The 72,089-nt window shown below is 47.3% G+C and overlaps 1 protein-coding gene across 1 annotated transcript; it reads right to left on the bottom strand.

Annotated features, from left to right (window-relative positions):
• Nucleotides 1-22,585: 22,585 nt before the first annotated feature.
• Nucleotides 22,586-62,165, bottom strand: C1QL4 (complement C1q like 4). The gene is made up of 2 exons (XM_083727832.1): nt 60,888-62,165; nt 22,586-26,719 (listed from the first exon to the last, which is right to left on the bottom strand). The coding sequence occupies exons 1-2, from the start codon at nt 61,449-61,451 to the stop codon at nt 26,540-26,542; spliced, it is 744 nt and encodes a 247-aa protein (XP_083583958.1). The 5' UTR covers nt 61,452-62,165; the 3' UTR covers nt 22,586-26,539.
• Between the last annotated feature and the right edge of the window lie 9,924 nt (nt 62,166-72,089).

Raw genomic sequence — 72,089 nt, 5'->3', positions numbered from 1 at the left:
TCAGAAAGTATTAGAACAGAAAGTGCAGAGGCTACAGGATCAGACGTAGGAGTGAGGTAGTTTAATGGGGACAGAGGGGCAGAGTAAGTCTTAGCTGGGAGCACCGCCATTCTTGGAGACGTGTTCTTTTGTCACTCACTGTAATTATTCAGAATCTAACTGGTAAGACGTTCCTTTCATTTGATCTTTTGGTGCCATTTCCTAGTGAACCAGGCAACAGTATATTGCCGAAAACTGTGACCTGTGCTTCAGGGCGCCGAGGGCTCATTTTTTTGGCCTACCTGGAAACGTGGCGTTTCCACCGCCAAACGCTTCAGGGGGCAATATTCAGGTGTTTGGTGCTGTTTTTGAGTGAATCAGACGCATAGCTGTCAACGTTTTCCTTTTTTTAAGGGAAATTCCCTTATTCCGAATAGGATTCCTCACAAGAAAAGGGAAAAGTTGACAGCTATGATCGGATGATGTTGGAATTTTGGCGAAATCCGCGACCCATGGCTGAGGGCTTATTTTTTGGCCTACCTGGAAACATGCCGTTTGCACTGCCAAACGCTTCAGGAGTAATTTGCAGGTGTTTGGCGCCATTTAAGAGTGCATCAGATGACACATATGGTCACAAGCCCCCCCTAGATGACTTTATTGGTATATCAGCAGAATATTTTTACTGCAGACTTTATTGACATATCAGCAGGACATTATTATTGCAGACCACAAGCTGTCCTGATTTCTATGCTCCTAACCACTGTATGTTAAATTCAAGCCACTTCCTTATCTGATGAAGACAATTGTCTAACCAACAGACATAGCACTGTATGTTTGTTTAGCATAGATGTGTCCATAGATACGTGTTCATGTTCCAACTGCATAGCTACATCCTGTGCACTTTTGCAAGGTTCTCGTAAAGTTCACCTTGCGGTTAGGCATCTCTTCTAATATTTGAAGCAACTAAAGCATTAATAATTGCTAATGCTTAAGGTAAAGAATGGCCAAGCTATAGATCTGAAATGAGTACACTCAAATAAATGTTTGAATACGTTAAACAAAACATCTTATTTTATAAGCAATGAAGAGGCAACAGTATATTATTTCTGACATGCTATAATCCTGATTCCGGAGCAAATGTTCCCCCCTCAACAGATCCATTATTTTCAAAATCTTCTGCATACAAAACACCATCTTTGGCAAGTGCAGATTTGTTGTGATTCAAATCTACATTAAAACCAGGCTTGGTCAGGGTTGGCGCACTCATCAAACTGCCTGTTATTTTGGGCAAGTAAACTACACCTCTCATTTCATTACAGTTTTTCTGCTTGCAATGCACTTGCATGAACCTCCTCCTTTTCCTTGCACAGATATTTTATTTCCATTTGCAACTGTAAGTGTCCCTGATGAGTTTTCACCTACCTCTGACATCATCCGATTCACTCCAAAGTGCCTGCAAATGTCGACATGAGTCCTACTGCAATGTTTGGCAGTTAAAGAGAGCTGAGTGGGGGGTGCTCGTGTAATCTCACTGTATACAAGTTGTACAAGTGACAATAAAGTATTTCAATTTTAAAACAACACGTTTCACTGCGCCCCACAAAATGATCCCCTCAGTGTCAAGATTTAACCAAAAATGACACCGTCCGATTCACACGAAAGCGGATCCAAACACCGGCACAAGCCCCCTCAAAGGTTTATTGGTTAAAACTCCACATTTCACAGTGCCCTACAAAATGTCCCCTCAGCGCCCTAACCCACGGGGTCAGGATTTTGCCGTAAAACTGACATTGTCCGACTCACTCCCAAGTGGTGGAAAACGCCAGGACATGGTCTCCTACAAGGTTTAGCACTCAGATCTCCTTGTTTCACAGCGTCCCACAAAATGAACCCACAAGATTTTGCCAATAACCCAACGTCGTCTGATACCCTAGAAAGTGGCACCAAAGGCTAGCACAAGTCCTACAGTTTGGCACCATTTTCGAGTGAATCGGACGATGTTGGTTTTTTGGCGAAAAGCATGACCCACGGGTCAGGGCTCCGAGGGCTCGTTTTTTGGGCTACCTGGAGTTTGGTAGGGTGTTGTGGTATTTTTAGGGATGTGGGGGAGGGGTATGCCTGCGGTTTTCCTTTCCTTTCTTTTTTTTGTATTTGCCAATTGTGTGTTTTCACCTTCACTTCCCAGGCTGAGCATGCACTGGATTCTGGATTTGGCATCACATAAGTACAGCAATGTTCTGCCCAGGAAATTGCACCACCTTTGCTAAGCTTTCACATTTTAAGAGGATGATAGTGAATTAATGTCTGCTTGCCCTAATGACACACTGCTTTTTGAAAATACTTTGAGCCTCGAAGCCACTTCCCTCTCTCTTTCCTTTTCATTGCTGTAGCTTTGAATTTATTTTTTTTAAAAAACGCTTAAGACAAAAATGAAAGCCATTGACTTGCCTGATCCCCACTCGAGATTCTAATGACTGTGGAAGCGGCAATATCTGCAAATGTTCCTTTAAAAAAAAAATTGCTTTAAATATCGAAATGTAAAATGGCCATTGAGTGTACGATGGCAGATGAAATTTGGAGTCTGGGCACAAATATCCATGTCGTAGGGGCATGTAATCTTCAGACGCTCTTTGAAGATGAGGTTAGAGACAGGATGCTTGAAATAAATGTTGGCTACAGACAGGGAACTTAGCAACATAATGACTTTATATCTCAGTGAATAGAAGTCGCAGCAGGGTTGGTTAACCTAACAATCTACGTTCCAACAGAGGTAGCACCTGTTGCAGGGGTGAGGAACCTCCAGGTGTTGCTTAGTCATGTTTGCAGCAACTACTGGGCTGCAACTACTGGTCCAACTGGACACATTATTCAGATGCCTGATTATTGTCTTCCAAAGCAAGTACTCTATTCAGAACTTTAAAATGGAAAGCGTAATGTGGGTGGTCAACAAAAGAGGTTTTGTGATGGGATAGTGAGCTGCTTGTGCGTAAAAGCTTGATCCCTCTGGGGTTTGGCTGGTCATCCAAACCGAGGCACTAACGGAGCCCCCAAAGCATGACTCCGTCAGTCGCTGGTAGAATCTGACAGTGGGCGTCTACGGAATTTACGCCAACATAAAAGCTGTTTGACGGACATGCGCCTTCGTGACTCTCTGCGTGACAGTTTCCGGCGAAGGGTGGGAGTTCCTAATGGGGGTCTTGTTACCTCTTCGCTATTCTCACTAGAAGTATCCCAGAGCCTCCCCTCCGCTGTGACTCCTGCACTCCCCCTGCTGGTTCCTTCCTCTGCTGCAGATTCTCTCCTATTCTCCTGGAGCCTGTCCACCACCTGTCCCTCCGATGGCAGTTCCCTGACATCCACCTCCCCCCCAGGGCCCCCTTCACCCCCTCCCGCCTCCTCTCCCACTGGCGGTGAGGGCAGAAAGCCCCTGAAGGAACTCTCCTCGTCGTCCGAGGATTCAAACACTTCTAGCCACGGCGTACCGTCTCTCTCCCCGTCTTCCTCTTCTTCGTCGGAGTCGGCTTCCTCACCCACCCCTGACTCTGGGAACCCTTCAAACTCTCCTTCCTCATCGGTGGTCCCAAAGTGTTCCCTTCTAAATCGTGCCACGGGTTGCGGTTTTCTTGGGAAACGCTGATGAAATGTTTCTATTAAGACCTCGTCATTGACTACCTCTGCTGGTACCCAAGTGTTTTCCGACTCTACTTCCCCCTCCCATTCTACCAGATATTCCACCTGATTCCCCTTCCACCTGGAATCAATGATTCCTGCCACGTTCATGTCGCGCTCTCTCTCTTCTATCACGGGCGTTTGGGTGGCCTCTCTCTCACGCTCCCCCCACTCACGTCCCTCTCGGTACGGCGACAGTAATGACCTGTGAAATACTGGGTGTAATTTCATGTGACTGGGCAGCCTGAGTTTGAATGCTACTGGGTTGACCTGCTGTATGACCTCAAAGGGTCCCAATCTTTTGGGTCTCAATTTCTTACTCCCGCCCTTGAACGGTAGTCCTTGGGTGGATAACCACACCCGGTCTCCCACCCTTATAGTTTCACCTTCCCTCCTATTTCTGTCTGCTTGCTTCTTATATTCTTCCTTGGCTTTCTCTAAGTTAAGTTGAAGCTGACAGTGGATCGCTTCCATCTCTTCAAAAAAATATTCCGCCGCCGGCACGCTCCACCTCTCCCCTCCCTCTCCTGGGAATGCCCGGGGGTGACACCCATAATTTGCCAGAAAGGGACTCATCCCTGTGGACACGTTCTCCGCGTTGTTGTAGGCAAATTCTGCTAGAGGTAACTTATCCACCCAATCATTTTCTCTGTCTTTTACATAACACCTCAGGTATTGTTGTAAAATCCCGTTTGCCCTTTCCGCTTGCCCATTTGTTTCTGGGTGCCGGGCAGTTGAGAAATTGAGTTCTACGTGCAGTAAGCTCATAAGTTTCCTCCAGAACCTGGAAGTAAATTGTTTCCCTCTGTCGCTCAAAACCCTCAAGGGGGCGCCATGCAACCTAAAAATATGTTCTACAAACAACTTGGCGGTTTCCTCCGCTGTGACCGCATGTGAACAAGCTATAAAATGACACATCTTGGTTAATAGATCTACCACCACCATGACAGCTGTTTTGCCTTTGGATTTTGGCAGGTCCGTCATAAAATCTATGGATACTGCCTCCCATGGCCTTTCTGGCGTGGGTAAGGGTTGTAATAGCCCCGCTGGCGCCACCCTCTCTCCTTTCGCTCGCTGGCACCTGTCGCAACCCCTGACATATTCCCGTACGTCCTCCCTCACCTTGGGCCACCAAAACTCCCTGGTAACCAACCACATGGTTTTGTGCTGTCCAAAATGTCCCGCTGTGGGGCTGTCATGCAACTGCTTGAGTACTCTGCCCCTCAGTTCCCCATCGGGTATGTACAGTGCCCCTTTGTAATACAATGCCCCGTTCTTTTCTTCAAACCCCCCTGTGTTCTCCTCTGTCCTCCTGAGCTCTCTGAGTTTCTCTTGGGCGTATTCATCGTTCTCAGTACCCTCTATCAGTTCCCTCTGCCCCACCAATGCCGCCCCACACACCCAGCGGTCTTCAGGGATTACATGCCTTGCCTCAGGCGCTCCCTCCCCCTCTAAGTACTCAGGTTTCCTGGAAAGAGCGTCCGCCCTCACGTTCTCGGAGCCGGGCACGTAACGAATCTCAAAGTGGAATTTGGAGAACTCCTGGGCCCATCGCACTTGTCTCTGGTTCAGCACTCGGGCTGTTCTCCAGTATTCCAGATTTTTGTGGTCAGTTCGGACTTGAACCTTGTGCTGCGCCCCAATCAGCAAGTGCCGCCATTTCCGGAATGCTTCATGAATGGCGAGCAGTTCTCGGTCGTATACTGTGTAGTTCCTCTCGGATTTGTTCAACTTCCGCGAGAAGAATGCACACGGTCTCCATTCAGACGTATCTTTTCCCGGCTGGAGAAGAACGGCCCCCACCGCTCGGTCTGACGCGTCAGTCTCCACTCTCATTGGTTGTTGTAGATCCACGTGCAAAAGTTGCTCTTCCGACGCAAACGCCTGCTTTAAACGTTCGAACGCCCGCTGCGCTTCTTCCGTCCAAACAAATTTCTTTTTGCTACTAAGACAATCCGTGATGGGCGCTGTTAAATGGGCAAAGTTTTTGATGAACTTCCTATAGAAGTTTCCGAAGCCCAGGAACCTTTGCACGTCCTTCTTGGTCTTTGGTGTTTTCCATTCCAGTACCGCTTGAACCTTGCTGGGATCCATGGCCAATCCCTTGTCAGACAACCGGTACCCCAGGAATTCCACCTCCCTGGTATGAAACTGACACTTCTCCAGTTTCACCCACAGCCGGTTTTCTCGCAGCTTGCTCAGTACCTCTCTTACATCTCGCACATGCTGCTCCTCATTCTCTGAGTACACCAGGACGTCATCTAAGAACGCTACGCAGTTCTTGTAGAGCAGTGGCCCCAGGACGTGATTCATGAATGATTGAAAGCAGGCGGAGCCCGCTTGTAATCCGAAAGGCATAACCCGGTACTCAAAAGCCCCCAAGGGGGTGAACATAGTGGTCTTCCACTCATCCCCCTTTCTCACACGTATCAAGTTATATGCCCCCCTAAGGTCCAGCTTGGTAAAAATTTTCCCTTTTCTCACCCGTGTTAGAATGTCATCAATTCTAGGCATAGGGAAAGTCACTGGTTCTGACACTGCATTTAGGGCCCTGAAATCACATACAAGCCTGGGCTTGCCCGTGTTTTTTTTGTCCACAAAGAACACTGGGCTGCCCCCCACCGCTCGTGACTCTCTGATGAAACCTCGCTTGAGGTTCTTGTCAATGAACTCCCTTAACTCCTGCATCTCACTGTCTGACATTGCATACAGCTTGCCCACTGGCAATTGTGCTCCTGGGAGTAAGTTAATTTGACAGTCAAAGGGTCTGTGCGGGGGCAGTTTATCTGCTTCTTTTTCGCTGAATACGTCAATCAAGTCAGCGTATTGTGGTGGCACCCTCCCCTTGTCCATCACTTCCATCCCTGCTAGAGTGGCCCTGGCCCCTGCCTGAGCCTCTCCCTCCTTGCAGTGTTCTAGGCAATGTGCTGATCCAAAGGAAACCACTCTCTGATGCCAGCCTACTAGCGGATCGTGTAGTGCCAGCCAGCTCATTCCCAAGATAATAGGAGCTCCTCCCTTTTTTTTTTTTTTATAATAATTTTTATTAAGGTTTTCCAAATTAGAACAAATCAAAGCAAATTAAATCCAATCTATTGCCAATAACTAGGACTTCCCCTCCCTACCCCCTCTTGTGTTCCAAATCTTCCAAATAAGCAATTAAATTCAACAAATTCTTATCCCCAAATTACACTCTTCGTCAATAACCCAATTTATCAAAATTCTCGTCCCCTAAGATCGATCTATACCCTTCCACGGGTTTCCCCCTTTCAAACATAGTACAGATGAAAATAAGATAAATGTAAATAATAATTTTACAGCCTTTGGATTCCAATTTTCCCTCCCCTCTTTCCCCTTTGCGTTTCACCTATCCCTCCACTTCTAATATCTTCCTGGAGTTCCCACATTACACTATATCCCTCCGATTCTTTGCCAATCTTTAATTACGGATGTCCAATCGTAGAAGGAGTCTATCAAATAAGGGCCCATTTCTTCTATCCAGGTTTTTATATCCAGGAGTAAAAACTCCAATTTTGTATCCATAAGCTTGTCAAACCTGAATATCCCAAATGTTCCCCCAGTTCTGTCCAGTTCTTGTTGTTTCCTTGTTCTTATCAATCATTCTCCTCCTTTTTATTTCTCTGTTCTCCCACAGAAATGTTCTTTTTCCAAAAGTTTCTAGTGTCTCTGCAGAGGTTTGTTATTCTTGAAGCAAAGCATTACATCATGTTCCTTTCATTTTCCAACAAATAGTTCCATTGTTTCCTGTAGTGTGTAGACCTCTGTAGACAAAATAGTGTTCCATTCCTGCAGTTTCCCAGGAGATTGAAAGTTCCATTCAACTGTTCACATTTCCTGTGAAAAACACATGCAATGTCCCTCGGCTCCTCTAGGTGGATTGCAGTAACAAAGTTCCCTTCCAGAATCACATCCACCAGACCAAGTAGCTTGTTGACCGATATTTAAAACAGTTTGTATTCAATTTGTAACAAATATAACCGGCAAAGTCCTCATAACAAAGTCTCTATTTTAATCTTCCTTTTTGACAGCTCTTTGACAGCTGTCAAAACCTCCATCACTTTTCTCCAGGCAGTTTCACGAATCGCTCCAGGGATTCCGGGGGGGTTGCTTTTTTTAAAACAATTCCACTTTTCTCCTCCAGCTCAATCTTATAATTTTCCCTCGCGAAGTTGCTGATTCGGCAAGATAAGGTTACACTCGATCTTAGTTGTCCAGTCCTTTGTTTTGGCTCTTCTACAATTTAGGGGTAGGCTGACTTCCTTTTTTCCACCTCCCCCGTTCGCTCCGAATTTTAAAAATTTATCCCTTTTTTTAGTCCATATTCCAATTACTCACGGGTTCTTCTTTAGAGCCGAATTTTCAATAGAAGAAGTCAGCGCTCTCCGCCGGATGGCATGCGGCTGCACTCGGCAGGGATAGCAGAGAACTCAAAGCACCACGCTTCTCCCCGGCACCCGATCCGTAGCCTTTAAAAAGGCTCCTTCACGAGTCGGGAGGGCGCTAACGGTGCCAGCCGAGTCTCCATGTCCACGGCCTCAATCTGGCCGTGGTTTTTAAGGGTCCCCGCATCGCCGGTGCGGTAGGACCCAGCCCCTGCCAAGCCGGCTCCCTCCGGAGCTCGGAGGGAGCCCGCCATTCGGCGATGGCGCCGACCCGGAAGTCTCCAGCCTTGATAATAGGAGCTCCTCCCAAGGTGGCTACGTTAAACGCTATCAGTTCTGTGTGTCTTGCCACCCTCATTATCATTGGTACAGTTTGTTGGTTCACTTCTCCTCCCAACAGCTCCCTCCCATCAATCGTGGTAACCTGCAAAGGCTTACTTAATGGGATAGTCTGTATCTGGTGTTCAGCTGCAAACTCCTTACTCATGAAATTACATGAGCTACCTGAATCCAATAGCGCTTTTATCTTCAGTGGGTGTCCGTTTGCCAGTTCCAGCAACACCTCTATCACAAGCGCTGGTCTTGGAGGTTCCGGCGTGGGCACATTCACTACTCCCTGGCCTGGCTGCTGTGCCCTGATGTTGGCAACCAGGCGTTGGCTTTTACTTGCTCCGTGATTTCTTCTTCCTCCTTCCCCCCAACAGTTCCCGCCATCCCTTGCCATTCCTTCCTTTGCGGACAGACTCTGGCAAAGTGACCTGGCTGTTGGCAGAGATAGCATCTCTTGCCGCTCTTTCCCTCCTTCTTCCGCCCTTCACTGGTGTTTGAAACTGCGCGCGCGCGCGCTGTTCCAAGTTCCATCGGCTCTGCTGGCGGGAAAGGCTGCTCCGGAATCTCTGGAATGCGGAAGTCCTTCCAACGTTCCCCCTTTCCTTCCCGCTTTTCCATAGCTCTAGCCTCCTGGCGTGCTCCTATGGACAGCGCTGATTTAGTCAGCTGATCCATAGACTCCGCCCTAGGCGCCCGGGAAAGTTCATCTTTCACTGCCGGAGAGAGACCTTCTTCAAACAGCATTTGAATAGGTTCACTAGCAAGGTCCCACCCTAGTCTATGAATCAGCATGGTGAACTCAGTCCAGTACTCACGTACAGATCGGCTCCCCTGTTTACACGCCATTAACTGTCTGCGCACCACCCCCTGCTCGATCTCGCTGGAAAACATCAAGTCCATGGCGCGAAAAAACTTCATAGTGTCCTTTAAGATTTCATTATTGGCTGCCATCAGGGGCCGAACCCAGTCCTTCGCCCCTCCCTCTAGATGGCCAATCACGTACGCCACTCTAGAGTTCTCATCGGGGAAGTCATCAAACAGTAGATTGAGAGCATATTGCATCTCTGTCCTAAAGGCTTGATAGTTCCTGGGATCCCCCCCAAATTTCTGCACCAATCCAGGCACCCGTCTGGCAAGTGGGGTGGTTTTCCCTTTATCCGCATCTTGAGCCCTCCTCTCCTCGAGCCTCGCCGTTTGCAGCGCCAGCTGGACCTCCAACGCCCTGTACCTTTCTTCCAGGCTTGGACTTGCTCCAGCTCCAGCTCCTGCTCCTCCGGTTCCGGCTGGTTCGCTCATGATGCCCTCTGCTTGCACAAGCTGCTTTCAAAGACTGTCAGATTGCTGTGATGGGATAGTGAGCTGCTTGTGCGTAAAAGCTTGATCCCTCTGGGGTTTGGCTGGTCATCCAAACCGAGGCACTAACGGAGCCCCCAAAGCATGACTCCGTCAGTCGCTGGTAGAATCTGACAGTGGGCGTCTACGGAATTTACGCCAACATAAAAGCTGTTTGACGGACATGCGCCTTCGTGACTCTCTGCGTGACAGTTTCCGGCGAAGGGTGGGAGTTCCTAATGGGGGTCTTGTTACCTCTTCGCTATTCTCACTAGAAGTATCCCAGAGCCTCCCCTCCGCTGTGACTCCTGCACTCCCCCTGCTGGTTCCTTCCTCTGCTGCAGATTCTCTCCTATTCTCCTGGAGCCTGTCCACCACCTGTCCCTCCGATGGCAGTTCCCTGACAGGTTTAAAGACACTCTCAAAGCAAATCTTAAAAAAATGTAGTCTAAACACAGACAACTGGGAAATACTGGCCTGCGACAGCTCTAATTGGGGAATAGCCTTTACCAAAGATGTCATGGACTTTGAAGACGCTCGAACTCAGGATGAAAGGGAGAAATGTGATAAGAGGAAGGCACGTTTGGCAAACCCTCACCGTGATCAACTCCCACACAGAAACCTATGTCTCCACTGTGGAAGGATGTGTGGATCCAGAATTGGCCTCCACAGTCACTTACAGAGAGCCAATGTGGTGTAGTGGTTAAGAGCGATAGACTCGTAATCTGGTGAACTGGGTTCACGTCTCCGCTCCTCCACATGCAGCTGATGGGTGACCTTGGGCCAGTCACACTTCTCTGAAGTCTCTCAGCCCCACTCACCTCACAGAGTATTTGTTGTGGGGGAGGAAGGGAAAGGAGAATGTTAGCCGCTTTGAGACTCCTTCAGCTAGTGATAAAGCGGGATATCAAATCCAAACTCTTCTTCTTCTTCTACAGACTCACTGTTAAGAACGTTGTCAGGGTTTCAGAGACAGAGAGCGAGGGGGAAGGGTCCCAGGGTGATGAGGAGGAGGACGACAACGACCTGAGGTTGTCTCAGAGTCCGTCAAGCGATTCGGAGGATTCCCAAAAGGGAGCCCCCCTGGCCAGGCCGAGGGGCGATAGAGGGGGAAGCAGTCAGAAGCAGGAGAGCGGGGGGGGAACCCCCAGTGGGAGTTGGAGATCGGGACCGGCTCCTCTGTCGGAACGGAGTGAAAGGGGTGGAGTTACCAGTGTGTCAGAAAGAGCGGAACAGGAAACAAAGGGGGGAAAGAGTTCGGAGCAAGACGTCCTGCCGGAAGGGGTGGAGAGTAGCACCGAGAGCAGCGTAACTGTCGAAAGGAAGGTCAGAGGCAACGTACGCGCGCCAAGTTCAAATGTGGAGGCGCGCGGAAGTGAGGAGAGTCCTGGGGAGGAGCCTGGTCCCAAAGCGCGAAGGAGGGGGGAGCAGGCGTCAGAGGACTCAGCCTCTGGGGAGTCCCGGAGGGAGGGAACACAGGGGGGCAGGAAGACCCTGCGGAAAAGGAAGGAGAGGAAAAGGTGGAGCAGTACAAGCCTCTTAAACTGGTGCAGAGGCGGGACGGATTCAGAGGGGACTTCTACGATCTAAGAGTAACAGATCCGGAGCCACAGAGCTTGGATGTAATGCCAACAATGTTCTTCAATAAAACCTTTTGTATATAACTTGGACTGGACTTTGGTCTCTTGTGAGCTGGGACCACGGGTGGCTCTGACAGTAAGTCCCCTCCCAAAGAACGCAAATTTTTTTTTTGCAAAGCTCACAAACGGCGACAGCCATGAGTGCGGAGGATCAGCTGACAGCGCTGCAAACTACAGTTTCCGAACTCACCGCTGCAGTCCTTGCGTCTCAGAAGAAGCATGACGAAATGGAGAAGCGCTGCCAGGACCTGCAAACAAGGTGGGAGCGTGCAAGCAGGGAAGGGTTCCCAGGGTCCAGATCAGAGGGAATTGGACTTGGAAGGCGGGGGGGCAGTCTAGTCACCCACTTCGATGGGAACCTGAAGCACTACCCCAGTTTCAGAGCAGACGTCTTGTATGCACTGCACTTGCTTCGTCATGACTTTAAAGATGAGGAAGAGAAAGTGGGATTTATTATTTCTCATTTGCATGGGGAGGCCAGAGCGTGGTTGCGCAATTTGTGGCGTGAAGATGGCCCTGCCCGCCGCGATTCTGATGAATTCATTAAAGCGATGGATGCGTGCTTCCAGTCAACCGTGGATTTGGATCTTGCGCGCAAGGAAATATTTGGACTGCGGCAAGGCAAAGCCACTGTGCGTCAGTACCATTCCAGATTTTTTGCGTTACTGACTGCGTTACGCTGGGAAAAAGACTGCACACCTGTGAGGGATTTGTTCTGGGAGGGTCTCAGCGGTCCCATAAAGGATGAGCTTGCCAGGGGAGACAGACCTCAAACCCTGGAGGAGGTGGTGCAGAGGGCTCTTGCGATAGGGATACGACACGAGGGACGTCCTTGTATGGCACAATGAGGAAGAACGTCAGGTGCGTGCACCAGCAAGGACGTCTCCTTTCATCCCCAGGGATTTCGGCCAGGCACATCCCTTGCCACTGGTGAGGCAGGGGGAGGAGCCGATGGAAATTGGTGGTGCTAAGGCTCAAGCAACAGCCAGAGCCCCAGCTTCCGGTGCAGTAAAGGCGAAGCCTCCTAGAGGGACCAGGAAGTGTTACATCTGTGACAGTGCACTGCACATGGCGAAAGAGTGCCCCCAGAGGCTCCAGAAGCACACTGCAGCTTTAGCAACAGTAGCAGCAGAAGTGATCCAAGAAGAGGAACCTCAGGGAAACGACAATGCCTGGCTGGAAGCAGAATTGCTGGGGCTCAGCCAGGCGAATCTATAGAACAGTCCCCAGCGTCTTTGCAACCCACAGACCCTTTGCCACCCAAGCCAGCGGTGCAGCTCACCGCAACACTTCAGTTGCCGAATGGGACCACCCTAGAAGTGCCCATCACGATCGATTCTGGGAGCAACGCCGATTTCGTGGGGATGCAGTTCGTCAAGCAGCATCGCATAGCGCTTCTGCCCGCCACAACGCCTCTGAACGTAGTCACGGTGGATGGCAGGAAATTGCTAGGAGGGCAAGTTGTGCAACAGACACCTCCCATGGTGATGCGTATTGGAGATCACCGAGAAGTCATTAGCTTCAATGTCACCCACCTGTCTGACACGCCTATAGTATTAGGCATGAGTTGGCTGGAGAGACACAGTCCTGCTGTAGCGTGGTACCAACGCCAGATCACCTTTTGCTCATCGTACTGTGCTCAAAATTGCATCCAGTCCTGCCAGGAGGAGGGGGCTGAGCAGCAGCTGCGACTTGGCATGGTGCAGGCAGTACCTAGCAAGTACGAAGGGTTCCTGGAGGTTTTCTGCGAGAAGGAAGCTGACCAGTTGCCGCCCCACAGACCTTATGATTGTGCCATCGACCTGTTGCCGGGGGCGCAGCTGCCGACTGCGAAACTGTATTCCATGTCTGAGGACGAGATGCAAGAACTCAGAGAGTTCATAGAGCACAATTTGAAGCGTGGATTCATCCGGGAATCTAAAGCAGTGGGGGGCAGTCCTGTGTTCTTTGTGAAGAAGAAGGACACGCCCCAAAAAAGACTCATTGTGGACTATCGGACCATAAACAGTATGACCAAACCCAAGGCCTTCCCCATGCCCAAGATTGATGATCTCCTAGCGACCGTGCGGAAGGGGAAGATCTTCACCAAATTGGATCTGCGTGGAGCGTATAACCTCATACGCATCCGGGAGGGCGATGAGTGGAAGACGGCCATGTTCACGCCTCTGGGCACGTATGAATACAGAGTTATGCCGTTTGGCCTCCAAAATGGATCTCACGTCTTCCAAGCCTTTATGCATCACGTGCTAGCGGGACTCCTCTACAAGAAATGTGTGTGTTTTCTCGACGACATCCTGATCTTTTCGGAAACGGAAGAGGCCCATGAGAGGGACGTAAAGGAAGTCCTGCAGAGACTACGGGAAAACAGGCTCTACGCCAAGTTAGAGAAGTGCCAGTTTGATGTGACGGAGGTGGATTTCCTAGGCTACAAGCTGTCCAACAAGGGGCTGGCCATGGACAGCGTCAAGGTCCGCGCGGTGTTGGACTGGAAGAGCCCACGCAATCGGAAGGAAGTCCAGAGATTCGTCGGTTTCGCCAATTTCTACCGCAAATTCATCAGAGGTTTTGCAAAGGAGACGGCAGCCATCACAGACACTCTGAGTTCCAAGAAGAAGAAGTTCGTTTGGACGGAACAGGCGGAGCGCTCTTTTCGGAAGCTTAAAAGCCTTTTCGCCTCCGAGGAGCAGCTGCTGCATGTGAATCCAGGCAGGCCCATGCGAGTAGAAACCGACGCGTCAGACAGAGCGGTTGGAGCCGTACTCCTACAAGAAGATTCGCAAGGGAACTGGAGACCCGGTGCCTTTTACTCCCGAAAGCTCAGCAAGGCGGAGCAAAACTACACCATATGGGACAGGGAGCTGTTAGCCATTCACGCAGCTTTCAAAGCATGGCGACACTTCCTCATAGGAGCCAAGCACACAGTACAGGTCCGCACGGACCACAAGAACCTAGAGTATTGGTGCACGGCGAAGCTCCAGAGCCAGAGACACATGCGCTGGGCGGAATTCTTCGCGGATTTCGACTTCCGAATAGAGTACATCCCGGGAGATTCCAACGTTATAGCCGATGCGCTCTCCAGGAAACCGCAATATCTCGATGAAGCGGCGCCAGTAGCGGCCAAGCACATTTTCGCGCCGCAGGCGTGGGCGTGCGCTGCCATCACAGTAGACCTGGACGCGGTGCGACGCGCGTTGCAAGTAGATCAGTTCGCGCAATCCAAGATGGAGGAGTTGCGCAGAGGTTTGCAGAGAGACGAAGAGTTCCAACTACGCGACGGGCTGTTAACTCGCAAAGGTGCCCTCTACGTACCAAGCGACGAGCTTCGCGCAAAGGTTCTGCAGCAGTTGCACGACGCCCCCAGTGCGGGCCATTTCGGCAAGGAGAAGACAATAGAACTGGTGGCAAGAGACTTTTGGTGGCCACGGATGCGTGGAGAGGTAGCGGATTACGTCGCCAGGTGTGACACTTGTCAAAGGTCCAAGCCAGTACACCAGAAGCCAGCGGGGCTGCTGGAACCGCTGGAAACACCACAGCAACCGTGGGAGAGGGTAGCCTTGGACTTCGTTACTGACCTGCCCAGCTCCAGAGGGAAGACGGCGGTACTGGTGGTAGTGGACCTGTTCACCAAGATGGTGCACTTCATTCCATGCGCAAAGGTGGCGACGGCGGAACAGACTGCCAAACTCTTCATCGATCACGTGTTCAGGGTGCATGGGCTGCCGCAGTCCATCCTGTCCGACAGGGGGCGCCAGTTTGTTTCCAATTTTTGGCAGAAGCTTCTAGGTATCCTGCACATCAAGATCAACCTAACGTCGGCGAGACATCCACAGACCAACGGCCAAGCTGAGAGGGTCAACGCGATCATGCAGCAGTACCTGAGATGTTACGCCAATCAGCGACCCGCAGCTTGGGTGGACTACCTGCCGATGGCAGAGTTTGTCTATAACAACACGAAGCACACGTCCACGGGGGTGACGCCGTTCTTCGCGAACAACGGTCGTCATCCCAGAACCTTCCCGGGGTTCGTGGCACCAGGAGAGGGGGTGCCGCAAGAGGCCGACCAGTTTGCAGCGGAGCTGCAGGAGGTGCACGAAGAGCTGCGGAGACATTTGGAGCTAGCCAAGCAAGCATATAAGGTGCAGGCAGACAAAAACAGGAGAGTGGGGGAGGACATCCAGGTGGGGGACTGGGTGTGGTTAGCGGCCCAAGCGATGCCAGCCAAGTCGTTGGCCAAGAAGAAACTAGGGCACAGGCAGTTAGGGCCGTACCAGGTGGAGGCTAGAATCAACCCTGTAGCCTTTCGACTGGCCCTCCCCGAAGGTTCCAGAGTGCACCCGGTCTTCCATAGGTCGGTGCTCACTCCCTACAAGGCACCGCACAGGTTTCAGGAGTCTGAAACAGTACCGGACCCACACATTAAGTCACCGGAGAGGGAGAGAGCGCCTAGGGCCGAACCTCTCAACGAGGTCACAGAAATCCTGGACTCGAGATGGGGGGAAGAGGGGGTAGAATACTTTCTAGCCAGAGAGGGTACTCCAGCCAGTGCCAACAGTTGGGTGCCGGACTACGCTTTAGACGAACCTCTTCTAAAAGATGAGTTCCATGCCCTTTTCCCGCATAGACCCATGCCAGCCGAGTACTTTGATGACTGGCTCTTTACGCCCACACTTTCAGACAGTACTTTCCGGGGTTTTTCTTCCGCCGAGGAGAGAACGCCAGAATCAAGCCCGCCCAGGGGATCGTGCTCAGGGGTGGACACAGAACCCTCTTATTGGTGGGACGAGCAACCAGAGGAAGACTGGCGCAGGAAATGGCTGACGGGACCTTGGCCGGCAGCACCAGACGAAGTGCCAATGGAAGAGGGAGAAGAGAACACTTTGGGTGAAGAACCCGAATTCGAACACTCATACACCGAACTGCAAGCAGAGGACATGGAAGTACAAAAACTGTATCCTGCATCTACCTCCGAAGAGCTGCAGCTCCCACAACCTGCACCCGATGGGCGGGAGGGGGGAAGGGGGGGCTTCGAGGGGGGGATGGATGTCAGGGTTTCAGAGACAGAGAGCGAGGGGGAAGGGTCCCAGGGTGATGAGGAGGAGGACGACAACGACCCGAGGTTGTCTCAGAGTCCGTCAAGCGATTCGGAGGATTCCCAAAAGGGAGCCCCCCTGGCCAGGCCGAGGGGCGATAGAGGGGGAAGCAGTCAGAAGCAGGAGAGCGGGGGGGGGGAACCCCCAGTGGGAGTTGGAGATCGGGACCGGCTCCTCTGTCGGAACGGAGTGAAAGGGGTGGAGTTACCAGTGAGTCAGAAAGAGCAGAACAGGAAACAAAGGGGGGAAAGAGTTCGGAGCAAGACGTCCTGCTGGAAGGGGTGGAGAGTAGCACCGAGAGCAGCGTAACTGTCGAAAGGAAGGTCAGAGGCAACGTACGCGCGCCAAGTTCAAATGTGGAGGCGCGCGGAAGTGAGGAGAGTCCTGGGGAGGAGCCTGGTCCCAAAGCGCGAAGGAGGGGGGAGCAGGCGTCAGAGGACTCAGCCTCTGGGGAGTCCCGGAGGGAGGGAACACAGGGGGGCAGGAAGACCCTGCGGAAAAGGAAGGAGAGGAAAAGGTGGAGCAGTACAAGCCTCTTAAACTGGTGCAGAGGCGGGACGGATTCAGAGGGGACTTCTACGATCTAAGAGTAACAGATCCGGAGCCACGGAGCTTGGATGTAATGCCAACAATGTTCTTCAATAAAACCTTTTGTATATAACTTGGACTGGACTTTGGTCTCTTGTGAGCTGGGACCACGGGTGGCTCTGACAAACGTGTTTATGGAAGACAATCTTGCTCTGCTGCAAGTGATCGCCAAAGAAGAAGAATGTGGTTCAGCAACATCTTTGGGACCAAAGGTTCCCCACATCACATGTGACCTATGGAAATTCTGTTTTCTTCCTAAGTGTATAGAATTAATGGGGAAATCTGGTACTCTCTAGATATTGCTGGACTCCAACTTCCATCAACCCAGGCGGCATGGTGAGCAATGGTGGGGTTGTAGTCTGATAGGGCTGCCAAAAGTCTGGATTTTCCTGGACGTTACTGGGATATCAAAGGCAGAAAGGAATTTCCAAAAGGTGGCGCTCTGTCCTGGATCTTGAGCAAGTCAATTGAAAAATTGCAGTGTTTCAGCTCAACAACTTAGAAAAGCTCAGCAACTGGTTTTTACTTTTGTTAAAATGGAACATCTGTCTGACAACATCTGGTCTCACCCCAGCTTCCCTATCCTTGGTGTACGAAAATTTATAGCTATAGCTTATGCATGTTCCCCCCCCCCCCCCCCCGTACCTGAAACAAGCTGAGTTCGTTGGGACTTATTAGAGGGGTACATTGGCAGCCTTAAAATACCACCAAGTTGCTTCATGGCCTGTTCTAAACTTTTATTCAGAATTGAAGTGGATTTTGTATGTGTCCCTCTCTAAGGTGTCCATTTAATAGTCTCCTTTTTGTAGGCGCAGGAAGATTAACTTGGGAAAGAGAGAGAGCGAGAGTGCTGTATTCTTTCCTTTTATTGCTAATGTACTCCTCAGACCAGACATGTTGGAGTTAAGGCATCTTCTCCCGTTACGGCTGTATATTCCTTGACCTTGGCAACTGCCATTAAAAAGGGCGAGGGGACACACCATTTTTATGAGACTGGTCTGTGGTAAGCATGCATGGTGTACAGCGCTTGTTAATATGTTGTAAAACCCCTACAAGCTATTATCTGTAGGTTATTAGGCTGAAGACAGGCGATTGGAAGGGCATCAGCGATGAACCCGAGACCTTCTGAATTCCCAGTAAAACAAAACTCAGAAAGGCCCAGAAAACCGTTTGCTATAGAAGGACGGATGGTCTGATAGCATATACAGCAATTTCATATGATTGATATTTCCACCCCCAGATAGCTGAAAGTGGTAAGAATTAGATATTGCTGCTCGTGGCATAAATATGTGTATTTGTGTGTCCACTCTCGTCACTGCTTGTAAACTCATGTCACTGCCAGTATTATAAGAAAAAAACCAAACTGCTCCTTTTCCCTTACGGGGTATCCAAGAGCCCATATAGAGTCCTTAAGTAGGTTCCCTATCGGTAGGAGAAAATAACAGAGGCCAGCCAGAGTATATTGAGAAGCAAAGCGGCTAGTAAGCCTGATCTTTATTAAACTGTTGCAACAGGGTCCCTACTCACCCCACGTAGGAGGGAGGAGAAACCCACAACAATGGTGTGCAAGCACTTATATAGACTTCTGAAACTGCCCACCCTGTAGCCCAAGACCACCCCCATGAAACATCATACATACATCACAGAAGGAGGCGGTCTATAGCAGAAATCCTGCCTGCCAGGATACCTGATAATGGTCACTGATTGCATTAGCTGGGCAGCCTGGCCATTCTTTTGTGATGGTTAATACTTTCGTTTCTGAGCTGAGGTCACAGGCTCACCCTATTCGTACACAAATACACCCTAAAGACAGGATTTGTAAGCAAAAGACAATAGGGAGGCTTTCCCATTTTCTTCCTCCTTGCAGAGAACTATTTGAGGTCAATTTGGGAGAGTCAAAATGGCTTCAGGATTGCTCTCCTGTGCTACCAGGCTTACTAGCCGCTTTGCTTCTCAATATACTCTGGTTGGCCTCTGTTATTTTCTCCTACCATTAGGGAACCCACTCAGGGACTCTATAAGGGAAAAGGAGCAGCCCCCCCCCACTTACAACACCTTTTTCGGTCCTCCATATGACCTGTCCATATAACTTGGACTGCATGCCCAAATGCTCCTGAAAGTCCATCTTTCACTTCTGCAGCCTCTTGTCATTGCAGCTCCCTCTTTCCTCGGTGGGTGGTTTGCCTATTGCAAATTCTGGCCATAAGATGAGAATCAGCTAGTAGCGGGGCGGAGGCAAGATGATGTGATGAGTGGGGAGGGGGGGGTATAGGTCAGGACTGGAGGGAATTCTCTCTCCTACTCCTCCCCCCCCTTTCCACCGTATTGATGAGTTCTGCTGAATTATTCGTCCCAGAAGGCACCACATGATTCCCTGGCCCTTGGCTCTTTCTCATCGCTGCCGTTTCACCAATCTGATCCGTCAGGAAGTTTTAAATCCCCAGCTTCCCACCTCAGCAGGGCTGGGGAGCTCATTACGGCAAAAGCGCCTCTCATCAGCTGTCAGCGTGGTGACAGGGGCCAGCGTGGAGCAGCGCCAAAGACCCATTGGTTGCAACAGATATGGAGCATGGGGGGTGGGATGCGGGGAGCGGGAGAACGGACTTCACATAGATGTGTCCTGGGAAGAGCCACATCCGCTGGGCGCGGATGCCTTCCCGCACATGGCTCCAGCCACACGTAGGAAACGGCGCAGCAGTGAGAGCGGAAGGTGTCTCAGCACCGTCGCTGCAACATGCGTGTGCAAGTGCTGGTATGCCGCACACAACTGCGGGCGCAAAAAAATAAATAAATCCATCACCAGGTGCGCGAATAACGCCATGTGCATTTGCAGTGCTCTGATGCCAGAAATGTGGGAGCAGACTTGCCTGGAGCATGCACCTTGGCGTGTTGAGATGTGCATGGTCCAGTGCATGCGATCCATGCAGAATAATAATAATTTATTATTTATACCCCACCCATCTGGCTGAGTTTCCTCAGCCACTCTGGGCGGCTCCCATTCAAGTGTTACAACAATACAGCATTAAATATTAAAAACTTCCCTAAACAGGGCTGCCTTCAGATGTCTTTTAAAGATAGGATAGCTGCTTATTTCCTTCACATCTGAAGGGAGGGCGTTCCACAGGGCGGGCGCCACTACCGAGAAAGCCCTCTGCCTGTTTCCCTGTAACCTCGCTTCTTGCAATGAGGGAACCGCCATAAGGTCCTTGGTGCTGGATCTCAGTGTCTGGGCTGAACGATGGGGGTGGAGACGCTCCTTCAGGAATCAAATGTGTGAGCTCCAACCCCACCCGGGGCAGGTCTTGTGCGTTGTATGTTCAGTTGTCCCGTCGCCTCGGGCGATGGGTGGGAAGATATGCACATTTGTATTGGCCCTCTGCACAAAGTTACTCGCATGAATTCCTTTTAGCAATATTGATAGCTCTTAGGCGAGGTGAATGGAGGTTTTTTTGGGGGGGGAAGCGAAGGGAGAGAGGAGAGCAACTGTGGATGAAATTCAGGGGAAAGCTCAGGGGATGCAATCTCTGTCATGAGAAGATGTCAGCTGGATGCTAAGCATTCCCAGTGGCATTTGTTAATATAGGGTAGGGTGATGTAATGATATGAGCCAAGAAGGAACTGAGAAAACCGGGGGGGGGGGGAGCTGTTCCAGGGATCGACTGCAACCTACATGCTTTATGCCATTGATTCATACCTTCTCAATGACCACATGCACCTCCGTGCATAGGGGACCACTTTATGCATCTGACAAAATGGGCACTGGCCCATTCAAATCCAGGCCACAATATGTTTTCCTTAAGACCGGGGTTGCCATATTTCAAAAAGCAACAACCGAAAGTGCTTGAGCTTTTTGAAGACAAACCCCAGAGTTGCTGAGCATTTTTTTCTTTTCTTTTTTACAAAAATACCAAAGAACCGTGATTATTGGTTCACTTGCCTAAGATACAGGACAATGCAGTGCCTTTTAGAAATTCCCTCGGACGTCAATTCCGTCTTTGAAATCCCAGTAACGTCCAGAAAATCCGGACTTTTGGCAGCCCTATCAGACTACAACTCCCATCATTGCTCACCATGCTGCCTAGGGCTGATGGAAGTTGGAGTCCAGCAGCATATAGAGAGTACCAGATTTCCCCGTAAGTGCCATATGCTTAGGGAGAAAACAGAATTTCCAATTCCACCTTTGAAATCCTGGACATATGGTAGTGACCAAAATGTTCTCCTACAGATTTTGCTGAACTACAGCTTCCATCAGCCCCAGCCGGCATGGTCAATGGTCAGGGATGATGGAAGTTGTAGTTCAGTAACATTTGGAAGGCCATAGGTTAGCCACCTCTGCTTCAACACAGCTGCCCTGCTGGAATCTGAGACTGTCTTTCCCTTCTTCTTGGTACCCCAAACACTTGAGGCCCCATGTAAAAAGGTAAAGGTAAACCCTGGACGGTTAAGTCCAGTCAAAGGCGACTATGGGGTTGCGGTGCTCATCTCACTTTCAGGAGCCGGCGTTTGTCCACAGACAGCTTTCTGGGTCATGTGGCCAGCATGACTTAACCACTTCTGGTGCAAGGGGACACCAGAGCTCACGGAAACGCCGTTTACCTTCCCGCCACAGCGGTACCTATTTATCTACTTGCACTGGTGTGCTTTCAAACTGCTAAGTTGGCAGGAGTTGGGATAGAGCAACAGGAGCTTACTCCGTCACAGGGATTCGAACCGCTGACCTTCCGATCTTCAAGCCCAAGAGGCTCAATGGTTTAGACCACAGTGCCACTGGCGTCCCTAGGCCTCATGTATCTGGAATAACAAGCAGAAGGAAACAAGAGTGGAGGTGGGAGAAAGCAGTTTTAAGTGGACCTCTCCATCACACACAAACACAAACCTCTCGGTGGAGAGAGCTGGGGTAGAGCACGTCTCCCTGCTGTGCTGGGTCCCTCTCCCTGACCCAGGTTTTGTTTAAACACGAGGGAGCATTAAAATCCCTCATTCCCCCACCGCCAGCTACAGTTTGAAGTGATACAGTCCCCTTCGCCACTTCGTTCTGCTTCTTTAGATCATACATGAGAGAGGAAGTCCCAGTGTGTGTGGATTGTTGAGACAGGTAATAAGAAATACCGTATGTGTACTTGCACACATCCGCTTTGAAGGGGGAAGAGACTCAAAGGCATTTATTTTATGTTGATATCACTCTTTAAATGCATAGCAGCAAACTTGCGTGTGTGGTTTTTGTGTGTGAAAGATATCAAGGAACTGAATTCCAAACCCAGTAATAAAATCCTGTATTTGAGAGTTCTGTGGTGGTGTAAATAGGCTGAAGAAAGAGGTTTGTTAAAAAAGGAGCATTCTGTAGCCTGGAGGGGGAAAAAACACAAGTGTGTGCAGATGTGTGTGTGTGTTCTACATAGGGTTTTGCTCATGTAGTTGTACATCTGTATGCATGCAAATGTTTCTGGGACTGTGTATGTGCATGTAAATGAACGCTTTAGTACTTGGTAAACGTAAATATTTGCACGCAGCTAATGCGATTGTTCCCTGAACGGACACCAGCAAAGGCAAGATGTGCGTCAAAAACCAGAGTATCTTTATTAACAGATAAAACACAGATTCTGATCATTTAAAGACACAGAGTTGAGTGGTCCCAGAGGCATTCACGTTCCTGGCAGCAAAACCATCCCGATTGCTGAGTTCACAGCCATGCCCTGGGGCCTCTCTGGCAGGTTTCTGTCTATAGTATGTACGAGGCACTGTCCAGATCCCTCCACGGATTTGAAAAATTGCTAATGAAAGGGCACACATGCAGTGGGGGGACTGTGCAAAATAGCAAGGCTGCAGACCAGGGCTCCGGCCTGCAGCCACCAGCAACAGAAGCTGAGGATTTCTTTTTCTGTCCCTGGAAGGACGAGGAATGAAAGAGGCAGGGGGGAGAGAGAGACAGAAGCAGGATGGGGTTTAATAGCTGAGGAGGGGGAGATGAATTTTGGTAATATAAATGTACAGATAAATCATGCACGGCATGTTTGCGCATTAATACATGCGCACTCACATGTTTGTGTGTGTGTATATATATATATTTGTAAGTTATAATTTTATATACATTTTAGGTGCTATAAATAATAATGTACACAGTTGCGCACAAGTAAATTTGCGCACATGGTTGTTGCTTTCTTTTGCCACATGTATGTTTTGTTGTGCAATTTGTGGAGGTTCACATACGGTCTCGGTTTCACAGATTCTCCTCTGTTTCACTCCATGCTTTCAACCGAGAGCTGTGCACCCTCAAATTCAAATGTGCACACACACAAATGCGGACAATGGCGTGCAGAGATGGCAGGCATTTGTGAGCACCAAACATGCAGGCACACCTCTGCATATTTAATAGGGCTGGAAAAATATCAGAGAAGCCACTGGTGATTTCTTTCAGGAATACGAAATTTGAATGATAAATACAAGATTCTGGCCTGACCTGACGTTGGCTCTGAGAATTCTTCTCTCTTTCTGTCTCCTGGCTCCAAACCTTGCACGTGTAAATTTACATCCATTCTGGCATTCGCGTGGATGTTAATGGTAGGGCTGGGAATGCCAGACACCAGAGCTTAATTTGGCAATCCTAATAGATGTACAGGCCAGCAAACACATGTACACCTAAGAGTTGAAAAGGCATTGGTGCACCTCTCAATGCCTGAGCACAATTACATGTGCAAATGTTCACATATATGGAAAATAAGTTTGCAGGGCTACATAAGGTGGGCAGAATGAAAAGGTCCTTCTTTTGTCTTTAGATGGGACCTGTTGCTAAGCAAACCTACAGAGGGAGCTCGTGTCATCTCTCTGCCTGTCTTCCTTCCTCATCTAAACCTGGACGCATGAGAAAGGCAAGACCTTTAAGTCTGATTTGGATGCATATATTTTAATGCAGTCATTTTTGTTTTAATCTTCTATCTCCTTTTGTTATATATATATAGTGTGTGTGTGTGTGTTTTGAAATATTATTTTATGGTTGATTTGAATTGCCACCCTGAGTGATGTGTAGGCACCAGAAGTTCAGGAAGTAAATTTATATTTAAAACAAATATTTAAAAGTGTGTGTGCAAGTTGAGGGATTAGGCATGCACAAGTGGGCATGTGTTGGAGAAAAGATGTGGTGTGTGTGTGTGTGTTTTAAACGTTATTTTATGGTTGATTTAAATTGCCACTCTGAGTGGTGTGTAAGCACCAGAAGGGCAGGAAGTAAATTTATACAGTGGTACCTCAGTTTTCGAGCATTTCGGAAGTCAAACGTTTTGGCTTTTTGGAAGCTGAACGTTCCATGCGGCTTCTGTATTGAGTTTTCCGGACATAATTGCTTCCAGAAATGTTCTGGAAGTCGAACGGTCTTCCTGAACAGACTACATTCGTAAACCGAGGTTCCACTGTATTAAATTTTTTTATTTAAAATCATGTGTGCAAGCTGAGGGATTAGGCATGCACAAGTGGGCATGTTTTGGAGGAAAGATGTGGTTGTATTCTTTTTGGGTTGGTGGCGATGTTTATTCTTTAATAGATTAAGCTCTGTGGAAGTTAGGTTGCAGAGCTCCCTGAAGGAGAGTCAAAACAGCGGTGTTCTCCCACAAACAATTTGGACGTCCGTTCTTGCATCCACCTCCCTGCACCCCTGACCTTCATGGTGCCAAATGAATCAGGTCACTTCACTCTGCTTATGTGTGGCGGAGCTGGCCCTGTCAGGTCGTATGGCTGTTTGATACGGTATCTCTTGTGTTCACACTGACGCACTTCCAGAGAGTTTTGAAAGTAGGGTGAACTATTGGGCGTGTGGGTGAATTTTGTGGGTGAATAGCACACACTCAAAATCTGATTATGACAATGCATGTTTTAGCAGTGTGGGGAGGCGTGGTTTTACGTGGCAGGTATTGCAACAGCAGGTCATGAATGGGAAAATGCAATATATTCTGGTCACCTATCTTGCAGTGGTTTATGCATCTGGGGGTGTCTGCGGTGGTCTTTTGGCACACAACACACCCTGCCACCCATCAAACCCCTTAATAGCCTCTGGTAGCAATGTTGAGCCAGAAACTGTCTCTGGGACATGCTCCCAGTCATTTCAGCATGTCCCCGCACTGTTGCGGTGTGCATGTGGGAATCATCATTTGCAGCACAAAGTTTTATGATGACACAGACTGTCGCAGTCACTGTCGTCCCCAGTTCAGGGTGGCTGTGGTGAGATATTTACACACAAAGGTGCAGAGACCCCCATTTGTCCCAGCTTGAGGTCTGAAACATGGATAATACCTATATATCTTCATGCAGGTCAACACAAGATCGCCCTATTGGCAGCTGCCCAGACAGACCTGTAGGTTAATGTACAAAGGTAGGAGGAATTGGGGCTCGACCCCCTTCCCCATTCGTACAAGAGTCTTCAGGGCACCTGTTTGATATAGAAGGGGACTGGAGATTTTATTTGGATGGTTTTGTCTCCCATTTCTTAAACGGAGCAGGCTTAAAACAGTGAACCTTGCACAACACACGCTTAAAAAAAAAGCCTAACCTTTTCTTGCTACTGGCATGCAACGTCACCAGAGCAAAAGATGTATCCCCCTCTGTATATGTTCATGGTCTTGCTGGCATGTTGGCGGAACACTGCTATGGAGAACGGGGAAATTAAATTCAACTGTACTGCCCCCTGTTCCTGCAGAAGACCTCCCCATTCTCTCCCCCGCCCTTCCCGTTGGATACATTATGATTTATACAGATAATGAATCCCACCTCCATAATTGACCAATTAATATATATATATGAGGCATCTTGAGCCAGCAGCGGGTGTAACAGAGTGTTTGGACCAAGATAGGAGAAACCCAAGTTCAAATTCCCACTTGACCACGAAGCTCGCTGGGTGGACTGTGGGATGGTCTCTGGGCCTAGTCCCTCGCAAGGTTGTTGTGAGGGCAAAATGAGGGAAGGGAGAATCATATAAGCCTGTCCTGAGCTCATTGGAAGAAGGGTGAGATATAAATGCAATCAATAAAACATTTCCTGTGAAAAGTTGATGAAGGGACCGGACTGCACTAATGAAACCACCCCTCTTCGAATATTTGTACCTTACATCTAAAGGGATGCTAAGGAAATGGACTTACAGAGCCAATATGCAGCAAGTCTGGGCCTTGTTCCCCATCCGTCGCCCTTCCCTTCATCCTCCGATCCTGGACATGGCCTTTCTTCCACTGACCAGCGCCCACCCACCATGACATTATGTTCCCCTGTATCCACCCCCTCCCGGATTTCCCCATGCACCAAAAATCCCTTAATCCTCCCACCCCTTTTCACAGTCGTATGAACCCAAGGGGGAGGACTTCCTCCCCCCAAGTTTCCGTTTCAGTCCTTATTGGCCGGACCTTGCTGGAAGGACCTTCTGGGTCCAGGGAGTTGGTAAAGCCAAGGGGGAATAAAAGCTGACCCAGAGCGGGGAAAGGGTTTGGGTAGGCAAAAAAAAAGGAGGAGGGGAAACAGGAGCCGGCGGGGCTCAGTCTGGGTAGATGATGAAGCCAGAGAAGGTGCTGTACTTGTTGGTGTTGCCCCCATGAACCTTCCCTCCGTCCAGCTTGATGAAAACTTCGTCGCCCACGTCCAGGTGTAGAATCACGCTGTTGCTGGCGTAATCATAGTTCTGGTCAGCATCCTGAGCTATGGCACTGGCCCGGACCTGGGGAGAGAAGAGAGAGGTTAGCAAGGGGCTGGCAGTGTTATGGTACTCTGCCACGGAGGTTCATCACGCAGCCAAAACCAAATTACCAGGCCATGCGTAGCAAAGTGTTATGTACTGAGTTGAATAGGGTCCAAAATGCAGCAGTCTGATTGGTCCTAGAACAATAGGATCCAAAATGCAGCAGTCTGATTGGTCCTAGAACAATGCAGCAGTATGATTGGTTCACAGAAGCCACCCAATCCAGCTCAAGGTGGAAGTGAATCCACAACCTGATTGGCCAACAGGAGAATCCCGGAATTATCCAATCACGTACAGCCCATTGTGTAAATAATGTATATAAAGCAGATATTTTTGGGGGAACTTTCATTCCTCCTCACCACTATGAGCTGAATAAAGAGCATGAAATCCACTCTCGACTCCGAGTATATTTCACAAAGGAAAACAGAATTTATTCATGCACAAGAATGGTGCATCATCCACCTCACGGTGTGGTCAAGAGACCCCAATTACAGGTTACACATATGCTTTCACAAACCCTAGGGACGCGGGTGGCACTGTGGTCTAAACCACTGAGCCTCTTGGGCTTGCCATTCAGAAGGTTGGTAATTTGAACCGTGACAGGGTCAGCTCCCGTTGCTCTGTCCCAGCTCCTGCCAACCTAGCAGTTCAAAAAAGTAGATAAATAGGTACCGCTGTGGTGTTTCAGTGCGCTCTGGTTTCCGTCATGGTGTACCATTGCACCAGAAGCGATTTAGTCATGCTGGCCACATGACCTGGAAAGCTGTCTGTGGGCAAATGCTGGCTCCCTCGGCCTGAAAGCAAGATGAGCGCCTCAACCCCATAGTCGCCTTTGACTGGACTTCGCCATCCAGGGGTCCTTGTCCTTTACCTTTTTACCTTCACAAACCCTCCAAGTGTCTCTATTTTCCAGGGACAGTCCCAGATTTACAGAAGCATTCTTGGTTTCTGATTTGATCCCAAAATGTCCCTCTCTTCTTGGGACACCCCTATTTTCATTGGAGAAATGTAGGAGGGGGTGTCTCTATTTTCACTGGAGAAATGTTGGAGGGTATGCTTTTATAGTTTCCCATAAGCAGCTTGATAAGTCATTCCTTCCTTGCTTGTCCCACCGTTATGAAATAGCCATAACCCAACCATAACCTTTGATGAGCAACCTTAAACTATGCATTTGGGGAGAATTTCCACTACATCTCTCTGTCTCTGCTAAGCCCTTTGGACTTCCTTGCTCTATTTGTAGTCTGGATGGGCCTTTTTTCTTCTTCTGTGGATATACGTCCCTTACAAGCTTCAACTTTTGACATCTGGCTTAACCACAACTTTTTCTGCTACTTTGCCTCTGGCCTGGAGGCTAGGTGTTCAGAGATGCAGCTATTAGCAGCTTAACTGTTATTGCTGCCTTAGCTCGTTTCTCTTGACCAGAGTGCCTCTATTTTCCAATACAATGGGGAGTTGGGAGTTAGGAGCAGTCTTTCTGGTCCTATGGGTGCTGCTGAGACTCCAGCTCCCATCAGCCCCAGCCAGTGTGGCAAATTGTTAAGGATGATGGGAGTTGTAGTCTAGAAACATCTGGAGTGCCACATGGAACACAGGAAACTGCTTTATAGCAAGTCTTTTTTTTAAGATAATATTCATTAAAGTTTCAAAAAAGTTACAAAAATGAGAGAAAAAAAAGAAAACAAAAAATACAAAATACAGAAAAATAAAAACAATTAAAAACATTTCAATCTTTCCATGTCTTGTCTTTCATTTACTTGTTTCCCTGACCTCCTCACACCTCCCTTTTTTGTATTCTAGTTCAGTTAGCAATTTCAGCAAATCCTTTCCATCTTTGCTTTTATCTTAATAATTCATCTTAATACGTTGTGACTTTACATTCTCACCTATTCATAATCCGATTTTACTTAATTCTATCACATTACTGCTAAACCGCAAAACTTCATTCCAGCATCCTTCTAACATTCCTTAATTTTACAGTGTTTCTGTAAATAGTCTTTAATGAAACTGCCTTATAGCAAGTCAGAGCACTGGTCCATCAAGCTCAATATTGTCTACATCTGAGGTGGAGAACCTTTTTGGCCCAGCCGGCCAGATCCTTATCACAATCCATATAACAGCTAAGGCACTACAGTCATACCTCGGGTTACAGCCGCTTCAGGTTGTGTTTTTTCAGGTTGCAGACCGCCGAAACCTGGAAGTACCGGAACGGGTTACTTCCGGGTTTTGGCGGTCATGCATGCGTAGAAGCACCACTGTGGGTTGCGGACACTGTGGGTTGTGAACATGCATCCCACACAGATCACGTTCGCAACCCGAGTGTCCACTGTAGTTAAAATTCCCCCCCCCCACCCCAGTCAGAACTCACCGGAACTCAGTTCCGGCACCTCTCAGGAGGGCGCCATTGCCATTATAAGAGAACAAGGGAGGCTTTCATGGTGAGTTCCAAGCATCTCTTTTTCTAGAAGAATAGCACTGGTTAAAATTATTCCTAAAAACAGAAAAACTTCTTTAAAACACCTCCTGAAACAGCTGGCTACATGAGCAGTGCACAGCGATATGGTGCTGAGCAGGGCAACCTGTACTCAAATGTTCTGAAATGTCACAAGGACCCAATGCTTTCTTCTTTTGAAGCTTATCTCCTCATCCATACAGGCTCTTAAAAAACAACAACACACACACAGCCCAAACATTAAGACAGACACGTTTGAGATGCTGGATTCGGTTCCAGGTGCAAAAAACCCTGTACTTCTGTGGTGCGATCACAGACCCATGTAACGCAGCTCTGAGCATACCAAACAGCTATTAAACAAGGAGAAGCAGCGAATAATTGTAGGCTTTTGATGGGTAGCAGCAATTCACCGATACGAGCTGGGGCTAGTTCAGGCATCTGCCTGTACATCCTAAATGGCCATTATTTCAAAACCCTATCCCAGGTACGCAAAAGGCATCCGAGAAATATGGCCCTGAGATCTTTCACCTAATGTCCTTTTGCTTCAGTAACCTGCAAATCCAAGGAAGCTTTTTTTGTTGTGCATCTTCACATCAGTGGAATATGACTGCAGGGGGCCAGATTAACTATTAATTCTGGCCAATGCATGTTCCAATTGGTTTAAGCAAAAACCGCCCAACCGCCTTGCTTCAACGCATGCAAACACCCTGTGCATCTAGAAGCCTATTCACCCGAATGGGACTTGCTTCTGAGTTAAGCATCCCCACGGTCAAGCTATTTGTGTATCTGTTAAGGCATCTGCTTCAGAGCTGCTTGTTTTACTGTTTTATTTTCTTACATTTATACCCTCTGCTCCCTCTGTTATGGAACCCAGGAACAGCATCCATTCATTTTACAGGCAGTCACCCATCCAAGCACAGATCAGAGCCAGACCTGCTTAGTTTGAGCAAGGTGATGACCTCATCTACCTTCAAACCATGTCCTGGGGAAGACAGAGGAGGCAAGCTTTAAACTGCTGCCTTGAAGAATATTGTTTTGGGATCCGTTTTGGGAAGGCATATTTGGCCAAAGCACATCTGGCCAACAGCATGAGGGGCCCGAGGGTTGTTAACTTTCTAACCCCTTCCTGAATCCTCTTTCTGTGCTACTTTAATGTTTAAAGTGATGCACTGCTGATTTGCAGCTTTCTTCACACACACAAAGCCTTCATTCAGCAACTAGCGGTTGTGAGCAGTTGTCCCCCTGGCTCACGTGAGCTGGCCCGCCGGATTCTGAGAATCAATCTGACTTATAAATAAAGCATGAAGAAAGATTAAAATGACCAGGACTGTTTACTTAAGTGAAAAGGCAATTAAGAGGAGACTTGTTCAAAGTCCATAAAATTTTGCGCCAGGAAGAAAACGTTGCTTTGAGGCTCCTTATATTTCACAAAAACAGACAAGAAGGAAAAAACCCGGTGAGGTTTTAACCCTATCCTTTCCAGGCATTGGTTCTTTTACCCCTGAATTCCAGGAAAATTCAGTTGTCTTGTGTTTTTCAGACATGGATGTTATTCTTGTCACTGTTGAGTGAATGATGTATGAACAATAGCCTTTGTATTATGGCTAGGTAGTCATCTCAGTGATAGACCAAACTTACTGTATGCTTGTGAAACATGGACCACTTATAAACACCATCTCCAACTCCTCAAACGATTCCTTCAATGGTGTCTCCAAAAGATTTCACACATCACTTGAGAAGACAGGCGAACTAATGCCAGTGTACTGGAAGAAGCAAAGTTCACCAGTGTCAAAACAACAATTCTTCAACATCAACTTTGTTAAGCTGGTTGTGTTGTGCGGATGCCTGATTATCATCTTCCAAAGCAACTGCTCTATTTCAAACTTAAAAACGGAAAGTGTAATGCTGGTGGTCAACAAAAGAGGTTCAAAGACTCTCTCAAGGCAAATCTATCAACACTGACAACTGGGAAACACTGGCCTGCTAGCGCTCCAGTTGGAGAACAGCCTTGACTGAAGGTGTCATGGGCTTTGAAGACGCTTGAACTCAGGATGAAAGGGGGAAATGCACTAAGAGGAAGGCACACTTGGCAAACCCTCACCATGATCAACTCCCCTCCCTGCCCAAACCTATGTCCCCACTGTGGAAGGATGTGTGAATCCAGAATTGGCCTCCACAGTCACTTACGGACTCACTGCTAAAACTGTGTTTATGGAAGACAATCTTACTCAGCTACGAGTGACCACAGAAGAAGAAGAAGAAGAAGAAGAAGAAGAAGAAGAAGAAGAAGAAGAAGAAGAAGAAGAAGAGATTGCATGCAAAAGGTCCCAGGTTCAATTTCTGACAAGTAGCTCTGGGAGGTAGAACTGGGAGACCCCAGTTCTGGAGAGCTGGTGTCAATCCTTATTGACCAGGGGTGGGGAACCTTCAGCCCATGGGCCAATCTTGGCCTTCCAGTGGGTTCTAGTTGGCCTGCGAGGCCACTTCCCTCAAACTGTACCCACAGTGATATCCATTTATGGACAGTGCAATGGGGTTCAGTTCTGCATTGGCCGCACAGGTCCCCTGCATTAGTTGGCATGGGCAGCCAATACAACAGGATCTAACCCCCACTTAAGAGCTGAGGAGCGCGGGGTTAAATCCTCCTGCATTTGGCAGGGTTCATTGCAAATCTTCCTGAAACAGGAAGGGGGCTGAATTGAAACACCTACTCCAGCAAAGGGGGGAAAATACCTTCATCTTAAAGGTAAAGGGACCCCTGACCATTAGGTCCAGTTGTGGCCGACTCTGGGGTTGTGGTGCTCATCTCACTTTATTGGCCGAAGGAGCCGGCGTACAGCTTCCGGGTCATGTGGCCAGCCTGATTAAGCTGCTTCCGGCGAACCAGAGCAGTGCACGGAAATGCCGTTTACCTTCTCGCTGGAGTGGTACCTATTTATCTACTTGCACTTTGAGGTGCTTTCAAACTACTAGGTTGGCAGGAGCAGGGACCGAGCAACGGGAGCTCACCCCGTCACGGGGATTCGAATTGCCAACCTTCCGATCAGCAATCCCTAGGCTCAGTGGTTTAGAGCACAGCACCACCTGCGTCCCAGTTAAAGTGGTACCTCAGGTTAAGAACGGTTTCAGGTTAAGAACGGACCTCCAGAATGAATTAAGTTCGTAACCAGAGGTACCACTGTATGTGCAGAAGGGCTGTGAGGGTGAGGCAAGGACATAGCAATACAAGAGTCACATGGGAAGAAGGACAAAAGTATAAGGTATAGCCATAGAACTGTAGAGTTGAAAAGGACCACGAGGATCATCTAGCCCAACCCCTGCAATGCTGGACTCTTCATGCCCCATGTGAAACTCGAACCCACAATCCTGAGATTATCCATGAGGGTGGATGGGAGGATGAATGACCCAAATTCTTTACTGTATATTTAAATCATGTTGGTTGTACGCAACGTTACGGGCCTGATTCTCTTGACTGCATGCCCTCCACTGTGACACACCTAACAGTGTCTCAAAAGTAGTTTAATTCAGACGACCAAACAACCCAAGTTCACAACAATCTGAAGAATGTGTCCCCCCCCCCCCCGAAAAAGGTCAAGAAGATAAACTTGAAGAAATCTGATAGGTCTGGGCGGGAAATACAGAGCAGGCAGCATCAGCAATTTTTCTTTGTTGAAATGTAATTAACACATGTTGTATTAATTCTGCTTAATTAAATTTGCATTATTAATCAATTTGGTAACAGAACATATGCTGCTTAACCATTCTCTCTCCCCTTCCCATACAACACAGCTGAATTCTGCTTTGCCAACCAGCTAACACAGTGCCAGATTTAAGTATAAGCTAAACAAGCTATAGCTTAGGGCCCCACTCTCTTGGGGACCCCCAGAAATTTAAAGGTTAAAAAAACCCTGGATGTACATTTCCAAAATATAAGATAAAAAACAAATAAAATAAAACCTACATACAGCAACAGTGTTTTGTGTTGTGTAGGCTCCTATGATGTAAGTAATGGGCCCCTCCTGCTAGCCTGCTCCCTAAAATATCAATGGTTTGCTCATTTCTATATATAAGGTGCCTACATTTTGCATGGACTGGTTGCATGGCAACATATGTAAATGGCTTTAGATGCCTATTAGGTCCATAAATTACCATATAGCTTATATTCAGCACAAAAAAGTGACAATTTGTTGTTGACAAAGGACAGCTGGACATATAAAAAGGTAAAGGGACCCCTGAACATTAGGTCCAGTCGTGACCGACTCTGGGGTTGCGGCGCTCATCTTGCTTTATTGGCCGAGGGAGCTGGCATACAGCTTCCAGGTCATGTGGCCAGCATGACTGAGCCGCTTCTGGCAAACCAGAGCAGCGCACGGAAACACCGTTTAACTTCCCGCTGGAGCGGTACCTATTTATCTACTTGCACTTTTGACGTGCTGTTGAATTGCTAGGTTGGCAGGAGCAGGGACTGAGCAACGGAAGCTCACCCCATCACGGGGATTTGAACCGCCGACCTGATCGGCAATTCCTAGGCTCTGTGGTTTAACCCACAACGCCACCCGCATCCCAGCAGGACACATAAAGGGCCCCATTACCTTCAGTAGCTTACGGCCTCATCAAACCTAAATCCAGCCCTACACATCTGCATTCAAACACAGACCGCGACATGCTTGGACCTTGAATGCCCACCCAACTTCTCAGCCTTCTGAGCATATGTGTACATGTGCAGATACATGCCCCACATTCCCATCCAGAACAGTCATCCCCATAAGCCAGCAACAGAATTTCTTATTCACCTGGATATCTCCCTCTTGCTTCCAGCTGTTCACCACCGGCCTCTTGTCCCGAACCCATCTGCGTACAAACCTTGCTAGTGCAAATTTGTGAAAGGTCAAACCCATGTTTTTGCTCTGGGGGAAATGATAATACAAGCGAATGGAGGAAGCCAAAACCACCCTGGGTGCCTGAGCACCCACGAAATTCCCCATGAAGGGACCGGGCGCCCACAAATTTCGGTGCCAGGGCTTTGCACGCTGCATGGCACCCACAGCTCCTGGTATTCACGGTTGCAGGGCCAAGTAGGCACCCCTGACTCTGTAGCAGCTTTTATGCTTTGTGTTATAAGTTTGCAATGATGTATAAAAGTCATAACGCTGGCCTCAACCTACATCTGATAGCATTTTTTTAAAAAAATCCAAGGTGGAGGCTTTTGTGGTAGTTTTTAACCTTTCTTTGGGCTTATCCTCATCCAAAAATACAACAACCTTGGGCTGGAGTTCGTTGAAAAATGAAATGGAATAGACAGACACGGAAACGGATTAGTCACCTGTGAAGGGCAGAAAGTGGAATCCAGAGGGGATATGAATTGCTACATAAATAAAAGAACGAAAGCGTCGCTCCATGTGCACCACTGCTAGAATTCTGTTGATCTCCTACTGCATGCCGACATTCGCATCTGTGATCAAGGGCATGTTGGATTGATTTAAATCGAAGTGATTTTAAATCACACTGAAATGAATTTTCCCTGTTGCGTGATCCATGTGTTTCCTGAATGTGGAGGTAGATGCATTGGTGCTGTGTGACAACCAAAGCATAACCGGTTTGCAGTAGAGCCTTTATGGAAACTAGGAGTGTAATCCAAAACCTTTGGATACTAATCATGCACCCTTTTTTTTTGCACTGCTTAGAGACAAAGTATACAGGTGTGAAGGTAAGGAATTTCTTTTTGGTTTTCCGTGTGCTTATGCAAAGGCACTAAACAAGACCATTTACTAAATTCCCAGTACCATCCTGAATCAAGAATATTGGGTTAGAATAGTGTTTCTTCAGGAGATGGGAGAGTAAAACATCAGCCTAATACTTCAACATTGAAGTCAATAGAACATAACATTGCTTAATCCAATTTTATGCCGGTTTATTCAGAAGTAAGTTCTCTTGATTTCAATAGGAGTCACATCCTACTGCATTTAGGATGGCAGTTGATTATTCCCTAAATGTCTCTGCTGCTCAGGTGAGTCATAAATATCCATAATTTGCCAAAACGGCCTATTGTGTGTCTAATTTTTATAATGTTTCACCTCAAAAGTCACCCCCCCCTTTTTACATAGAAAAGTATGATTCATTAAATAAGTGTTTTCTAGAGGATTATAAATACAGGTTGGGGTTGTTGTTTTTCAAGTTGCATATAGACTGAAACATGCTGGTTTATGTTTTAAGTCAGATTTCATATTAAACCATTTTTTAAGGGCACGTAACATAACTTTAACAACAAACACTTCAGACTTAAATTATATTTGAAAACATAATTTTAAAAACTGTGTTATTTCTGAAATCATTGATTCCTGCCCCCCATCCACTCCAGCAAAATAAAAACAGTGGCTTTGGTTCCCTAGACATCCAGCATAGCCGTGCTACTTTAAATCACCACCCTCTTCTCCTCCGGCCCCTAACCCCTCAAAGCCCCCGTGTCTGATCCCTACTGTTTCCGCTGGAAATGGGGTCACGGTTATTAGAAAACAAAGAAGGTTCTTTTTGTTCGAGGGAGCCACTGAAGTGAAGAAGATGCAAATTGCTTGTGTCTGGAGTTAGCAAGGGCTAATCAGCAGTTTTCATGTTTCCGTCCAGCCCAAGGGACAATTAGACTGGGCAGAGACAACATAGTCTGGTAGTCTGTGCTGACCACCAGATGTAGCATAATATAATCTGGCAACCAGATTATAATATAACATAATATAATTTGCACAAGCCCTACATGCCTGGTTAAACTAGCCGCCTCTTTTTAGTGCAAGATAATTTCCTCAACACCAGACAAGCTGCACAATCTGTGTCCCAGTCATTTTAGTTATATATACCACATAGATACTTGTGCTCAAAGTGATTTTCAGCACGCAAACGGACATTGTGGGGAAGTTCTTGCAGTGCGAAAAAGTTCCAGATTATTTGAGCAAGTGAATCAAGCTTGGCAGGGAAGGAGAAGGTAAATATTGTCCAATCAAGATGGCACTTCTCATTTTCCAAAATGCATTGGCACCGTACAAAGTCGGGGTGCTTTTCAGAGTACCTTTCACACATAATGATTCAGGGTGCTGATCCCACGAGCGGATAGGTGCTAGGTCTGCATAAACTTGTCAGTTCAGTATAGGAGGCGCTGACCATCTCAAAGCAGCGGTACGTCTCTGAGGTCATTCCTACTGTTTCCGGAACCTGTGTATGTTTGTTTATTTTTAGTTTAATTTACTCATTTAATTTGTATACTGACCTTCACGCAAAGATCACAGGGCGGTTCGCAACATAAAAATACAAAATAAGGACACACTGTAAAAACAAGAAGAAACCAGTACCTCCCACAAACACATTCAAAAGGGCATATACTGTTAATCAGCCAAAGCCAAAGGTCTGGTTAAAGGGAAACAATTTCTCCTGATGCCTAAAGATATGCAAGGAAGGTACCAGGCGAGCCTCCCTGGGGAGCCACCACAGAAAAAACCCATTCTCATGTTGCCAGCCTTGAGACCTCTCATGAAGAAGGGCCTCAGATGATGATCACAGGGTCTGGGTCAGTTCATATGGGGAGAGGTGGTCCTTTAACACATTGCAGTCCTGGGCCATTTAAGGCTTTATAAGCCCAAACCAGCACTTTGAATTGTGCCTGGAAAGTACCGGTAATTGGCAACCAGCGCAGTCGGACCAAGATCGGTGTGATATGCTCAAACCGCCTCCCCCTGGTGAGCAACCTGGCTGCCAAATTCTGCACCAGCTGAAGTTTCCGAACCATCTTCAGAGGCAGCCCTACTTATAACGCATTGCAGTAATCTAGGGTTGCCAGATTTCAAAAAGTGAAAATCTGGACACAGAAGTTGTTGAGCTGATTTCCCCAGACATTTCAGCGATTTCCACCCAGACGCTGTTTACGAGGTCTGAATACCGGCTATGCCTGGGAAATTCCAGACATATGGCAACCCTAAGTACAGTGATACCTTGGGTTAAGTACTTAATTCATTCCGGAGGTCTGTTCATAACCTGAAACTGCTCTTAACCTGAAGCACCACTTTAGCTTATGGGGCCTCCTGCTGCTGCCGCGCCGCCGCACGATTTCTGTTCTCATCCTGAAGCAAAGTTCTTAACCTGAGGTAATATTTCTGGGCTAGCAGAGTCTGTAACCTGAAGCGTATGCAACCTGAAGCGTATGTAACCCGAGGTACCACTGTAATCTAACCTAGAGGTTGTTGGAGCATAGACAACAGACGTTAGGCCATCCCTGTCTAGATATGAGTATAGCTGGGCCACCAGCCGAAGCTGATGGAAGACACTGTGTACCACTCAGGCCACCAGAGCCCCAAGCGACATAAAAGGATCCAGAAAAAAAAAAGCGCCTCCAAGTTACGTATTCCAAGTTATGCAATCAAGAGCAGGCAATCTTCTATCCATCTGGTTTAGGGGATCACCAACTCCTGCCACCAGCCTGACTCATCTCTGACTCTTGACTTCCTTCCTCCGACTTGCCTGTTTCAGCTTCTGCCTCTGATTCTGGACTACTCTCTGCCACCAACTCTCCCAGCTCACTAAGACCTGTTCCCTCTTCCCAGTCTTCTCCCTCTGACCACTCATCGCCATCCCACCACCACTGCCCGTTCTCTGAGTCTTCTTCCCTTGGTGCTTCCTCAGCTAGTTCCTCCCACCATTCTTCTGCATCCTCCTTCTTCTTTGGCAACCACTCGTAGCTGAGTAAGATTGTCTTCCATGAACAGTTTTAACAGTGAGTCCATAAGTGACTGTGGAGGCCAATTCTGGATCCACACATCCTTCCACAGTGGGGACATAGGTTTCTAGATGGGAGCTGATCACAGTGAGGGTTTGCCAAGCGTGCCTTCCTCTTAGCACATTTCTCCCTTTCCTCCTGAGTTCAAGCATCTTCAAAGTCCATGACACCTTTTGTAAAGACTGTCCTCCAACTGGAGCGCTCGCAGGCCAGTGTTTCCCAGTTTGTCAGTGTTGATACTACATTTTTTAAGATTTGCCTTGAGAGAGTCTTTAAACCTCTTTTGTTGACCACCAGTATTACACTTACCATTTTTAAGTTTGGAATAGAGTAGTTGCACTGGAAGACGATAATCAGGCAGGCATCCGCACATGACCAGTCCAACAAAGTTGATGTTGAAGAATCGTTGCTTTGACACTGGTGATCTTTGCTTCTTCCAGTACACTATCATTAGTTCGCCTGTCTTCGCAGGTGATGTGTAAAATTTTTCAGAGACACCGTTGATGGAATCTTTCGAGGAGTTGGAGATGGTGTTTATAAGTGGTCCATGTTGCACAAGCATACAGTAAGGTTGGTAGTACAATCAGCCCATGACAGGCAAGTCCTTTAATCCTTCAGTGCTACAGTTTTCAGGGAGAGACCTGTGTTGTGCACCTCGCCTCATGGCGTGTGTGTTTGCTTGTGTGTGTGACAATGTGAGGAATTCACAGGCTACAGGGACAGGGCCCAGGTAATAAATTCCTTAGATAGACAGATCAAAAGAGGCCAGCATCAGGCCTCTCTAAACAAATCTCTGACAATAGAGTGAGATCTTACATGGATCAAGCTGTCACCAGGGGAGATGAAATACTGCCCGTATCGCCAAAGAGAGGGATAAACCTGTCATGTGGGGCTTATGCTGGGGCCATAAACATAGGGCACCCGCCACTGGGCAAGAGACAGGATTTAATGGGGAATCTGCTGTGTCCTGAGGTTGCTGGTTCAAATTCTGCTTGGGGAATTTGCTCTCTGTTCTGTAGTCTTTACGAAATTGACTAAAAATCCCCAACAACCCTCCAAGGGTAAATCTCTTGTTTATTTTTCTTGATGTTTAAGTGTGTTTAAGACCACAATATAAAAAGCACCGACACTTTTCTTCCCAGCACTAGGAGAGAAATGGCTCCTTCAACCCTCCAGATTAAAAACCAGTGGAGATTATCTTCTTCTTCTTCTTCTTCTTCTTCTTCTTCTTCTTCTTCTTCTTCTTCTTCTTCTTCTTCTTCTTCTTCTTCTTCTTCTTCCTCTTCTTCTTCTTCTCCTCCTCCTCCTCCTCTATGATTTGGGATATGGGAGTGGGTGGGTGGTGGTCTAAACCTTTTAACACACAGCTGGGGTATAATTATGTACACAAATCAGTGAGTTTGAGCGATGCAACTTGTTTCTTGCACTTCAAACCTAGGCATGTTAGTTGGATTAATGGAGTTCACACACCAAGTTGCACGGCTGTCTCACAAACTCAGTCCAGCACAATAGACAGAGACTCTCACAGCAAAGCAATACATCCACTCTTACAACGGGCAAAAAATCCTCATGGAATAACCTAGATATGCAGGGGGGGGGGGACTGCATGTATTTCGCTGCACGAGAGATTTGGGCAAGCTAGTGACACAAACCATAAATACTCTAGGTACTGTGTGTAATTGAAATATGTTCTTGCCTTCTTTGCCCCATCTCCATATCTCTTCCCCTTCTCTGCTGCCTCCCTCAAGTCCCTTTTTAGATTGCAGGCCACTTGGGGCAGAGACCTGTCACCCTCATTCCCTTTCTAAAGCACTCTGAATGCAGATGGTGCCATATAAATAAATTAATTAATCATAATCAATACAGAGCTGCCGTAAGTCTGTACATTCCCTAAGAACTGCAACACTACAGTGCACACTGTTCCATAACATGGAGACAAAGGATGCTGTAACAAAGGCATTCTCCGTATCACAAGACACACGCCAGGCAGTGTCGAAATGCCATTCAGCTTCTCTGTCTCCCAGTGAGAGGGAATTCCAAAAGAAACTTGAATAAATTAATGCATGGAGTGATTGTGTTAATTATACAGCCAATGGGGAAATGGAATGAATAGGCATGTGGGGACGGTGGAATGGATATTTATGGTCTTCCTGGAATAAGACTTACATCTTTAGTTCTGCACAAGCTGGTTCCCTTCTTTCTAGAATTTTATTTTCCTCTTAGGAAGTGTGCTTGGATGTTTCCACGTGAAGCTTTGTTGTGGAATCATAAATTTCATCAAAATCTCCGCCCATGTTTTGTTTAATCCGTACAGTATTTCCTTTTACCGTGGAAAAACTGGTAAGTAAACATAACCCTGTTATACATCCACAGTCACTGCTGGTGTGGGAAGCTTGTTAGCTCAGTTAGGGGTGTGGAGGGTTTGTCAGTGTTGTGGCAATAGGGTTGCCATCTTTCAAAAAGTAAAAACCAGAAGATTTCTTTATACAAACCCCAAAGTTGCTGAGCTTTTCAGAAATCCCCCCCGGACATCAATATTCCACCTTTGAAATCCCAGTAATGTCCAGGGAAATCTGGACGTATGGCAGCCGTAATTTGTTTATCCTGAATCTTCTACTTTTGGGCTTCATTGAATGAAGGAGAGAGAGAGAGACAGAGAGAGAGGAGGAAGAGAAGAACAGTCCTCTCGATCGCCTTCCTCTACACCGTGCATAAATTTATACAATTCTGTCATGTCCTCCCTTCATTCAGCTCTTAAACTAGGGGAAGAGCCAAACCATACATTTAAAGTGCATTCAATGCCCATTTGAAACACATGAGTAACCTTAACAAATCACCAGTTACAGATAGGTAGCCGTGTTGGTCTGCCATAGTCCAAACAAAAAAAATTCCTTCCAGTAGCACCTTAAAGACCAACTAAGTTAGTTCTTGGTATGAGCTTTCGTGTGCAAAGTTGGTCGTTAAGGTGCTACTGGAAGGAATTTTTTTTGTCTTAACAAATCACAGTGCCCAGAATTATTTGAAGGAAGTTATGGCAGGCCTAAGTGGTGATGTTTTGGTGGGTAGCCCCTAACACTATATTCCCCACTTCAGTTTGCTCCTCACTCAAACACAATCTAGCCTTTTTGTTTCTGGTGGCCCAAAAGATCAGAACATGCCCATTTCCACCGATTGCCACATGCTGAAAGCACATTGCAATTTCAGCAACTTACCGTATTTACTCAAAGCCAATGCTCACCTTTTTTGGCCAAATTATGTTGCGAAATTGAAGGTGCGTACAGTGGTACCTCTGGTTACGAACTTAATTCGTTCCGGAGGTCCGTTCTTAACCTGAAACTGTTCTTAACCTGAGGTGCCACTTTAGCTAATGGGGCCTCCCACTGCCACCACATGATTTCTGTTCTCATCCTGAGGTAAAGTTCTTAACACGAGGTACTACTTCCGGGTTAGCGCAGTCTGTAACCCGAAGTGTTTGTAACCCGAGGTACCATTCGATGGCGCATTTACATCCGCCAGCAGATACTGTTTCGAGTTTTAAGGTTCTGAAAACTGAGGTGGCGCATTAGATTCAATGACGCATTACACTCGAGTAAATATGGTAGTTAGGAAGAGCAATTGTCTCAACATATGTGGGGATGACCTTGGAGCCTATAATCGCAGTACAGTGGTACCTCAGGTTAAGTACTTCATTTGTTCCAGAGGTCCTTTCTTAATCTGAAACTGTTCTTAACCTGAAGCACCACTTTAGCTAATGGGGCCTCCTGCTGCCGCCGTGCCGCCAGAGTACGATTTTTGTTCTTATCCTGAAGCAAAGTTCTTAACCTGAGGTACTATTTCTGAGTTAGTGGAATCTGTAACCTGAAGCGTATGTAATCTGAATCATATGTAACCCGAGGAACCACTGTACATACATTAGGGCTTTTTTTTTTTTTAATCAGGAAGCCTTGCACGATGCCTTTTAATTAAGATTTCAGTTTAGCTAAATATCAGTCTGGCATATCTTTGCATTATTAATTTTTGAAGAATGGAAATTGATAGCCACACAACCCCCCTCCCCAAAAAAGCACAAGCCTCCATTATGCCCAGGGCCGGATTTAGGTTTGATGAGGCCCTAAACTACTGAAGGTAATGGGGCCCTTTATCTGCCCAGCTGTCCTTTGTCAACAACAAATTATCGCTGTTTTTTGTGTTGAATATATGCTATATGGTAATTTATGGACCTAATAGGTATCTAAAGCCATTTGCACATGCAGAATGTAGGCCCCCTATATATAGATATAAGCAAACCGGTGATATTTTAGGGAGCAGGCTAGCAGGCGGGGCCCATTACTTACATCATAGGAGCCTACACAACACAAAACACTGTTGCTGTATGTAGGTTTGTTTGTTCTTTAATCTTATATTTTGGAAAGGTACATCCAGGTTTTTTCCTTTAAATTTTTGGGGCCCCCCAAAAAGAGTGGGACACTAAGCTATAGCTTGTTTAGCTTATACAGTGGTATCTCTGGTTACGAACTTAATTCGTTCCAGAGATCCGTTCTTAACCTGAAACAGTCCTTAACCTGAGGTACCACTTTAGCTAATGGGACCTCCCGCCACTGCGCGATTTCTGTTCTCATCCTGAGGTAAAGTTCTTAACCCGAGGTACTACTTCCGGGTTAGCGGAGTCTGAAACCCGAAGTGTTTGTAACCCGAGGTGCTTGTAATCCAAGGTACCACTGTACATAAATCCAGCACTGATTATGCCCACTGCGAACATAACTAAGGCTAGTAATGTCTGTTCTTGCCCAATTCCCATGATTTTTAAAAATAAGAATGGTGTTCAGAAAAATGGTACAGAGATACCCGTGTGCAAGCCCCAAACAGGAAAAAGTAGTCTAGGCCTGGGGAGTAATGACTGAGGGGTACAGAGCTGGCCTACCCAGGGGGCAAAGTTCGGGTATCGCCTCAGGCGGCAGAATCCATAGGGGCAGCAGATCCCAATGTAGATCTTTATTCCCCCTCCTTGTTCCTGATGTGGATTTTCACTCACCCCTTCTTCCCTATAGCATAAAAGCAGGACAATCCCCGCCCCAAATGTTTGTGTTACAAAATGATACAGTGGTACCTTGGTTCTCAAAAGCCTTGGTTGTCAAACGCCAAAAACCTGGAAGTAAGTGTTCCATTTTTCGAATTTTTTCGGAAGCCGAACGTCCAATATGGCTGTCAGCTACTGTTTCCGGGGCGCCTGCACTGATCAGAAGCTGCGCCTTGGTTTTCGAACATTTTGGTAGTCAAACAGACTTCCGGAATGGATTAAGTTTGTGCATGCACACTTCTTCAGCTGAAGAAGTGTGAATGCACACGAAAGCTTATACCAAGAACAAACTTAGTTGGTCTCTAAGGCGCTACTGGACATTTTTTTTAATTTTTTAAAATATTTTTTGACTGTGCCAGTCCAACACGGATACCTACCTGATTGATTGATTGATTGATTGATTGATTGATTGTGAGATTGCAGAAATGGATAAAAGCCCCCCATCCAAACAATGACTATCATCAGGGTTTCAGAATTATTTTTTTTTTTTTTTTTATCTACGATACTGTCTTATGTATTTTATAGTACAGTACTGTCAGAGCTGCCCAAGGTCCCAGCTCACAAAGGACCAACGCCAGTTCTTGTTATATACAAAAGTCTTTATTGAAGTTCAGTTTTGATTTCAAAGCCGCGGCGCGCAGCTCTACGTCTTGAACTCTAGACCGCTGAAGCTCCGTCTGAATCTCCTCCCCCCAGACACCAGTTTAAGACTCTAGCCCTGCTCCACCTCTTCCTCTGCTCTTTCCTCCTCTGGGTCCGCCTGTCCGCTGGCTCCTTGCCCTTTCTGGACTCTTCTGACGCTGAGTCCCCTGAGTCTTCCCCCTCCCTCCGGCGGGCTTTAGGACCTGGTTCCCAATCCGGGTTTTCTGCTGTCCCGCGCGCCTGTACATTCGAACTTGGCGCCCGCGCCCAGCCGGCAACCTTCCTCCTGACCGTTACACTGCTCCTGTCACTGCTTCCCCCTTCGGGGGGGCTAGCTGGGCCTGACCTCCCCTCCGTTCCCTCACTCTCCGATAGAGGCGTGACCAGCCCTGACTCATCTTCTCTCCCTGCTGGAGGAGACGCTGGCCCTGATACATGGGACTCTTCCCCCCCACTACGCTCTGGTGGGGGAGCTGGCCCTGATCTCCCGCTGCTTTGGGAGTCCCCGCTGGCCCCTTGCTTCTGGTGCGTCCCCCCTAGGACCCCCCTTGCCCTGACCATCGACGCCCCCTTCTGGGAATCTTCTGATTCGCTGCAGAGGCTCATGGAATCTCTCGGGCCACTGTCATACTCCCCTACGCTGCCCTCCGATCCTTCCCCTTCGCTCTCCATTTCCTCTCTCCTCTGTGCCTCTGCTCCTGAGCCCCTGACAAGTACATTGATTATTGTTTTCATTTTATGGCTTCATTTTAGACAGTAACATTCATGTTAAATTGCTGTTTTAGGGGTTGTTTTTAAAGGTCTGGAACGGATTAATCCATTTTGCATTACTTTCTATGAGAGAGAGTGCCTCGGTTTTGGAACGCTTTGGTTTTGGAACGGACTTCCGGAGTGGATTAAGTTTGAGAACCAAGGTACCACTGTACATGATTTTAGCAGGAAGGTGCAGAACAGGCACGCATTGAAAACGAAGCAGTTTGGCGGCCCCAAGACTTGTGCACATGCAAAACATATCAAAAGCGGGATCAAGTATCACTGCTCCTTATACTATCATGAGCGCAAATGTCATGGGCCAGAAGTCGGCTTCACCTGCTGAGCAGCAGTCTGAAGGAGCAGAAGGCGAAGTGACTCCACCTGCTGCTGATCAGCCTTCTTGCCCTGATGAGAACCAGCTAACTCCAGCTTTCTTAATCAGGGTTTCCAGCCTCAGCCAGTTGCTGAAAACAACATTCATTGTTCCTGGCCAGACCTTGCTGCTTTTTACTTCTCGTGACCTTGGACCCTCAGCTTTCTTGACCCCTGAATTGTCTGACTACATGGATACTCCTGACATTAGGACAGGACTGGATCTTGTATACGAACTCTGCCTCCGGGCAAGTACCCCCCTGAGACTGGACTGGCTGGCTGACATCTACCATGGCTGGCAGCACAGAGTTACGACAATGAAGTATCACAAATACACAATAAAATTAAGATCTGGCAGGGCCATAACCTACTCTCCTAATTAAAAGCAGACGGAAATTGAAAACATCTTCTGGACCTGCTTCAAAGAGAATAGAGAGGGAGTCAATCTTACATCTTGGCCAAGGGATTTCTGCAGATACGGGGCAACCACTGAGAAGGCCCTGTTTTTCAAGCCTGCCATCCTAAGAACATCTTCTGCTGGGGGTCTGCTATGCTGGCCACCTGCTATTGACCCACTGCTAACCAGAGCCCATCCGTTGCTGCTCCTATAACCGTTGCCAGCTACTAAACTCTGTTGCATACAAAATAAATACGGTTGACCAATGAGCAAATGGTGTCTGTTGATGGAGGACACGCAACCAGTCACCCACAGAATCCTCCCATGTGCTGCGGACCATTTTACAATCTAACCAAAATCTGGGGGAGCAGGTCTATTTCTGCTGCCACCCCATTAGCCATCTGCATGCCCTTTGCGGCCCCCAGAATGGACTTTTCAGTCTTTGTTACTTGGACAGATCCAGGTTGCAAACAGGATAGAGACAAGCAGGAAATACTGCAGGGTGTCCTCACCTGGGTTCTAGCCAACCATCTAGAAACTCCTCCAGGAAATGGTAAGGGACTTAAACAAGCCATTTCTATTCCTTCCCTCCTGGTGCCAATTTTCTCCTATTGTTTTCCAACTGACACCCTTAGGTGGCTATTGAATGGGACGCGGGTGGCGCTGTGGTCTAAATCAATGAGCCTCTTGGGCTTGCCGATCAGAAGGTCGGCAGTTCGAATCCTTGTGACGGGGTGAGCTCCCATTGCTCTGCCCCAGCTGCTGCCAACCTAGCAGTTCAAAAACACGCCAGTGCAAGTAGATAAATAGGTACCGCTCCAGCGGGAAGGTAAATGGCATTTCAGTGCGCTCTGGTTTCCATCACGGTGTTTTGTTGCCCCAGAAGCAGTTTAGTCCTGCTGGCCACATGACCCAGAAAGCTGTCTGTGGACAAATGCCGGCTCCCTCAGCCTGAAAGCAAGATGAGCGCTGCAAACCGCTAGTCACCTTTGACTGGGCTTAACCATCCAGGGTTCCTTTAGCTTTACCTACCTATTGAGCATGCTCAGTTTTTAGGTCCCCATCACTTGTATAAAACGGGATATTGGGTTGTTTGTTTGTATTTTTGCCAATTTCAGGTTGCCCCTCCAGGATGCAGACACCTCCCTAATTTCTCACTCCTTAGAACGTCCCTATTTTCATCAGAGAAATGTCGGAGGGTATGGAGTTATCCAACCCCCCAAGCCGCCTGAAGGCAATCCTGTATAGGGAAGGGTTTTTAAATGTTTAATGTTTTATTATGTTTCTATATACATTGGAGGGGACGCAGGTGGCGCTGTGGGTTAAAGCCTCAGTGCCTAGGACTTGCCGATCGAAAGGTCGGTGGTTCGAATCCCTGCGGCGGGGTGCGCTCCCGCTGCTCGGTCCCAGCGCCTGCCAACCTAGCAGTTCGAAAGCACCTCCGGGTGCAAGTAGATAAATAGGGACCGCTTACCAGCGGGAAGGTAAACGGCATTTCCGTGTGCGGCTCTGGCTCGCCAGATGCAGCTTTGTCACGCTGGCCACGTGACCCGGAAGTGTCTCCGGACAGCGCTGGCCCCTGGCCTCTTAAGTGAGATGGGCGCACAACCCCAGAGTCTGTCAAGACTGGCCCGTACGGGCAGGGGGTACCTATATACATTGGAAGCTGCCCAGAGTGGCTGGGGCAACCTAGTCAGATGGGCAGAAATATAAATAGTAAAATTATCTTTATGGAATGCGACGTCCCTATTTTCATGGGAGAAATGTCCAAGGGGACGGTCAGAGGTCCCTGTTTTCATGGGAGAAATGTCAGAGGGTATGCAACCCCCTCCCAAAGAAAAACAGCCTTATGAGGACTGAGCATGTTCTCTACTAGACACAGAATGTTGACTGATAGTTGAAAAAGAAAAACAGAAAATGGGGGGTGGAATTGAAGAGCGAGGTGGGGGTTCTGCTAGAGGACAGCATGGCTGACTGGCTTGTCGCCCTCCTGTCAGGTGAGGTTCACTGCAACGTTTTGTTGGAGGTCCCGCTTTCATTGCACATTGTTGCCAGTGCAAATGAAGCATGTCGTGGTTTTGCTCGGCTGATAGCAGTTGGGGCCAGGACACCTGTGTGTAAGGACATGTTTGCTCTCTCTGAACATTAAGAGCTGAAGTTAGTGAAGGATCTACTGCCCTTGAATGGCTTCTCTGACACAGAGGTGCCTTCATATCTGCAGTGGAGTACAGTGGCGTAGCGTGGGTTGTCAGCACCCGGGGCAAGGCAAGTAATTTGCGTCCCCTAACCCATGGATATGCGCTCCCTAACTCGTGGATTTGTGCCCCCTAACCCTAACCCCCAGATGTTGCGCCCGGTGCGGCCAGCCCCCCCCTGCACCCCCCACGCTACGCCACTGGTGGGGTATGGGATTACTTCTGAACAATCCAAAGGTGTTAGAGGAGGTAAGGGTTTTATATCAGTGTTAGAAACTGAGATATATATGGCACCTTAGACCTAGGTTATGGGCACAACAACGAAATGTATATGCGTGCTTTTTATAACAAGAATACAAAGCTGAAAATGAATGAACTGCAGCTAAAATATTATGTTCAGTTTTCACATGGTCTAGTCCTTCCCCTGTCCACCCCTCTAATATCCTTAAGAGGGTCTCTTCTCCAGTCTTCAGAGAGTAGCTGGAAGTGGGGAGGCAGAAAATGGTCCTTCTGTCCTTCCACTCTGCAGTATTAATCTGAAATCTTAGGTGCAGTACTGCACCTAGACCTTAGAAACCGCTCACGCTAATGAAATTCCCTATCGCAAAATGTGCCTAGAAAAATGGAAGTTTCGAACACAGTTTTATATGTAAAATTGTCAAGGAGCCCCAGGGAATCAGCCCATACCCAGGGGCTCTTAGCTGCATGGTATACACCTGGGCTGTGGGAGTGGGTGGCACTGTGGTCTAAACCACTGAGCCTCTTGGGCTTGTTGATCAGAAGGTCGGCAGTTCGAATCCCTGCGATGGAGTGAGCTGCCTTTGCTCTGTCCCAGCTTCTGCCAACCTAGCAGTTTGAAAGCACACCAGTGCAAGCAGATAAATAGGTACCGCTGCGGCGGGAAGGTAAATGGCGTTTCTGTGCGCTCTGGTTTCTGTCATGGTGTCCTGTTGCACCAGAAGCGGTTTAGTCATGCTGGCCATATGACCCAGAAAGCTGTCTGTGGGCAAACGCCGGCTCCCTCGGCCTGAAAGCGAGATGAGCGCCACAACCCCATAGTCGCCTTTGACTGGTCTTAACCATTCAGGGGTCCTTTATCTTTTACCTTTATCTATATACCTGGGCTGCTGGCCACCAACAGGGGATAGCGCCCCCTGCTGCTCCACCAGAATTCTCCTCAGTGGCCTCCTGTCCAACTAGTGAGGCATCTAAACTTGGATGAGCTGACAGGATCACAGCCTGAGCTGGCAGGGCTTCATTCGATGAGGGTGTTTATGACAGTGTGTCGGAGAGCAGCACGGTGCCCGGGAATGTAGATGTGTTTTAAAAATGACTCTGGAGAGAAGTCGGAAGGAATTGCTGTCTGTTGATGAACTGACCGTAATTCCTCTAGCGTTTTCTCTCACACACCAAGTGACGGCTGTGGAATTGGGACTGCACCTTGGGGCAGATTTCAATCAGAATCAGACATATATATATATATATATATATATATATATATATAGGGGGGGGGTATCGAAGGCAGAGCGCAGGGGACGAAAATATAAACATAATAGAATAGTTAAGGTTGCCATATTTTGAAGAGCAAAAAAAAAAAAAAAAAAAAAAGAGGCTATGACGACTCTCATTTGAAATACAGTGGTATCTCTGGTTATGTACTTAATTCGTTCCGGAGGTCCGTTCTTAACCTGAAACTGTTCTTAACCTGAAGCACCACTTTAGCTAATGGGGCCTCCCGCTGCTGCACAATTTCTGTTCTCATCCTGAAGCAAAGTTCTTAACCCGAGGTACTATTTCTGTGTTAGCGGAGTCTGTAACCTGAAGTGTCTGTAACTTAAAGCGTATGTAACCCGAGGTACCACTGTAAAAAGGTAAAAGGTAAAGGTACCCCTGCCCATACGGGCCAGTCTTGACAGACTCTGGGGTTGTGCGCCCATCTCACTCAAGAGGCCAGGGGCCAGCGCTGTCCGAAGACACTTCCGGGTCACGTGGCCAGCGTGACATCGCTGCTCTGGCGAGCCAGAGCCGCACACGGAAACGCCGTTTACCTTCCCGCTGGTAAGCGGTCCCTATTTATCTACTTGCACCCGGAGGTGCTTTCAAACTGCTAGGTTGGCAGGCGCTGGGACCGAGCAGCGGGAGCGCACCCCGCCGCAGGGATTCGAACCGCCGACCTTTCGATCGGCAAGTCCTAGGCGCTGAGGCTTTAACCCACAGCGCCACCTGCGTCCCCAGGTACCACTGTACTGCTACTATATGTAGGCTATAGAAGCTGTGATATATTGCTGAGGGGGGCAGGAGAAGAGAAGAGGAAAGTCTTCAGTCACCAGTTATGTCTATTTCTCATCCAGAAAGTATAGCAAGAGACATTTTGGCAATTTTAAAAAAATCCACCCAGACGGAAATTTTACTCCTGAAAAAGAGGATGTGTCCTGGAAAAAGAGGGCATATGGCAACCTTAAAAATAGCTGTTGTTGCCATCATCTCCTGTCAGGCAATTTGGCATATGGAAGAGACAGGGAATCTGGGGCCCTGCAGATGTTGCTGGGCCACACCCCCTGACCATTGACCATGCTGGCTGGGGCTGATGGGAGTTGTAGTCTAACAACCTCTGGAGGGCCGCAGCTTCCCCATCCCTGGTTAGGGGTCAGGATGCCTGAACTCCAGCCGTGACCCTGAAAAGGTTCAGTGAGTGAGTTAAGGAAACCAAAGTGCATCTTCTCTTGAGAATTAATTAGAAGCCCAAAGCTGAAGTGGGTTTGAAGGCCACATCTCGGTGGTTGATCTTTAGGCAGAGGTAAGCAAAGCGATTCAGAGCTTGCATCTTTAGCCATGTACACACCATTTAATCAAAAAAGAAAAGAATCCTGGGCATTCTGGTTTAAGGGAGCTGGGGACTGCAGCTCTGTGATGGGGTAAACTAGTTCCCAGGATTCTCTAGGGGTGTGTGTGTGCTTTAATTATGATTTAAATGTATGGTATGTACAGAGTCCTCGTTTTTACAAAGGAAGTAAGGCATAGCGTCACAAAACTGGAGGCGGCAATGAGATATAAAAGGGTGGTTCTGGGCAGACAAAGCAGAGCAAATCTATTCTTTGCAGTCCTGACAGAGAACCGGTAACTATGCAGGCTCCAGTGATTTTCCCCGCTTCTTTTTCCGTACCTCGGTTTCCACAGCTCTGATTTTTTGGTCCACAAAGCAAGGCTGAGGCCCTTTGGGAAGAAGCTCCTAGTACTGTTGAAACATGCCATTATTAACAAGCGCTTTCTGTTCCGTTATTATACACACACACACACACACACACACACACACACACACACACAAATTGGGGTGTGTGTGTGTGCATTGAGGGTGTGTGTGTCTTCTTTGTGAATGATCCAAAGGCATTTAGGCACCACCAAATATCAGAAGAGTGTTCCAGAAAAGGAAATTGATAACGACAGTGTTTTAAACATTATCTCTGGTGGCATAAAATTGGTGCACTAAGCCCCAGATGCCGCCTGATATTGCTATTTGTTTGTGACGATGCTGTCCCCATACTTGAACACCTCTAGTGGCTTGTTCCTGCTTTTTACTCTACTGTACTGTTTCTTATTGGGACGCAGGTGGCGCTGTGGGTTAAAGCCTCAGTGCCTAGGACTTGCTGATCGAAAGGTCGGCGGTTCAAATCCCTGTGGCGGGGTGCGCTCCCGCTGCTCGGTCCCAGCGCCTGCCAACCTAGCAGTTCGAAAGCACCTCCGGGTGCAAGTAGATAAATAGGGACCGCTTACCAGCGGGAAGGTAAACGGCGTTTCCGTGTGCGGCTCTGACTCGCCAGATGCAGCTTTGTCACGCTGGCCACGTGACCCGGAAGTGTCTCCGGACAGCGCTGGCCCCTGGCCTCTTGAGTGAGATGGGCGCACAACCCCAGAGTCTGTCAAGACTGGCCCGTACGGGCAGGGGTACCTTTACCTTTACCTTTACTGTTTCTTATTATTTTAAGTAGTTTTCTCGTGGACAAAACGCTTGAATGTCCTCCCATGTATCCTCATAACAACTCTGCAAGGGAATGACTTGCCCAAATGAACATCACCAAGAGGAGAGATTTGATCAAGCTTTGGTTTCCCGTATCCAAACCTATGCCTGTGCCCACTGCATCACGCTGCTCGAGCACATGGAGCTGATTATGAAAGATACACCACCAAGATTATGACCTAAAATACTGAGAGATGGTGCAGCAGGGTTGCAGTTGGAGCACTAGGCTTGGATTCCCAAGAGCTGGGTACTCAGCAATGATGCTCTCCACCCCCGTCGTTCAGCCCCAGACACTAAGGTCCAGTTCTGAGGGCCTTCTGGCAGTTCCCTCACTGCGAGAAGTGAGGTTACAGGGAACCAGGCAGAGGGCCTTTTTGGTGGTGGCGCCCGCCCTGTGGAACGCCCTCCCATCAGATGTCAAGGAAATAAACAACTACCTGACTTTTAGAAGACATGTGAAGGCAGCCCTGTTTAGGGAAGTTTTTCAAGTTTGATGTTTTATTGCATTTTTAATATTCTGTTGGGAGCCACCCAGAGTGACTGGGGAAACCCAGCCTGATGGGTGAGGTACAAATAACAAATTATTATTCTTATTTTATTATGATAGTCCCTGGGTGACCTTGGTCATGTCCTGTCTCTCACATGGCAGAGGTGAGGATAACATGCACTGGGTAGGTGGGGAATCCCATCTGAATGCCATCCTGAGCTTACTAGTGAAAGAGTGGGATACAGGGGTTTGGTTGGGGGGTGGTGGACAGAATTGCCAGCTTTTCACACCCTATTTCTGACAGGTGTCTGTGCCTTCAAGACCACTCATCCAAAAGAAGGCAGAACAGATCAAGCTTTCCCCGTTAGTCTTTGCTTCGCATGTTCCATCACAGCAGAGCTTTCCAAACTTTTCATGTTGGCGACACATTTTTTAGGCACGCATCATTTCATGCGGCCCGGTAATTCAGTTTTACTTGCAAACCGGAGGTTAAACTAACCACTTTCCAGCCCTGGAAGGAGGGTTCGCATGACACATTGACACATGGCAGCCGACACACTAACGTGTCGCGACACACGGCTTAGAAAGCTCTGCGTTGCGGTGTTAAAACATTTCAAACTGCACAGAAGCTCGTGGGGCAACCGTACTTACACATTTCCCTGCTTGTTTGTGAGTTCTTAAATGCCTTTGAGGTGCAAGAACAGTCTTCATGGCTTCTTAAAGACATCTCCTTGTACAATTTTATTTTTGCACTTTTCTTTAAAAATAAATCCTAGTTGCCAAGTGATTATTGAATCGTAGCAAACTCTTCTGTGTTTACCCACACGATTGACATAGCTGTCACCCTGACACCCACTCTCCAATTCTATGATCCTATGATACCCATGACCCGGGCAGGGGACCTACTCTGAAGGGCCTGTGGGTGGGTGATTCTCTCCCTGGTCTGTTTAGTTTCCGTCTTTCCCCTCCGCTTGCCAATTAGTTCTGCTGGTGTGGATCCTGCTAACTGCCATGGGTGGGGATCTCGGAGAAGAAGAAGAAGAAGAAGAAGAAGAAGAGTTTGGATTTGATATCCCGCCTTTCACTCCCTTTAAGGAGTCTCAAAGCGGCTAACATTCTCCTTTCCCTTCCTCCCCCACAACAAACACTCTGTGAGGTGAGTGGGGCTGAGAGACTTCAAGGAAGTGTGACTGGCCCAAGGTCACCCAGCAGCTGCATGTGGAGGAGCGGAGACGCGAACCCGGTTCCCCAGATTACGAGACTACCGCTCTCAACCACTACACTACACTGGAGAACTCTGCTGAGACAAAAAGGGTGTCTCAACCCTGCCCCCCCCCCCCCCGTGCAAGCTTTCTGTGACTCTGGAAGGGAAAGATGTTTCATTTGCTTAACTCAGAGCAACGAAATCTCCTTTGGAAAATTGCATAGAATTATGGCATTGGAAAGAAGATCCAGGGGTTTAATATGAGCCTCTGTCTGTCTTTGGAGCCAAGCGAAAGAAGAGAGGCATATGCAGAGAGCTCAGACTTGTCTCCTTTCCAACCCACACATCTTGAAATAGGAGTAAATATTTGTAGGGCAGAGGTTTCCAGGCAGGTTTGAGCCTTACCTGATTATTTAAGATTTAAACCACTCCTGACGTCGCCTGATGCCTGCTAAATTCTATGTACTTGAGCCATTCTGGAAGTGTTATGTGTAGACTCTGTAAGCAAGTCTTGGCAAAAAGAGTGGAGGGGGGAGCCTAAAACACACACACACAAAGCTCACGGAAGGATAGAAGCCAAGAACATGTCCCCCCGGTGTGGGATTTGGGACTGACTAAGTGATGGATATTGAGAGCGACTGGCCAGGAAAGGCAACAACCAGTTTGATCTACTTGGGAACGCTCCAGGGTCTTACTGCAAGGAGCCACTGCCCTGTCTCTCCCAGATCAAACAGTTTCAAGAAGGCATAGCAGCCTGGCCCTTTCCAAAATGCTGCGTGTGTTTGTGTGTGTGTGTGTTCAATTTTTACACCCTGCCAAAGGCATGGGAATTCCAAATCCTATGCTGCCCCAAAGTCTGCTGGTCTCATTTCTGTGCCTCTTATCTCCTAGAGAGCTCCTTTTGGATGTTAGTGTATAGTCCAATGGTTAGTGGGTCCAACTAAGGCCTGGGAGCGCAGGGTTCGAATCTCCACCTGGCCAGGAAGCTCACTGGCTCACCTTGGGCCAGTCAATGCCTCTCAGCCTAACCTATCTCACAAGGTTGGATGTGCGGATTAAAAGAGGGGCAGAACCTCCAGCTCCTTGGAGAAAAGATGAGACATATAAGCAGTCTATGTATGTATGTTTGTACTGAGGAAGAATGAAATGGGCAGTGACAGTTAGAGGGGCGTGCTGAAAAAATGCTAGTTTTCAATAACTGCATTATTATTTTTAATAGCTAAGATGAGAAAGGTAAAGGACCCCTGGATGGTCATCTCACTTTCAGGCAGAGGACTGTGACGAGTGCCAGAGCACACAGAAATGCCATTTGCCTTCCCACTGCATCGGTACCTATTTATCTACTTGCACTGGTGTGCTTTTGAATTGCTAGGTTGGCAGGAGCTGGGACATAGCAATAGGAGCTCACCCTGTCGCAAGGATTCGAACTGCCAACCTTCCGATCAGCAATCCTAAGAGGCTCAGTGGTTTAGACCACAGCGCCACCCGCATCCCTAGCTAACATGAACATAACGGCAGGCCATTGGTCCACATGGCTCAGTATTTTCTTCACTAGTTGGCAGTTCTCAAGTTCTGCTTACGGGCTTCCTCTGAACATCTGGTTGGCCACTTTGAGAGCAGGATGCTGGACTTGATGGGCTGCCGGCCTGATCCTACAAATCCCCCATTAATTTCTGGTGAGAACCCAGGATAGGGCCCCAGTTTGCCTAGATGCCATGCCGTTCCCTCTAGCCTTTGAAACGTTGGGGCCCTTGCTCCAGATATTAGTAATTATTATTATTATTATTAATCACCCCCATGTGGCTGGGTTTCCCCAGCAACTCAGGGCACCTCCCAACAGAAGATTAAAACAGCATAAAACATCAAACATTAAAGGTAAAGGGACCCCTGACCATTAGGTCCAGTCGTGACCGACTCTGGGGTCGCGGCGCTCATCTTGCTCTATAGGCCAACGGAGCCGGCGTTTGTCTGCAGACAGCTTCCGGGTCATGTGGCCAGCATGACTAAGCCACTTCTGGCGAACCAGAGCAGCGCATGGAAAAGCCGTTTACCTTCCCTCCGGAGTGGTACCTATTTATCTACTTGCACTTTGACGTGCTTTTGAACTGCTAGGTTGGCAGGAGTAGGGACCGAGCAACGGGAGCTCACCCCGTCGCGTGGATTGGCAAGTCCTAGGCTCTGTGGTTTAAAACAGGGCTGCCTTCAGATGTCTTCTAAAAGTCTGATAGTTGTTTATTTCCTTGACATTTAATGGGAGGGTGTTCCACAGGGCGGGCGCCACTACTGAGAAGGCCGGCTTCTTGGAGCAGCAGGGAGAAAAAGCACATTGTTGTGCCTACGTTCAAAAGCAGGTTTTTGTGTGTGTGCCATTTTTGTATTTACAAGCTATTACAGGCTCAAGCTGCAACAAACATTTGGGGACTGAATTAAAGAAAACCCTGCTTGGCGTTTAAGCCCTAGTTTGCTTTGTGCTATGAGTGGGATAGACTGCCACTGAACCTGGGGAGCTACACAAGGAAAAGGGCTGATTGAATGTGGTTTGGCTTGGCACCTGCGCAAGAACGTTTCGGGTCGGGCATGGCCAATGTGGTGCCCTGCATATGGTGCTGGGTTCCAGCTCCCATCCTGCCCAACGAACCGTTATCATGCTTGGGGCTGATGGGAGATGGAGTCCAAGAACATTTGAAGAGAGCGGTTTGTTGGCCACCCGGCTTTCAGACAGTCAGGTCTCAGATGCGCGGGGTCTTGTTGCATTTTTCCAGATTACAGCAGTGTAGCCCCCTCCCCGCTCGTGCTTACGTTGCTGCTAGATTTATTGCCACAGTTATACATAAATCTTACAGTGATTTTTCTATTTTAATACCCTGGCTTTTTTATTTTTATTTTTAAAAAAGCTACATAAATTTTAGAAAAGAGTAGGAGGAAGGGTAGCGATGGGGAAGAAAAAAAGGCTGTTTTATTAGTCTGGGATCAGAGGTAAAGACAGGGGTATCGCTCGCCCCTGATCTCAATTGACAGGAGGCATTTTGGTATTAAAACTCAAATAAAAAAAAAGAGAGGTCCTTGCTGACAAATTGACTGCAAACAGGTCTCCAGGGACGAATTGACTGAACCAATATTACCAGTTGCCATGTCAGTTTCCATCCTCCCCGCTATTTATTATTTAATAAACAGGCAATTGTTCCTCTTCACCAAGCACAAATTGTGAAGGTGTCGAAATCTATTTAAAATCTCCCTGGAAAAAAACCACGTATTAACCCTTCCATCTCAGCGTTCATTTTCTTATTACAGGGTGTTGTTTTTTTGTGATTTTAAGGAGGGAAAATCTTTATTCTAAGCTGGTGGGAGGGAAGAAGGGAGGGGGTATAAAAAAGCCCATGAAGCATAAATCATGCTCAGCATTACTTAGGTCTTTAGATGTTTTCTTGTATCACTTCTGGGTGAGGCGGAGGTGGAGATTTGCCTTGATGTAAATTGGCATTCAGATCAATAGAGCCACACCATTATAAATTTTTTCCCCTCACACCAATCAGGGAAAAAACTCCAAATTTATCCTTAGTGGCACTTTTGATATCCAAATATTGCTAGAAATTAATTGATTTTTTTATTTTTATTATTTTTGCAAGGGAGACAGAACCGTGATATTAATGTTGAAATTATCGAAGGCCTGGGTGAAATTGACTGTGCTCTGCATTTTTTTTAAAAAAGAAGTGACTGAAATCAATGAACAGGCTGAGGGGGCGATTGACACTCTCCCTAATATATTTCTGCAGGGAGGAAAGTGGGGTGAGATTAATTGGGCTGCAGAATCTCCCCACCCCACCCGCCAAAACTAAAAATAGATCATTTCAATCACTTCTATGAGGAAACTGTCAAATACCTGGAAAGTATGTTTTAGTTTAGAAAAGCAACGGAATATGAAACAGTCAGTGCCGGGCTTTCTTAAAAGTATGGAGACAACAAACTCCTAGTAGGCGCATGGACAACAGCCTAGCTCCCTGGCACTGGGGCCAATTCTGACTTGTGCTTCGAGATGCCCTGAGGCTACGCTGTACATTACAGCAGTGGTTTTCAACCTGGGTGCCGTGGCACCCTGGGGTGCCTTGAACGATGGTCAGGGGTGCCACAGGAAACACCATCCTCTGTCCCTCTTTCCTTCTCTCCTTCCTCTAATGCCCTCTTGCATCTCTGCCTCCCAAAGGCTTGCTTGCACAGTTGTTTGTTGCAGCCCTGGCTACAAGCTCCTCGGGTGAATGGTGCCTCTGGGGCTGGCCAGGGGATACTTCCCAGGCCCCTGTGGGGCAGTGTGAGGAGGCACTTCTCTTTGGGGCAGCTCCGAGACCAGGGGCAGCAGCTGCAACTGCCCAGAGGACTCCCAAGGAGAAGGGAGAGGAGGCTGAGGGAACACTTCACAAAAGAGGGTGTTCAAAAAGCGGCGAGGGGCTGCCGGCTCTGCAGGCAAGGGGTGGCATATAACTGGGCTCCCGAGCCCCACAGGGGTGCCGCAGAAAGAAGATAGTTGCGTCAAGGGAGCCGCAGACCCCCAAAAGGTTGAAAACCTCTGCATTACAGGTTGAGTGTGTGTGTTCACTGTCTGGTTCAAAGCAACTATGTTTGCCTCACGGGTGTGTGTGTGTGTGTGATGTTTGCTGCTCCAGAGTCACACTGTCTATACTCCTAACCCATAAAGTGTGAAACAGCCCCCCCCCCCCAATGTGGATTTATTTATTTATTTAAAAAAACAATGTGCAGGGCAGTAAAAACAGACGCTTGCTGAGTTTGACTGGTCCAGAATTTTGAACAGCAGGGTTATATATCTGGTGATTCAAGGATCTTTTGCCGACGTAAAACTCTCTCTCTCTCTGTGTACATGCCATCAATACGTGTGCATTCACATTTAACGCTAGTGTCTCCTATAGTCTTTTTTGGTTTTTTGCTTGAACCCGGCTAGCATATGTAAATACGCCTATTGATTCTGTGGAGATGGCAGACCCCCTTCTCCAGAGAGGTTGCTTTCATTAGTTCAGGGATGTGGGGGCTTGCTGAAGGAGAACGGGGATGTGTTTAAAAAATTCAGATCAATTGCTTGTTTATCTTCAATAAATGGAAAGCATTGAAAATGAGACTTGAGTGTAACTTCACCCGTTTAATAATGTGGTGTCTGTCCTAGTTGCGGAGTTGTGTGTGTGTGTGTTTAATTTTAATTTTTTGGGAGGAAAGTTATCTCCTGGCAGATGGCTACTAGATCTTGCCTTTCGGACTCACGAAAGCTCATTCAGTAAACAGATGCACACACCCCTTTAAAAACAACTAAATAAGATGTGCTTCTTGAAAACTTTGCTCCTGCCTGCAGCTTCGAATTGCTAATAAATATAAAGATGTGGCAGAGGTCACGGAAGTGAGTTTATTGAAATCTAGCTGAAGAAGAAAGACGAAAGGGACTTTTGATGGACAGAAAGACATATAGATGAAGGGAAATGAACTTGAAGTCCTTTAACATGTGAGAAGATATTGAAGTGTTATTGGACTGCATTTGGGATGGAGTTGGTTTATTTAAAAAATAAGTAGCTCTGCTTCTCTTCCAGATTCATATAACCCCATGGCGTAGCAAAATGCTCTTTTTTCATTTGAACATCTTACATGCAGCTCATGTAAAAGCAAATCATTATGTTCACATGGACGTGTAACTGGAATGAAACTGTTACCAAGTTTTGTTTTAATAATTTATAGTTATGAGTACAGGAAAATGTGCATGTAGAAGGGATTTGCAAGTATATATATGTAATATCATGCAGATAACTGGTATAGAAAGGTGTTAATTGTTGTATGTTATTCACTGCTAAAAGTGAAATTGAAGCTAGATTGTGAGTCACAATTCTTTATGTATAGGATAAAATATAACACACACTCCCTGCAACAATTCTACATAACTGAATAAATCTTAATTGTAAAGCACAAAATTGATGTATATGATCATAATCAATTAGTATTTAATATGCTTATATGTGTTTTGAAATTTATGTAGTTTAGGTAATAAAATAATTAGTGTTTAGCAATACATATTGGGCACAATTTACACTATGTTCACACTTCCATGTATATATCATCTTTTAAGTAGCTGAGATAGACATATTTCCCCATATTTCCCCATATTTACACAGTGGGCAATTTTTAAAGCTGTTTAAATACCCATGCAGTTATTCTATATATCTTGTTTGACATACAATTTATAGATGTAGGCACACAACTTTAGCAAATGTATGTGTGTATAAAATAAGCAATTTCTATAACATTCCATAAACCGGAAGATTATCTTACATCTATTGAGTGTCTTACAGACTAATAAGGTCCATTCACACAATTTTCAAGCATTCAATAGGTTCCAGTTTCTCTCTGGTTAATGCAAATCCTATTAAACTTCACTAACTAGATGCACCGTATTTAGGAGAATGCATGTTTGTCTGTGCACTGGATGTGATGTTTGTTGCACAAAGTTTAGATTTCACGATTCTGTGTAAACTGGCAGGAAATATTTGTTTAGTTATGGCATTTTTAAAGTAGTTTCACACTGAATCAATGTAAGCAGCATTTCTAAAAAGAAAGTAGAACCCTGCCCCATATATGTGTATATAGAAAATGTGGAAACCACTCTTTTCCTTTAAGTTTGCTCCAATCCTTTATGAAATGAGAACCTCTTCTCATTTTGGAATAATGTATAAAATTGCTTTCTGTACAGTGTACTGCTTTATATTTTATCATATATTAAACCCTCCCTTCAAAAAATTTAAAAAAGCTAAGCAACCCCAAAGCATGGAGAGAGGAGAAAAGAAGAAGCAGGTTTGACCCCAAAACAGCTTCCAATTTAAGGTGATTTTTAAAGTCAATAGAGAGTTATGCTGGATTGCAATTCTGAATATTGTAGCGTTTTGTGTGGTGTTGTTTGTGGGAAAAGGGACGTCAAGGAAAGCTCAGTGGGATTATGTACCAGATATTCATTTGTTAAGCCTTCCCCCACCCCCCAAACTCTTAATATAAATGCCTATTTATAAAGACAGGGTTATTTTTAGTACTCTGTAGCTCCTCTGATTAATAAAACGTGTAGCTTTGTAAGACCGATATACTTGTCTTGTTTAATTAATAGAAAGCCTTTCTGGGAAGAAGTAAACACACATCATTTGCAGGAAAGTAATTTCTTACTAAAAAGTACTCTGGAGTTAAGAAGAATTATCACACCCACACACCCCTGCTAACTTTGGGGTCAGGCCGGGTGGGATGTTCTCCTGATCTTTGGGACAAATCCCTTATCCGATCCCCATAACTGAAACGCGCTGTGTTTGGAGTCTACGGCGAGGTTTCCGCGCATAAAGTAAATGCAGGCTTTGACTACATAGCAGATGGTACCTGATGGTGGTCAAGGAGCAGAAGCCACAGGGCAAAAGAACTTTTAAAAGGTGAGTGGGTGGAGTCGGTGTGAAAGATTGGGAGGAGCTGATGAGAGTGGGTGTGGTTAGCAGTTGGCCTGGGAGGGGCCAGGTGTGGGAGCAGGTAGCATTGGGAGTGGGCAAGTAGGTGTATTTGGCATGAGGAGGAGGGCACACAAATCAGAGGGGCTGCAGGTGAAGTGGAACTGGGATGCTGAGGCTATTGATGGAGTGGTCATGGGAGGATGCAATAGGCTTTGTTTGTAGGCACAACAGGGAGAGTCGGAGAGCATGGCACACAGAGAGTGGTAAGCGAGACAGAGGGAGCACAGAGGATGACCTAGGAACGAAAAGTTCATAGGGTTAGAGCGTCACCTTACCTGCCCGTTCTTCATCAGGTCTGCCCACATGCTGGTGCCGTCCCCGCCCCGCATCAGGACATGATAGGTGAAGAAATAGATGCCGGGCAGAGGGCAGGTGAACTTGCCACTTGACGGCTCGTAGTAGTTCCCCACATTGGTCACCACGTCATCGAAGCGCAAGATCTCGTACCCTTCGTGCGGCTTCCGCAGTCCTGCATAAAAGGCAATCTTAGGGCTGTAGAAAGACGGGATATATCCCCCAGGCCCTGGGCCGGGTGGGCCTGGAGGGCCAGGCCTCCCTGGCTCCCCGGCTGGACCTCTGGCCCCAGGTGGCCCTGGAGGGCCCGGCGGCCCACGAATCCCCGACTTGCCCTTCCTCCCCTGGTCTCCTTTCCCTCCGGCCACATGTGGAGGCGGCGAGATGACGGCCAACTCCTGGCTTGCCTCTGCCGAAGCCGCCCCATGGGTTTGGGGCGTGTAGGGGTCGCAGACCATGCGGCAGCTGCCCAACATCTCGTAGTGCGAGGTGGTCTTGGAGCTGTGGACCAGCAAAGGGATAGCCACCAGGAGGACCAACACCATGGCCACCCCGATGGCGGCCCCGATGACCCTTTTCTTGCGGCTCAGCCTGGAGGCGGCCAGGGTTAAGAAGTCGTCTTCGCTTTTGGAGGTAATGGTGGAAGTTTCTCTGGAGTCGAGAACCACCCGGACGGAAGTCCCCACTTTAGCGTCCTTGGAGTGAGGAAGGGGAGGAGGACGGCGGTGCTCCACTTCGACGGCCTCCCTTTCCAAAAGGGGCACTTGTTGACTGGCAAGGCAAACCCACGTTGCTCGGCTGCGCTGCTTTCCTTCTTGTCTCTTCCCTCCACGAGAGACTTGCTTCCGTTTACAGTAGACTCTTTGGCTCAATCACACTTCACTGGGAACGGCGGCGGCGGCAGCAGCAGGAGATGCTTTAGGGATGGAGATGGCTAGGGGAAAACAAGTGTGTTTGTGAGTGTGTGTGTGTGTGCATGCATGAATATGTATGTATATATATTTGCCTTCCTTTCTCTTCTCCACTTGAGAACTCAGCTGGTGACCGGGTAGCAGCTCCAGGCTCCTGGTGCCAGATCATATGGCCATCAACGGGAAAACCAGAGGGAGAGAGAGAAAGAGAGAGAGAGAGGGAGGGAGGTTTCTCAACCACCAGTTCACCCAGCACCCCTCCCTACCACATGCAAAGCCTTTTCCACAAACTCAAGAAGAGGAGATCAGACTGAGCTGCCCAAGATGCAAAAAGTAGCTTTAAGCCAACCAGAGCGACCTCTGCTGCTTCACAGAAGAGGCGAGGCTCAGCCACTGAGCGAGATCTGCCTGGAGCCTGGAAGTGTCTCATCCCATCCATAGCAGCCTGGGCTTCTGCTCGCATTTGCATGAGCCAGGGGCGGATTGTCAGGAACGTGGGGGGCCGGAGGCCTCCATCCTCAGGTGCAGCTGGTGGGCATCCATGTGGACAAACATCACTGTCATCTCCCTGTAAGGAACAAAAGGAGCTCTCAGAGAGGTGCACACACCGTCATTTGCCTTCTTTTGGGGGGCACTTGCATCGGCGTGGAATGACTGATGCTGTGTTCCTCCTCCTCCTCACACCCATTCCATCTCCTGGACCGGGCTCACTGCCTGCATCCCGCAGCCCCGCTGGCATCTAGAGTCATGTTTAAGGATGTATTTTATATGCCGGGGTTGTATCATTTCCCCCATGCAATTAAGTGCTTTACCTTTGTGCCTTCTTTTGCCTTTCTCGGCGGAGATTGATTAACAGCTGACAGATCCAGCAGGAATCTCCTAGAGGGGCTGCAAGCCATCACATTCATTAATTAATCAATTATTCCCCCCTCTCCCCAAACACCCATCACACACACCAGAGAGAGAGAGAGAGAGAGAGAGAGAGAGAGAGAGAGAGAGAGAGAGATACCGTTTTAACTAATGGTTCATTTTTTTGAGACGGCACAGAGAGCAGAGTTGGGGGGGGGGAGAGAAAGAGGCATATTAGGAACTTATAGGTATATATTGATGGAAACGATATAGACAGGTGTGGAAGGGAGAGAGAGAGTGTGTGTGTGCGTCTCTGTTTGCGCGACATTGCTGGTACATGTTTGTGTAAGGTAAAATAGTGCACATTAAGATGTGCACAGAAGAAAGATGTGTGAGTAATTTAGGAGTGCACATATGGAAAAGAAGATAGCATTTGTCATGTACATGTGTAAATATATAATGATAACATTTTTAAAAAAATTATTTATGCTTTTCAGGTTCATACATTTCACTATTTGCAATCATCTTAAAATTTCAAAACTTGACTTCCTTACCCCTCTTTCTGCAGTTCCTCAAATTTATTTTCTTTAATATCTTCTGCATATCCAAATTACCGTAACTTACTTTACTCATTTATTCATCTACTTTAAATATATACTCTTATGAAACTGCAGGTTATTACAATAATCCTGCTAATGTTTTTATCTGTTTGCAATTTATCTGTAAATATTCAATAAACCATTTTCATTCTTTTATAAAAAGTTTGTTATCATGATTTCTTATTCTTCTGGTAAGTTTTGCCATTTCTGCATATTCCATAAGTTTTTGTATCCGTTCTTCCTTTACTTGGACTTCTGCTTCTTTCCACGCATATAGGTAATCAGTTGAGAGATACATGCACGCTTTAAGCATGTGAGTTCTGCCTGTATCACGTATGGGTGATGTAGGAAAGGTGGAGTTTTATACAAGAACAGAAAAAACAGATTTGAACGAGAGAGGAGGAAGTAAGTACAATGCACACACCCACACACCCACACACCCACACCCCGATTGCAAGAGATTTTGGATCAGGCTTCCATGGCAGGAAAATGATTGATTGAAGACATATCTTGCGAAAAGGGCCAAATTCATTTCACCTTTCACCAAGAAGCTGTGCTATGATTATGATTATGCTGTTATGGATATATGATGCATCCCTTTTTCACCTCGAAGGTGCTTGTCTGTAAGACAGGATCATGAAGGTTTCTCAGTGCTGATGTGGCCAGTTCCTTAGCTTCCATGGATGAGCAAAAAAAGAAAAAAAGAAAAAAACGGTAAAGGACCCCTGGACGGTTAAGTCCCGTCCAAGGCGACTATGGGCTTTCTGGGTCATGTGGCCAGCATGACTAAACCACTTCTGGCACAACAGGACACCGTGAAGAGTGCCAGAGCACATGGAAATGCCATTTACCTTCCTGCCACAGCGGTACCTATTTATCTACTTGCACTGGTGTGCTTTCGAACTGCTAGGTTGGCAGGAGCTGGGACAGAGCAACGGGAGCTCACCCCATCATGGGGATTCGAACTGCCAACCTTCTGATCAGCAAGCCCAAGACATTAAATGCTTTAGACCACAGCGCCACCCGCGTCCCTCTATCGGTGAGCACCTGCATGCGGGTCTGCAAACCCATTTCTTTTGTGTGAAACATGGGTATCAGTGTTCGAATCAGTGCTTGGCTTATATTCTCTTTGGTATCAGCCTTTATGTTAGTGTTATGTTAGAGGAAGACCAGTGGCTCAGTGTTTTAGAGCACCAGTGTTCCATATGGAAAGTCCCAGTTTCAATTTCTGGCATCTCCAGGTACGGGTGGGAGAGACTTTCTGCCTGAAACCCTGGACAGGTGGGGGCAATTCTGAGTTAGATGGACCAGTGATTTTGACTCAGTATAAGTAGCTCATTTTATTCAACCACTGTGGTGTAGTGGTTACAGTGTTGGCCTAGGAGCTGTAACACAAAGGTTTGATTCCCCACTCAGCCATGAAGCTCTATGGGTGATTTTGGGCCAGCTACTGCCTCTCGGCCTAACCTATTTTGCCGGGTGCGGTTGTCTTGTAGTAAGGTTAAAGCTTACTGGGAAATGATATACAATGAATTGAAAAGGATGTTCAAAATAACTTTCGTAAAAAACCCTCCAGAAGCTTTTCTTTTGGGAATTATAGGGACAGAACTACCTAAATTGTATAGAAATGTATTCATGTATGCTACTACAGCTGCAAAAATGCTACTTGACCCAAAGTGCAGAAGTGGCAAAACTTACTGGAAGAATAAGAAATCAAGGTAACAAACTTTTTATCAAAGAATGGAAATGGTTTATTGAATATTTACAAATAAAATGCAACCAGATAAAAACATTGGCAGGGTTATTGTAATAACCTGCAGTTTCATAAGAGTATATATTTAAAGTAGACAGTTAAATGAGCAAATTAAATGAATTCGGATATGCAGAAGATATTAAAGAAAATAAATTGAAGGAACCGCAGAAAGAGGGGGAAGGAAGTCAGACTTTGAAATGTTAAATTGATTGTAAAAAATAAATAAAAATAAACTACTTCACAGGGTTGTTGTGGGGATTCAGTGAAGAGGGGGAGAACCGTGTATGACGTGTGGAACTCCTTGGAGGCAAAGGTGCGATATAAATGCAATAACTTTTTTTGGGGGTGGGGGAACCACTGATCATTTCTTTGTTCCATTTGCATCCCATTGTTCCTCATGAAAGTGCTCAAGATAGCAATGCTATTTTCAGGAACCTCTGTGCTCATGTGTTTTCATTCTTACACACACGTTGTATCTGCCTATATATCGGGGTCCACGTATGTCTCTGTGCACAACTTTATTAAACACCGATTTGTTCCTGCTTTGTGACAAGTCCCCTTTGCTGCCGTTATGCCCAGAAGCTAACAACCCAAAAAGTCCAATATATCTCAGTAGCAAGACATCTCAGCGCCCCCAGCCCCTGTCATTTACTTTTGCACTTTCTTCTGTGCTGAAGAGCAAGAAGAGCCATTTGATTTATGGGCTGTTATTTTGCAATCTTTACTGGGAGGGGTGGTTTGTTTTTTTTAGTGTGTTTGTGTGTTTTTAAAAAAGAATCTTTACAGAATAATGCTCCTTTATGCAAAATTTAACTTTTGCCCCCAGAGTTCACAGGAGTCTGAATTTCCTTCAGAAGGGATTAAAATCTGCATTTTCTGAGCAATTAAAAAAAAGAACAAGCAGGGAAATGCAAGTCTGTGTTCTGCCTCGCCAATCTTCCCCTCAAAATTGTTGTTCGGATGAGTCGTTCAGGCTGGTTTTGGGTTGGGAAAAGGGATAGTTTCCTCTCTCTCTCTCTCTCTCTCTCTCTCTCTCGTTTGCCATAAATTCCGTCGCTCTGACTGTTTACTGAAATGAAAGATGTACCTGCATCTCACACTAAACTCCTTGTAAGTGTGCTTTGTACGTATGCTCACGTGCCGTTTCTGCCTGTGTGGGAAAACAGCTGTGCAACTTTCCCCTGGCTGAACCTTTTGCATGTGCAGGTCAATGTGCATATGAATTGTGCCTTTTAGCCCTTGTGCGTTATTTGTGTGCATGTGTTAACGTAAGTACGCTGCTCATTGTCCATCAAACTGTGTGTTACCTTTTAGTACATAAGATCAATTTTTGCATGCATTAACCAGGGTCCTCTTGCAAATTACGTATTTTCTATCTGCATTCATCACTTTCCCTTCTATTTCTCATGTTTCTTGCCCAGCATACATTTCTGTGCCTGCCCTTTCTAATGTCTCTGTGATGACTTTCTGTGAGGAAATGTAAGGGAAAATTAAGTTGTATGGTAACTCTATTTGGGGAGATGCAAATCTGTGTGTAAGGCCATTATGCCTTCCCTCCGCCTGCCCTTTTTCCTAGATGTGTGCATATTACCTCTCCTGTTTGCACCTGTTTGCGATAACGTTATATTACATATCTTCTTTTGCATGCTGTACTAGGGGCGCAATATTCTGTTGGGCTGCAACGGCGCTGCCTTTTTCCGGAGGTGCTCTGGTTGCATCCATGCATGCACATCAAATTGATCCCCGGTTTTGGGGAATGCCGCATGCGCTCGAGTTCCCCTGCTCCTGTTTGCATGCTGTCTCCCCCCCCACACACACACACTTTTGCGGCACTATGTGTAATTTACCAATATCATTTTCGAAATTTGCAGTCCTGGACCAGAGTCCTTTCAAAGGGCAATAATCAATCAAGCCGGGATATTAGATGGATTTATGGGCGCTTTATGCACTGGGATCAATGCAATTCTTAAAAGAGGCGGTGGGAGGGGAGGGGGAACACAGCCCGACAATGTTTGTGCAGCAAATTACACTTGACCCCCTCCCTTTCCTCCACACAACAACTGAGCAGAATATATTCTGGGGGATTGTCACAGGATCGATTCCCTGATCTTCAGCTCCACCTTGGCTAAAGACGATTGCTATTCCCCACTCCTCCTCTCCCCTTTAGGTCAGATGCTTCGCTTGGGGGTGGCAGAGGGGGGCTTAGGCCTGTTTGACCAGCCGCTTCAGTCCTTGCCTTCTTAGCCCAGGGGCCACTGGAAGGAGCTTCATCCCAAGCAACCTCTGCAGGCTGATCCTAATGAGCAGCAACAGCAAATTAATTAGAGGGAAAGAAACAAAGGCAGTGGCAGGGGAGGGTTGAGGCCCCCATGTTAATTAGCAGGAAGGGCCTGGGGGTTGTAGGGATATGTGGCAAGCACCCAGAGACCCCAAAGGAAAGGCCACAGCCAGCTCAGCCGCCCAGAGGGATCTTTTCCTTTGACCGACGAGGCAGCGGGTGAGGGTGGGCTTTTCTGAGGATGTTTTCATTTCCCCACAAACATGGGGTGCATTTCTCAGCATCCTCTGCCCGTGTCCAAGGCTCACAGCTTGCAGTGTACACAGTGGATGGATCATATAGTCCCATATTGCAGATGGGAGACTGATGCACAACCAGAACATATGGAGTTAACCACAAATCTGATTGGCTCCCATGCAGAGTTGGGCATGCAGGAAATATGATAAATGCAAGCACCAGCCAAACATTCATAGGACCACATTCACTGCCAGATTCTTATCCCACTTTCTTAATGCTCTAATTTAGTTATGTATTTCCTTTTTCCTTTCCCTTTTTTCATTTTGCAAGCTGCCTTGAGCATGATTTGAACTGTGGAAAAGCAGCATACAAATAAACGTATGTATACATGTTTGGTAGAGACGCGGGTGGCACTGTGGTCTAAACCACTGAGCCTCTTGGGCTTGCTGATCAGATGGTCGATGGTTCGAATCCCCACAATGGAGTGAGCTCCTAGAATCATAGAATCATAGAGTTGGAAGAGACCACAAGGGCCATCGAGTCCTAACCCCTGCCAAGCAGGAAACACCATCAGAGCACTCCTGACATATGGTTGTCAAGCCTCTGCTTAAAGACCTCTAAAGAAGGAGACTCCACCACACTCCTTGGCAGCAAATTCCACTGTCGAACAGCTCTTACTGTCAGGAAGTTCCTGTTGCTCTGCCCCAGCTCCTGTCAACCTAGCAGTTCGAAAGCACACCAGCGCAAGTAGATAAATAGGCACTGCTGCGGCGGGAAGGTCAACGGTGTTTCCGTGCACTCTGGTTTCTGTCAGTGTTCTGCTGTGCCAAAAGTGCTTTAGTCATGCTGGCCACATAACCTGGAAAGCTGTCTGTGGACAAACACCAGCTACCTCGGCCTGAAAGTGAGATGAGCGCCGCAACCCCATAGTCGCCTTTGACTGGACTGAACCATCCAGGGGTCCTTTACCCATACCTGCATGTTCAGTATGTATGCTATGGAAAGTGGAAATCTGTGCTGGATTTTAATACATTTAATTGGATTGTTTAGTTACTCAGTGGGGAATGACCATAGATGAGCTCAGTGTTAGGGTATATGCAGGGCATGTGGAAGAAAGGGGCAGCCAGGTTCAGTCCTTGCCCTTTCTAGTTGAAGGGGTCTCAGGTAGGAGGGGATGGGAAAGCCATTGAATGGCCGTGCTTGCTAGTTAGAGCAGAACTACTGGGCTAGCCTGAAATGTGTCATATGCTCAATAATTCCCACTCCCAACGTCCCTCCCCTGTGCCCTCTGGTATCTTCTCTTTGTGCATGTTAATAATAGTTAGCCTCACTGGTATATGTGGATTAAAATACTTCTCCCCGCTGCTGCTGCTGCTGCTGCTGCGGCTGAAGGAGGGAAAACTACAGAAGGGCAGCTTTAACCTTTATAAAGACACTGGCAAAATGCCCATCATTATGATGGATAGCGTGGTTGTCCGTGTTTTGTAGAGAAAGAGCAGGTACGTTGCAAGGATCCTGAAGTGTGCAGGGCAGCCCTCTGAACATGGAGGCATGTTGCTCCCCTCCATGGTGTTCCCTGCACTGAGGGTGGGCAGGTCACCTGTTTTTCACACACAACCCCCCAAAGTACAATTCTTTATGGGATTGAATGGGACCACAGCATTGCCTTTTGAGTTATGTGGTGAGGAAGGTTGAAATATTTCAAACAGTCAAAATCTGGACAGAAAAGTTGTTGAGCATTTTTTGGCAAAATTGGCCAAAAAAGGGGATGTTTCCATGCGCTCTGTTTTCCATCACAGTGCCCTGTTGTGCCAGAAGCGGTTTAGTCATGCTGGCCACATGACCCAGAAAGCTGTCTGCAGATAAACGTCAGCTCCCTCGGCCTGAAAAGTGAGATGAGCGTCACAACCCTATAGTCACCTTTGACTGGACTTAACCGTCCAGGGGTCTTTTACCTTTTACCTAGCCCATGTGGTGTCTTCCAGAGGTTGTGTGGTACGGAAGCTGTACTACCCAGGACAGGATGGTGTTGTGCAGAGTTGTTAAGGCAGCAGAGAGCATTGTTGGCTGCCCACTCTCCACCTTAGAGCAGATTTATGCCACAAGGTGCCATAGGAAGGCACTGGACATAGTAAAAGATCCATCGCATCCTGGTCACTGTCTCTTCAAGCTCCTGCCGTCGGGACGGAGATACAGGACGATGATGACAAGAACGAGCCGTCTCAAGAACAGCTTCTTCTCCAGAGCGATCTCGGCCCTGAATGGGAAACCTGGACTTTGAAAGTCATCTGATCTTTCTTGCTGTATTATATTATATTGTTTTAATTAGTGTTTTTATAGTTGTTCTGATTTTGAGTGGAGTGCCCTATCTGGGTGGATGGAGCAGCCAAGTAATTTCGTTGTCCCTGAGAGGGGGCAATGACAATAAAGATATTATTATTATTATTATTATTATTGTTGTTGTTGTTGTTGTTGTTGTTGGACTACAAGTCCCATGCTCCCTGGTCCATTGGCCACGCTGGCTGGGAGCGATGGGAGTTGGAGTCCAATAGCTGGAGGAGAGCTGTTCTTTACCTCCTATGTTAAAGGTAAAGGGACCCCTGACCATTAGGTCCAGTTGTGACTGACTCTGGGGTTGCGGCGCTCATCTCTCTTTACTGGCCGAGGGAGCCGGCGTACAGCTTCCGGGTCATGTGGCCAGCATGACTAAGCTGCTTCTGGCGAACCAGAGCAGCGCATGGAAACGCCGTTTACCTTCCTGCCGGAGGGGTACCTATTTGTCTGCTTGCACTTTGACATACTTTCGAACTGCTAGGTGGGCAGGAGCAGGGACCGAGCAACGGGAGCTCACCCCGTTGCAGGGATTCGAACTGCCGACCTTCTGATCGGCAAGTCCTAGGCTCTGTGGTTTAACCCACCTCCTATGTTACAGGGGCCCAAATGGCCTTAACTGGTCAGGCATTTGGCAGCACTGGTCTCGTGCTGTGGAACATCCCCCCAGCCGAGATTTTTCAGGCATCCTCCCTCCTGATTTTACAAATATAAAGTTATAACAATCCAAATTACATATCCATATTTAGGTATTTCTCTGAATCTCTGAACTTCCCACCTTCCTCTCCATGGGTCCTATTGTACACCATCTCAACTGCATATTATTCCATAACCCATGTTTTATATCTCTCCATATTGTCCATAATATTTGCTACATTACAAATGAGATTAAAATCCTACCAATGTTTTCATTTGCTTAAAGTGTTCTCCTAGATAAGTTATAAATGTTTCCTATTCTTTGTTGAAGTTTTGAACTTCTTGGTTCCTGAGCTTCTGGAATGGCGTCAGTTTTGCCATTTCGGTGTAGTCCAACAGCTTGGTTTGCCATTCCTCTCTGGACTCTTTCTTCTTTCCATCTCTGGGCTAGTAGCATCCGTGCAGCTGTTGTCGCATACATAAAGAGTCTTTTCTGTTCCTTTGGAATATCAGTACCTACAATTCCTAATACAAAAGCTTCCGGTTATTTTTTAAAAGGTTATTTTAAACATCTCCCCCCCCCCAATTCATTACAGTGGTACCTCAGGTTAAGAACTTAATTCATTCTGGAGGTCTGTTTTTAACCTGAAACTATTCTTAACCTGAGGTACCACTTTAGCTAATGGGGCCTCCCGTTGCCACCACACCACCGCCGCAAAATTTCTGTTCTCATCCTGAGGTAAAGTTCTTAACCTGAGGTACCACTTTAGCTAATGGGGCCTCCTGCTGCCGCCGCCATGCGATTTCTGTTCTCATCCTGAAGCAAAGTTCTTCACCCGAGGTACTCTTTCTGGGTTAGTGGAGTCTGTATCCTGAAGCGTCTGTAACCTGAAGCGTCTGTAACCCAAGGTACCACTGTATATATCATTTCCCACTCTTGACTCTCAGAACTCTTGAAGACACCACAAGACAGTTAGCTCCGGTCTCCTCGACCCAAATCTTCTTGCTACATCCATTTGGTTGCAAGAATCACCCTTGAGCCTCTCTGTGGCAGTGGGGTGTCACCTCACCTTACACAGAGTCACAGCATCACTTGCAAGGTTTCTAAAATCAAGTGACCTAGATGTGCAGTAGAACAACTTCACAAGCACAAGTTCAAGTTGGTGTATGCTTTCTAGAGTGTATATTATTCTCAGGGACGTTCTGGCAGGGCTGAAACATATGGGTGAATGAACTCTGAGAGTTTGAAGCAGTCTAGCTTGGATTTTTGTCAATGCTGCTTCCAGTTCTGCAACAGCCCCAACTATTAAGCAATGTGTGTTAAACAAATAGAAATTAAACAACACAAAGGCAAAATGTCTCCACTAGAGAGGTGGTAGCTGCTGCTGTGCATATATTGAGAGTTCATCTTCCTTTCTCTCCTTGACCCACGGTATCCCCTGTTTTGGTCCCCGCTTAAATCTGAATTCTTATCAGCACTACAGAGAACCAGAATCCTAGGTTGTTCTTTAATTCATGACTTTGTGATTTGTAATTCATGACTTCATTATTTTGATATTTAAGCCACTAGGATTTCAGACAAATGGTAT

This window comes from Podarcis gaigeae (assembly GCF_964106915.1).
Source record: "Podarcis gaigeae genome assembly, chromosome: 2".
NCBI classification, from domain to species: Eukaryota; Metazoa; Chordata; class Lepidosauria; order Squamata; family Lacertidae; genus Podarcis; species Podarcis gaigeae.
The sequence above is the reverse complement of the archived record's forward strand: the minus strand, read 5'-3'. Positions and strand labels throughout refer to the sequence as shown.

Excerpts from the sequence above, each read along its gene's own strand:
- C1QL4 (XM_083727832.1), bottom strand. The coding sequence starts at position 61,451 with ATGGTGTTGGTCCTCCTGGTGGCTATCCCTTTGCTGGTCCACAGCTCC. Across the intron at positions 26,720-60,887 it reads ACCTGATGAAGAACGGGCAG|GTCCGGGCCAGTGCCATAGC; the intron begins GTAAGGTGACGC and ends TTCTCTCCCCAG.